A 71,313-nucleotide genomic window follows, 5' to 3' on the forward strand; every position below is an offset into this window, starting at 1 on the left:
TATGCTTTGAGATCTACAAATTGTTAGACTCTGTAATGAGACAAGAAGCCTCACTAACAAGAATGTCCTATGTCATGTCTGCCTCATTTCCAGAGGTAAAAAGTTGACACCTACTGAAGAAGCAAGTTCTGCTGCAGAGCAAACAGCTAGTGACTTTGGTAAGGACAGAAATGACTGAAAACTTTATATCATTCTGCTGTACTATTTTGAGTAAGTGCATGTGGGGTTGAATGCTGTCACAATTTTAGATGCTTTGCTTGTTTCACTGTGTCTATTTTACGAATCCGACTCCTGCATGGCTTTGCCATTGTATCTTCGAATTTCCGTAAAGGCTGCATTGGATTAGCGAAGTCGAGAGAGTGTGAACGAAATGTGGACTGGAAGTTAGTATTGTCGGGGTGAGAAGATAATTCAAATTATTTCAGTGGTTTGCATTTACACCCATCATCAGTTAGACTGTTGAGGTAACGCTCTAGCCTGTTGTGACAGTTGCAGTCGCGTTAGTAGATCAGATATTGCAAACATGTCGAAACAGAGCACAAAGTTAGGTTGTATTGTCAAGAGATATTATATTCTGTTGTGTTGGTTGCACGGAACGACTACGCCCAAAAGGGTGTGTCGTAATGCCTCTTTGGACGTTAAAGATGGTGCATTAGCAAGCAGAGTTACCTTACATATTTAATCCCGTTTTGTCACCACAACATCAGATGGTTGAGTATACAATTGCAAATTTGAATGTTAAATTTATAAATTGTTAGAACCTGTCATTTCTCATGCGGCTACAATTCAATTTCGAGTACTTCTTGTCATATAAGTGCACATTTATTTTAGATATGCCAGTGCTTCATCAAGTTCTAGCTAAAGAGAACCTGAACAAGCGATCCTAGCCGTGCAATGCATTTGTAGTATAAGAATTAGAGGTGTGGTACAAAACACTAAGTAGTCTGTAAAGCAGTCATCTGTTATTAATAAATCAATAATAGCATCGGATCTATAGCATGTGGGTAGTGAAAGCACCAACGGCGTGGTTCGTCGCTCTCTATTTCGCGCTCACGTTTCTGACCCGCAAAAAATTTCTCAGCGGTGGTTGTGTACAATAAGATGTAGTATACCGTTCGGTTATAAGCCCTGTGGTTCTCACACGGTCACCAGATCGTATTTAATAAACTCAACATTTGATTAGATGAATACTCAATAGAAAAATATGCGAGTGAAGCATTCAAGTTTTGAAATCACATTTTAAGAAATTTAACAGTAGAATGTACTGCATTGTCATATCTATTTACTTCACCTCACTTAACTTTAATTAATTCAGCACAAACGGCATCAGCGTGCATTCATGTAAACTTTGATAGTCCCCAAACTATTAGACATAAAGATCTTTATCCCACCGGAATGCAGTGGGACAATGTGAGCAGCAGAACAACGAGATCAAAAGACAGTTTCCTCGATCTTTACACGCCGGAAATATGATGGCGGGATAGGGTCTGACTACGACATCCTATAGTACACATATGGTCTCAGTTGTTTCAAAACAGGAAGCAATTAATACTTAACCTCTATTCAAAATCAAAGTCTCCATATCTTCCTTAGTAACTACTATCACAAATATACAGTCACAGAAGCAAATATTTAAATAAAAGCCATTCATCTGGTGTGATATGAACAACTCCATCATTGACCAGACGAACCTGACCCACCTGCAATCGCATCATCTTGCAGATCTATTCTTACTAAAAATCTGTTTGAATTGCTAAATTTGCCAAAAGCGTTTGAGCTTTGTCTGGAAACTCATCTTTAGGAGTGTTCAGCAACTTTAATTATCTTTTTAGCTTTATTCACAATCAGCTTTGATTAGAGATCTTGGTCACCCGGCGCTAGACGTATGGTTGCTATGCAAACTGCGAAATCTCAGCCGCTAACATGTATGTTTTAATAGTTTAGTGCATGTATGTGTCTATGAATGCCTTTGTAGATATTACAAATAATTATTACCTAATTATTTCTTGTGGATAGCGGGGTAGGGCACGTGCCTTACCAGAATTCCTCGTGGCTGCGTCAGACTCAGTGCTCTTTGTCTGAAATCAAAGCATGTAACTTGTCGTAGAATGTGATGATTTAGTCAAGTAGCAAGCTTCTTGTCTTCCAGATTCTAGACTCACAACCAGTATGTGTAACTCACGTGACTATGCGAGCTCTCTACCCATGGGCGTGAGATCACGCGAGACTAAATTTTAAATCGCACTTGTCTTGTGAGGTTTCTCTGACAGCGTTTGGTGTATGTTAACTTGAGACAAGGTAATGTCTGCTCGAGCTCTAGGTCTCACTTGAATTTCGAACGTTTCCATTTCGTAGCTACGTGTGCGATCACTAACATGTCATCCGAGACAAAGACCGACTGGCAACGATACGTAACACCCAAAATTCAATAAAAGGTCAGGCCCGCTGTTTTCTGTACGGCAATAACACTGCTCTCTCGCGCAACAGACTGATCGAGAAAGTACAACGATCCCTCACAGCAAACAGAATTACACTGCAAATGTTTTACCCAGCGCCGGATCCAGGAATTTTCGAAAGAGGTGGTTTACCGTTAGCAGTTATTTATAGCATTACTAATTTTCTCTTTTCTAATGAAATTATATAGAATTATTAAACCACGTCTATTGAAAAAGAGGGGGTTTCAACCCCCTGAAACCCCTTTGGATCTGGCCCTGTTTACCTGTCACAACTTTCGGATTGGCGCAGTAACCATGGCGATTTAATAACAACTAGACGATTCTTCAGATGGAAAAGTTCTGCTATCGAGTACATAAGACTCCCGACAGCAGTTTAGGAAATTCTTCAGTCTATCGTGAAAGACCTTGCGTAATTCAACTCGAGCTAACAAAATTTATTTTTACAATTTAAGTAAAGCGGCAGCAGTTCCTTGCAGTTCAAATTAAATATATAAAGTATGTATACGTTCATCATTACGGAGAGCTTGAGCAACAGTACAAAGTAGGCAGGAAAAAGAGAATCAGTCGTTTTAGTACCGTGCCTGGGTTAGACATTTTTCAAAAATTAAAATATCAGGGTGAACCGGGGTCGTTGACAGTCTCCCGCGGAACGATACGGTTCACGCATGAGAATTCTGAGGTTCCGATCTCATGCGTGAGATCTCCTTCAGGCAGGTCAGGCAAAGTTGTCTCATGACGAAAAAATGACGGCAGAATGTCTAACGAAGGCAAGAAGTCACATCCTATCTATCATCTTTCTTCCTTTTGTGAACAAGATAGATGTGATAAAAGGCAATTACAAAGTTATATTCGCCTAGTCTTGACCATAAAGACAAAGAAATTTTGCGTCAAAGCTAATCGACAATTAGTAATCCAGGCAATACGTGACATTGGCCACAACTTAGTGAACATGTTTGTGGATCAAAATGATTGCGTTTGTATGAACTCTTTTTTGTTTTGTTTTACACATTATTGGCGTTATCATGTATGGAAAGAACTCCAATAAAACTATTACATATACACGTTCTGTTACTGTTCTACCACGTGTCCTTTTCTTGACTTGCCTTGCACATTGTCAGTAAATCGAATGTGTAATATGTACGAATTTGTGTGGGTGCAGTAGCCTCTAACCCAAACAGTAACTCATGCGAAAGTACGCGTAGATTTAAGTCAGCTCTATCGCTTTGATTTCAAAGCAAACTTAGCTCTTATCTGTTTATCCATCACAAAAATGGCAGTCAAAAATTAAAAATAACCGCATAGCCAGATATACAAGCATTGCACTGAGATAGCAATACTCGTATACAGTTGACACTAACAAACTACCTTTTAGTACATTGACTAGACCATCTGATATCTCATAGAATTTAATTCGAGAATAAAATTAAAAACCTAGATTTAAGAGACTGGAATGATTTGAAATCAAACTACGAAAATGATTTATATCACCTTGTTACCGTTTTGTAAAATAATACTAAAACACTTGTGTTGAGGTCATGTAGAATACTCGTTCTTTTCAAAATTAGCACTTTGCGGTACGCAGATTGTTGAGCCTAATCAGACACGTGACTCGTCAACTCTTGCCGCGTTGTCGCGCGTATTTACTGCTCGATCCTTAACAGGCACTTTCGCTACAGGTATGTCTACGCTATTGCAAGAGAGTTAGTACTGCATCTATGTGATCCTTGATGAAATCTTTGTTTGTCACAGTGCTTATCTGCTCTGCACACTAATAATAGATTTAATACCAGAATTTACTTAATAGGCCAAGGATGCCATTACCATGGTGATGGTGCCAATTGTAGAAACAGGTTTCCAAATTGTAGCACAAGGCCTGGAGTTGGAATTTTACCACATGGCATACATGACTAACTTAGTCTAAAAGACGCAGAAAATCTATCACTGTACAGATAATCATTGATTTAATGACACCATATATCGCAGTTTGCTCTACTCAGCCAATTTTCGAGTTTGCCTTGGGCAATTTGGTGATATTACTATTAATATTAATTAAGTGGCACAAGAGAACGCTTTGGGGTCACAATCTTGGCATCAACATAGGACCGGCAACACTAATAAATAACCTGGAAGACTACCTCTATACATCGCAATTTGGATCTTTTTGTAGAAGGTTATTTGCATGTCTCTCGTATACGCGTAATGGACACTAGATAATCATGTGCTCTGCTGTTATTGCAGATAATTTGTTTGCATAAGAAATGTATGGCAAACAGGCAGGATTACATGAAGTTGTTGATCCGGACAGTCTGTTGCCACAGAACAGTTTTTCATTACCCTAAAATACATAGAATCAATCCATGATCCATTTCAAAAAAAAATTAAAACGCACACAATGAAGATACCTATTTCTCTAGTGGGTGCACAGTTTGCTGGACATAAAACTGGAATGACTTGTTCTGAACACTCATTCTGAACACTGTAATTACAATCTGTTTTTCTCTTTATATCAAGGAATATTAACATAAACAGTTTCCTCAACTCAAAAATCTTGTATCCTTGTTTAGATGGCATTAGTTGTATTTGTTTTCAAACTTATTGTCAGATTGTGGTTTCTCCTTGCTCTCTGGTGGATTTGTTTGGGATAGTGTTTCTGTTGAATATGTTGGTTGTAGTTTTGGCTTTCATGAACAAACTTGGACGTCCTGCTGATGCTGGACGGGTAGAAAAGGACTTGAAGTGTCGTCTAGCTACAGCAGTAGGTTGCATTCGAATCTTTTTCTTTTGCTTTCTGACTCCCACCTCTTTACCAAGAATGTGTAGAGCAGAACGCAGTCGGTGCTGTGTACCAGGTGAGTGGATTCCTTTGCCTTGTAGTTTCCAATAATTGGAACAAAATTTTTCTACTGCAGCTATGAAGTTGTCTGTGACATGACTTTCATGCAGTCCGTTCTTGATATCTTTAGTGACCTGTAGTACTCTTTCAATGATGTCCCTTGACTTTTCATAGCTTTCTCTGTTAATTGGTTGTGCTTGATCTCTTTGAAATGTACTGCTAAAATCAATGTTGTCGTCAGCTGCAGTTGCCACTTCAGTTGTTTCTCTGGAACAAGGAGCAATTTTTTCAAAGGAACGTTTGATATCTTCATCAGACCAATTCATACTGATGGAAAGAGAGTGTACATGTTCTTCTTCTGCTTTTTGGTGAACACTACTGTAAAAGGAAATGGGTTGGCAGTGTTGTCGTAACGCCACTGCTGCAAAAAGCTGACGGCCTTGAGGCGAATACATTAGGATAGTATTGACACTGCTTTTGCGATACTTCATTGCTGCTGCAAATTGGTGTTTGCAAAGTTGACTTTGCATTCCGATGGGACAGGTGCACTAACCCAGTTGTAAGTCTACTACCACATTGTATTCTTATCTGACTAACTCACAACAGTGTAAACGTCTGGGTTATCTATTGCGACAGTGTCGTCAGATGGAATGGTGTACGCTTTACTCCTGTCACAGTAAATCTTGTAGAGACAAAATGATCTAATCTGTTTGTGGCAACAGATAATAAACGTCGCTGGTAATACAGTTTGCGAGTCTGTGTGAGAAGATTGAACATTTGTACCACATTGCAAGCTTTATTCATTTGAAAAAGGATGTCTTTTATGATGCGTATGGTAGCCTCTGAATAATGTTTAGTATAGTTGCCTCATGTGGGAAATTTTTCGGAAACACACAGCCCATTCTTTCCTCTGTTGCCAGTAATTACCTAGTCTCTTTTTGAATGTCTGAAAAGGGCTTTTGTCTACTTCACGTTTGATTTCAGTCAATGCTTGCTCACTTGGGGCATAAACAAATTATTTTGTTAGTGCCATTCAGGTAATTCTGTCTGTACCACAGATACCAGAATTCGAGCTCCAAAGCCATCTTCATATCCTTTGTAAATAATAAAAGACACAGAGGTGTAATTCTGCTTGAGGCCATGCACCCTTTAGAGCAATCCGTTTGCTTGCACAGTCATCTGTCAATAATGTTAGTGGTCCAAGATGTGGGCCTCTTCCAAAACATGCGCACTTGGGCAGTATGTGGCACAGTGCTGTAAACCCTGCTGACAAGGTAACAGCGTCTTCACTGAATGTCATAACTGCAGCAAGTGGTAGAGCTCCTACTGATGTGCCGCAGCTAAGTGTGAACACAGCTGTGTTCAAGTTATCAAGACTGGCTGTTGAGTCACAAAAGACTAGCTTTGCACTCTGTGTGACCATTTTATGGACTCTGGCCAGGAGAGGAGTGACTAGAGCTAAGAGTAAGGGCATGGCATCAATCTTTCTGGGTTTTGGTTTAGATTCATCCAGCTTCATTGCAGCTGCTGCTTCATAAGGTTGAAGAAATACTTGCCCACCCTCTTTTTCATGTTCCTTGTTGTATCGTTGTACTTCCTCGAGCAGTTGCTCAAACATAACCTCTCCATTTTCTGGTCCAATGTTGTCTGATCGCCATTTTTAAAGAGGCGTTGAATGTCTCGTACATTTGGGGTTATGGCTCTGTCTGCAAGAGTGCTTTCAGCTACTCATGGATCACTTTTCAGTTGGAGCTGGGTCAAGTATTCATGTTTTGCAGAGGCAGCAGAGAACTGCCAGACTCAAAAGAGACTAATTTTCACTGTTTTCACAGCTTCTGTGACTGGCCTAAAGCTGAGCGCATGGCCCCTGTGGATTGGGTGGTATATGATTGTTAAGGCAAGATATTCAGGGTGGTCTGAGATTCTAGATGCCTCAGGTGGGTATACCCTAACTATTAAAGTGCTAGGACACATTGACTTTTGTCTTGTGTGGAACAATGTATGGTGGTTTTCTTTAGTTTACACTTCCTTTCTATGGACATTTGTGACAGAGTTTCTGTTTCCTGTAATGATGACAATGACAAAAAGTTTTAAAAAAAGGAGCCGCCATTTTTTTGCTTTGAAACCTGTAGTGATTCGATGGGTGGTTTTTGAAACCTCTTCAAAATGTGTAATCCACTGGACAGCTGCAGTTTCACAATTGGCACTTGTCTATGCTTTTAGAGTAAAGTTGCTTGTTTCAGCTCCTAGGAAACTTTCCAATTCATTCTGACAATATGAGTCAACAAAATAGTTGTACCGCTGAGGGAGCAAGAGTATAATATTAGTAGGGAGGCCTGAATCAGATTTGAATTCCTGGTTGGCATCAAGTGGGTGCTCTAGATTGGCTTCACTGGTAGTTTGAAATTGTTGAAGTTTGTCTGTCTGTGCTTAAAGTGCATCTCTTCACATAAACTGACTGTTGTTCTACTACAGGCATGGAGGTTTCACTGACATTGTCAGCTTCTGTACTCTGTGAATGACTCTCATTAGAAGTGCACCAGGTTACATTAGAAAAGAAAGGATTCCTCTTGCCAGCTGAAACGGTCTTAGCGAGAGTAAATTTTTTCTACCAACTTTGTTTGCTTTGTCAGGCATATAGCAGGAGGCCAATCAGTAGTTGCTTTGCATGGTGAAGCTGCTGAAGAGTTACATTTTCTCCTGAAACTTTGGTCTTGAAAGTTTTACTCAGACTTAAGCAAAGCTTCTGGTGTTCAGGTTGCTTGAGATGGTGGCTTTGGATTTGCTGAGACTGCAAATTTTCATCAGCTAATATGGACTTATCTAGGATATTTGCAATTTTAATTTTATCAGAAAGCAGCCATACTGCTAAGGTATTCGTCAGGTAGTGAGTATAAGAGCTTGGTTGAAGCAGGGTTCTCCCCAGGGCATTTGAGCGTAGTGCTGCGCTACGTTTGAATTTCTACTTTACTCTCAGAGATCACTGATTTGAGATTGTCTAGATATGCTCTAGATACGGGATAGCAAGTGCATGTGAAGGAAATGTAATCTTAATGATGTAATTTGCATGTTTAGAACCTGCTTACTAAGTGGGCGGCTTGAAGAAAGCCAATACTGAATAGGACCGCTGATGGACCACTTTGCAAAAATAGTTCCAGTCAGATTCCAACAGCTGTGCCACTTCGAAGTGCAAATTGTTTGCCATACAGAACAAGACGTGATGGCTACAATTGTGAAGAAAGAGAACCTTTCCTTAGTGTTTCCAAACATTTGTAACCTTACAGCCATTGCCCAGCTAATCCCTAGCTTCCACTGCTGACTGTGAGAGGGCTTTTCTGAACTGAATAGAATAAAGACACTTCTGAGAAACCCAGTCTGAGCAACAAAATCACAGTGCAGCTGCTGTTTATCTCTATTGAAGGTCCCTGTTTAGAAGACTTTGACTTTAACGCTGCATGTCTGGAGTGGGCTTCCAAGAGGAACAGATGCATTACAATATTGTAACAGAGTCAGCATAATTTCATAATACAGTGGACAGCTTGTAAGATTGAACACAGTTTTGCTTATTACTCTCTAACGTAGCAGCAACCTTAGGGTATATACTCAGTCACTGTTTGAAGCAATGATTACGAATAAATAGTATGTCATTGTGTTTATGCATTCAATTGTGTCACCGTGTGTATGTAGCAAGCATGCACTGCTACTTAGTAGACTAGTTAACAGGTTTGTCAATGCATGGTTGCAAGTCACAGCAATATCTTGACTTCAACAGCTGTCTATGCTAAATTCGTACTCTTCCAACTAATGGTTACTGATAGCTGACAGCCTGTAAACAACAACTAGTATAGACGATTTTCAGCAGCAAATGTAATATATTGATAATAGATTAGTATTGCAATTGGGACTTTGTCGTGACGTCATTGGATGGGCGTGGTCTTAGGGAGGGCTAGCGTTACGCTTTTCTGAAATCCTGGGGAGAAGCCTGGTTGAAGGTAAAGTTTGAGTTTTGCTTTGTCACATAGAAAGGACAGCTGTGGTGAACAGATATGTGCCCACAGATTCTCTGGAGAAAATGCTGCAACTGCCACAAAAACGAAGGCAATAATCCCACAAAGAGAGGAACATGTTTGTATTGGGAAATTTTGCAATGCCTTGATCATGCGTGTTTTCCATCTTTTCAAATGTTGGCCTATGCATAGGAATCAAATCATGAATATCCACTCTTTCACCTAAGGCAGTGCTTACATAGTCCAGTGTTTGTATTAGTTCTACCAACAAGTTGGTAGGAACTGGGTATCCCAATGGGTCACCATGGAAGGAAGCTTTTGAATTCTAATCTAAAGTAACCACTGTCCAATGATTTCCATTCATCAATGCATTTGATGCAATAGAAGATCCAGTTATGGCATCAATTGTACGGTGACAATCAGGAATATAAGTCTAATCTTCTTTCTGTTGTTCAGAGCTGATGGTATGGATGTGTTCAAGGTGAATTAGCAAACTTTAGATAGCACAAGGCAAAGGCAATTTTCTGATGAGCGATTGAGAAGCGATGCCATACCTTCAAGCAGTGTATCAGGTAACCATCTGTCACATGCCAGTGTAGACATTTGGTAGCTATTGTAGTCACGTCACCAAATACCACAGCAGAGGCTGGCTTGTCTGACAGAATTTGTTGTAATTGCTGTATCTTGCTCAAGTTCAAGAGTTCAAGATTCAAAGTGTCAGGAATGTGAGACCTTGTTGAACCACTTGTCTTCTTGAATAACCTTTGGGAGGACACCACTTAGGCAGGAGTATGGACATTAAATTAAGTAACAAACTTGTTCAACTCAAAGTATTTTTATTACTTTAGTGCAGCTAGGTGGCAGAGTATTACTAATCGACATTTGTAGTTGTGAATTCAGTTAACATGAGTAGTGGTGAGCTAATATAATTTGTGGTATTCTAGACACGAACAAATTCTCATGCATATTGGTTAATATCTACACTGCCTAAACAAGATAGTGTAGGCACACTTTAAAAGAAGCATGCTTTAGCTATAGGTACTTAGCAAGGATGTGTGGTACATGTGATTACAAGTAACTAGTTCATGTAATGTACAATCTCATAATTAAATGGGACATGAAATGCTAACTAGAATCATGTAGTCACTTAGACAGAACACTACAATGTGTAGAAAGAGATTCAAGAATTTACCTGAAGAATGAGATGCTTAATATTTTGCATTGTGTGTATAGGATGTGTGAAGAATATTGGAAGGTGGATCGGGGAATGACATGTCAAAGTACTATCTAGCAAAATCTAGCGACTGCTGTGACATTTCTTACCAGATTTATGACGTTTGTTTACCAGTTTACAATGCTGTATACGCATAACTCAATCTTAACCAGTTATAGTCATTACCAGTTGGATATAACAGTGTACGCTCTAGATGTTGAAGAAAGACTCAAAGTAACATGATAATGTTTTGTGCTTGTATATACGTAGTTCTATTTGTGGTCAAGTTGAGCATGGTATAAGATACTGTGAATACGCATCATCAACTGCCCCATGTGATCATAGTAAAGAAACATCGCCCTTTGGTATTTATCAAGTTTTGAAACCAGAATTACTGTAACAGCTAGCCCTCATATATGGAGCCCTATCAGAGAGCAACTTCCAATCTAACAGCCAGGGACACAATGAATGGCAGATCGTTCAAGTGAGCATTATAGATATAAATAGATATAAATAGATATACATCATGTATGCAAATTTATTCAGAAATCTCTTTCAGCATGGCTGGTCTCCCAAAAGATCCTGCAAATAATCTATCAAATGTACAAAGTACAATAGCTAAGAGCACTACGAGTCAAAATGCAATGCAGCTATACAAACTTAGTTGCACTCATTTCTTCAGAAAACTGGTCATGGCAGCTCCCTGAAGAAAAGGCACTTTCTGTGTAACTCTGTGGAGAATCTTGAAAGATGAACTAAAAATTCAAACCTTCTTTGACTTACAAGTGCAGTACATACAACTGAGACATTGCATGCAAGTACCTTATCGAGATCCAGAAAATGTTAATTAATCGAAACATAGGTGACTTATGCCTAAACCACACATGTAATTTGTCTTCTGGCAGATGCAACAATGGAAGTTATCCAGGTTACTCATCTAGAATCTGCAACAACCAGAATAAAGAAGTTACGTTGACTCTATTTACAATATTGACTGTGTTAATCAATCAAAGAAAATGTGAAATGTATTAAATCAATACATATTAACTGCAATAATCAATCGACATTTACTATATAAATTTAATTAATAACATTGACTGTAGACATCAATCAAAACTTCCACCACTAAATATTAGCTCACCACTACATATTAACTGAATTCACAACAACAAATGTCCTGGATTGTTCCTATTCCTGATCTATAGAGAGGAACAGATTGTAGTTAGAGTTTTCAGAATGAGTGTTCAGAAAAAGTTATTCCTGTTTTATGTTAAAATGGATCATGGATTGCTTCTATTTTAGGCTAATGAAAAACTGTGTTCTGTGGCAACAGACTGTCCATGGCGCAGATCAACAGCTTCCTGTGATCCTGCCTGTTTGCCATACATTTCTTATGCAAACAAACTAATTGCAGTAACAGCAGAGTACATGACTAATTAAAAAACGGGTTCTTCTGCAATAGTTACTAGTATACAGTGAAACCTGTACTATGCGACCACCTGTGGGACCCAGGGGTATTGGTCGCTTAGGACAAGTGGTCGTTTAGTAGAGGAAGCCTCGCGCTTCCACACACCTATAGCCCTGCATGCCAGACCACCACGACACAAAACTTACAAAGTCCTAAACATCTCGTTTCTTGTTTTGTGCAATGTACATACTGTTTTTCGTCCATGTGTTTACAGACTGTTCTAATCAAAGCTAGCTACTGTGACAGGGAAAAGAAACTGGATAGAGTTTGCTGCTGCCTGGCTTCCAAACTCATCTTCTGCACCACACTTTCCAGCTTTGCAACCAATCCAGCATTTTCTGATCATTTTTGATGAGTGAAAACTGGAATAGGTCGTCCACGAGCTCTACGGCTTGTTTGTAAGTTTGAACTCGAATTTGAGGTGGATCATAATCATCATCATCTTCAGTGTCACTTGTGTCAATGCCATGTTGTCCAGCGTCAACGACATTTGCCTGTCACCTGCCTGCTATCTGCCTCGTTGAGATTCCTTTCTCAGACAGCTGAATTATCCTTTACCCGGTCACATAGACTCAGAACTTTTCACGACATCATGCAAGCAAGAATTGATTTGGGATACCAAGTGTACCGCACGTGTGTCGGCAACACCTCTGACAGGTGACAGCCGTGTTGGAATGTGTAATCAAGACGAAAAAGGTACATTGTGGTCGCTTAGAAAGAGGTGTTAATTGCTGTAGGGACTTTGGATTAGCGGTCGTTGGTCGCGTTGGACAGGTGGTCGCTTAGTACAGTAGCTATTGTGTGGGACAACGTTCCGTGCCAGGCAGATGCGGTCGCTAAAGCCAGGTGGTCACTGAGAGAAGGTGGTCGCTGGTACAGGTTTCACTGTATATATATTTAGAAATACATATATTTTTATATAAACCCGCCTACGTGGGTATCTAACACACATTATCCATATATATATATATATACATTAGTTATAAATTATAAATTACTATTTATTAAATCACATTAAAGGTTCAAAAATACTACCGTAAATACATAAATTGTGCTTTAATGTTACTAAATACTGTATTCTAATAAATTAATAATTAATTAATTAACTAATATCAATTAACTAGCAAACTGTACAAACCTCTGCCGTCTTGTATGATAGTCGCATCACGAGAAGCTTTTCTGGAGTCAATTGTTTCTCGAGAAAGTCGATTTCTACAAAGAAAACGGTTTGTAGCAACCAACATTCCCCATATCGGGGCTCTCCTTTCACTAGCCACTGTTGCGTACTCAGTGTGGTAACTGATCGCAGAGAAAGCGCAATCCCCACGATCTGTCAGCATAACACCTCACATTTCGAACTACTAGCCATTTGTGTACGTGAGAGTGGTCTACCGTGCACTTGCAAGTTAAACTTATCCGGGCTATATATCCGGGATGTGTGTGTGAAGTGGACCTCAAAAAATTTGCTCGACCTCATCTGTTGCCTCGACCTCCAGACAGTAAGTTACGTGCCCATTTATCAGCATGAGACTAACAGACCAACGACGGATCATATTTAATCAATCAGCTGAGACTATGCTATATATAATGCATGGCTTTGATCTACGCTTTTTACTGTGAAACCAAGAGTCTAAACTAAGATGTTTTATTATGTTGACATATCAATGTGCATAATTATTTTTACAATTTGCAAACATTTTGCATCTGGGCAATGCCAAAGTAATTGCTATTATCAAGTGCTCAACGGTAAGGCACAATGTTTTGACACTAGTATAAGTCATGATTACCATGGAGTCAGTTCCAGTTACTCATCGCTACTTTGGCTACATTCAGGAGATGGAGAGGTCAACTGTCCTCTCAATTCATAATGCAAGGGAATATAGTCAGGTTGCGATGTAGCACTACCTCTGCCTGCAAAAGTGTTGTCTGGATGGACAGCATCACCAACAGCTGCAGGTTTCGATTCCTTGTCTTCAGTAGAACCAGTATTGTGGTAACTGCCTCTAAAAGTACGTTCTGTAGATCCACTACCACTGGATCCACTACCGTTTTCTCTTCCATATTCAACAAGTAGTGGTGTCGTTTCTGAAGCGGGAGGTTTGTTCTGGTCAACGGTATCACCCCCAGGACTTGCAAAATTTGTCTCCTGACTTCCACCCAAATCAGGAGGCAATTGATTGTTTTCAGATTCATGGCCTGAATTACTTCCTTTTCCTTCTGATATTGGTAAAATATTACTCGGAGAGTTCGTTTGATTTAAGTCGTCTGATCGAACGCTACCAGGAGGTTGCCAAACGTACGTAGTCGAAAGCAATCCAATCTTAGTCATTAGCACAATAGCAGCAAAGAGAAGAGTCAGAAATCCAAAAACAGAGACACAAATGACTAACTCAAGATTGATACCAGTTGAAGAGTCCTTGGGAGGATTTGTTGACACGTTAAAGCACGTGTTTACTGTAAACAGTAGCGTTTCTGTGCCCCTGCAGCTATACAAAATCGAAAAGTTAGTAGTTGGCTGTAGCTGACCAGCAACTGAGATGTCGCCACATTCCTTGTGTAGTGTCAGTGCCACATCGATGGTACGCCTCTCACCTGTAGCTGTGCAACAAGGAGTGTGACCTATGCTCATGGTAACTTCAGTGGCGTTCGGATTGCTTGGAAAAGAAATGTCCCTCGCATTGTGTCCAAAAAACCAGCATAAAGTCTCATTCTCTCGGTAGTCCAATGCCAGAACTTTGCCATGAATGCCACACCCGTGAGACCGACTGAGCACGTTGTGGCAGAGATTTACCCACGCGCTGAAGTTGCGTCTGGGATGTTGGCCTATTTCGCTCCCGAAAATATCCCTTAACAAAAGCATCGGTATTATTACAATTTTAAAACTAAAAAATTCATACAGTGATTCGACTGTCAGAACGGAGTTTTCTCTTTCGTACTTGCAAGATTTTTCTAAAATGACCTAAACATATAAATACTATTATTAATTTGCAGAAAAAGTTATGACCTTGCCAAAATGAGACGTCGTCTGTTGCTTCTAAACACTGTTGAGTTGTGTTCACCATCCACTGATTATTAGTGTTGGGACACTTGACTCGATCAACACTCGACAAACAAATCCCGCTGTTCACAAAGTCTTTATTATGACACCAGAAGCAGTTTTCAGACATATCACCACGTCTAGTACAAGGATCTTGATTGCATTTCCAGCAAGAATGATATCTGCTTGAACAATTGAACCCAATGTTGGAGGATGGAACGCTGCCGTTACCACCCAACACATCTGCATAGCACAATTACCTACAAACATTTATATACATCTAAAGGAAGTCTCACTTTCGCCAAACACGTAATAGATTGCGGTACTCAAGAGTAGCCATGAACGGTAATTCGAGAAGACGTATACGCCCATATCTAACCAGTCGTCGTTATTGGTCGTTGCTGCTTTTGATTTTGCAGTAACTGCAAATGAAATCATAAAGCCTAATTTAGAAAGCGAACTTAAGCAATTTCAAGTGTCTTCGATTTTTCGTCGACTCACGTGTCGTTGACAAGGCTCAATAAAAGCTTTACAGAGACTACGCAAACAAGCTTTCTTTAACAAGAGCGTAAACATACTTAAATTCACCTCACATCCAGACGTAGAGCTAAGGAAGACTTCAAAATGATCTTGCAACTACGAAAGTTTCCTGTTGTTAAAGTCACGTGATATTGTTGAGTAGGATATGAAACAGTTTTGCGTTACAATACATATCAGCAATGGTTTTTGTTACAAATTTGGAAATTAAGTATAGAAGACCCGAAATCGAGCGTAGACGGTAATTTTGTCAAATAGCAAAGAATGACAACAACACTAATTTTAATGGCCACATCAACGTCTTGAGTTTGAGCATTTTGTTGTAACGTTGTGTTCTAAACTTGAAGAAAATATACAATTCGGTTTGGGCCAGTCATAGGGATTTATAGTTTTCAAGACGGTGCTCTTTCAACGTTTTTATTACTCAATTTTCAACCATCAATGTTCTAACAAAATATTGTTTTGAAAGACAACTTGATGACTGACAACTGATACAATCTGCACTAAGAAGCTCCTAATTTCTTTTGTTAAGAATTTATCTATTCAATTTTCAGTTACAAAATAGCAAAATTACCCATTTTACCCGAAAGTTTACACTGCTGCAATTGAAACACAATGTTCTGAACGATAAGATCTTCAATATGCAACAAATAAACATTGCAACAAAGAGCAATAAAATGGTTTGATAATTAAACACAATTATTCATATCAAATATCAACAACAATATCAACGTTACCGCACCAGCGGATAGTGCAAACCCCTTTCAATACCAAGATATGATAAACTAAACTAGTTCTAATGCATTGTCACGTCATTCTGTCGAATCGTTGTGGCTAGCTTCACGAGGCACTATTAGTCGGCCGTCGATGAAAGACGGGTCAATGTGCACTTCTGCAGTAGTGACTTGTTCTTGAGATTCACCGTCATCTATAGTCTGTTGTGGCCTCGAACATCTAATCTGTTCTGGCGACGTAGTCTCATTAGAATCACTAGAACTGCCAAGATAATAATCTCTGACGAATTGGTCGTTGTCATGTCTACCATTGTCGTCGTCCCCGTTATCACACAAGTAAGGTTGGTACGTATTTGTAGCATCAGTTGACCAAAAACAACGTCCAGTAGCAGAATTCGGATCGACACGCTGTTTCAGGTATAGAGTAAACATGACGAAACCAAAGAACCCAAACACACCAATTACAATGTATAAGGAAAGATTTCCAAGATACTCAGATTGCTCTGCATTGTCTGATGACAAGTTGAAACACTTGTGTAGCGTGAATACAAGTTCTTCTGTTCCAGTGCAGTTCTCCAGGACAACGAAGTTGGTGGTTGGCTCTATGACGCCAGAATGTCCGTTGTAATCGCAGTCTCTGTGTAGCTGCACTTTCACATCGATAAGGAGTCTTTCATCTGCACCTGAGCAACAGTAAGTGTGACCCACAGTTAATACAGCTGTTTTCTCATGAGACTTAATTGGCATAAAGGTTAGCGTGTCATTATCGTCACCAAAGATCCAGCACCGTGCTCGTGGATCCTCCAAGTTTTCGATGGCAACAATTTTGCCGTGTATGCCACATTTCAGCTGAACACTTTCACCTCTGACGTCTTGGCATAAACTGATCCAAGTTATATATTGACCTGTAGGTGAATGTTGAGTCCCAAATCCGTATCTAGAAGAAACAAAACTACAGTATCACATGATGCAGCAATTTGCTATCCGATCATGTACTTTGTATTGACGCTAAGTATGGAAGACTTCTCCTTGTACTTACACAAACCTAATACACAACAAATGTCGTTGCTAAGCAGCCGTACTTTCAAGTCTTATTGACATAAAATTACTTAGTTTTGCTGTCGTGTTTTCGCGATGGCTAACTGAAGGACAGCGTTGATTTCTGTCTAGAATAGTTTGATTTTCATTTTGAGAACAAGTGTCACTTTCAAGGTTTGACATGCAAATGCCACCATCTCGATGATCCGGAATATGACACCAAACGCAATCCGTCGGAGCCTTACCATTATTACGTCGAGTGCAAGGATCCTGAATACATTTCCAGCATTCACGAAGACTTGAACAAGTAAATTGATGATTAGATTTGTCTCCTCCATTCGAGGCATCTTCACCCCCACTCGATGCATCTTCACAACGAGAAAAATAATACAATTTGCAAATAAGAACAACAACAAATCGGGCTATTACTTCCGCCGCAAACACATGTTGTGGTTAAAAGCAGTAAAAGTACCGAACGCATTCTCTTCCGATAAGTTGACGGTCGATGTAAGTAACGCCCTCTCCGCCTAACCCAACCTCCGCTCGCGCAGCTACTCACAACAGTTAGGCTGTCACTAAACACAAAACCGGTTACCAAGATGTGCATTCCAAGATGCATAATTTCGACCACTTCGTCTATTTCGAACCCCACATGTAGCAAATGATTAAAATTTAGCTGAGAACTTACCTCGTCTTCCTCTAGGAAACGATGGTTGGGCTATATGTCATGTCAGGCTGTACCGAGTAATTTATAATCTCAAATCCGCACAAGCCAACCACTTCTTAGGAAATGAAAAGCCCAACCATTTAACTCACGTGCTCATAAATAATTGGATACGATGAGTACGACGTGGTACAGCTACCCTCCCACTATAACCTATATATAGATGACTGCGTTTCTAAACTTACTTATTTGGTTTCTTATAAATGCTACTTAAACCGCTTTGATGTCTGGAAAAACTTGTACGGGCGTGGCGCTGGCATGCATCGCGTTATGCCCTGGAAGCACCCTTGTGCCAGCAGAAGTGCTTTACAACAGCAGCTCACCATAGCGACCGATAGATGCATTATAGATGAGAAATTGAAAGCTGAGGCTACCGTCACTACTAAACCTAGTAAATGTGGTGGTATGGAAAAGAGGGATACTGTTCGGCAGTGCGAGGCAAATTTATCCGGGCCCTGCCGCCAATCTAAATACGGGTTTGGCCAGATACCCACCGGTCCCGAATTCTTGCCCTATTGTACACGCTCGCTTCTCAAGGCATCACAATCATGGGTAAACGCAAAACTTCGTGGTCTCGCGCTGGTCCAGAACAGAGAACCCTGCAAAGTCTTCTTCTGCTTGCAAAGATATGCATGCAAATCTTGTAACAGCTCCAATACCTTCGCTGCCGTTACACCCCTAGTCGAGGCCTCTATCCATCGTTCCTTGCTACATGGAGATGAAACGATGTCTAGTCGAGGCACGACAACGTAAACTAAAGATTTCATATTTGTCACGGAGAGATCCTTTTCGCTAGGTGACTCTTTTGAAGAGACTAGTGGTAGCTCTACCTATACAATGTGAACTATGGCGCAGCTTAGTGCAGATACAGTAGTGATAACTTGCCAATGTGGAAACCAACTGCTCCCAGAAACTTTAGTACAGCTGATAAATGTCAACTAATAAATCACTGCTGAACTGACCAACACTTCCAATTTGAGGTCAGACTTCAAAGTCATGAAAAGGAACAACACCTATTTCAAAGACGCTGGCTAGAGTCGTTTCCTTGGCTGATCTATTCTTTGATCTGCAACGAGGATTTGTTTGCCATGGTTACTGTTCGCACCAGCAAGTGAATACATTCTTAATTAAATTAACGTGAACCGTACATACATGCACGCGCACACACATACATGCGCGCACACAGACGCGCACATACGGACACGTCACAGACAGCCCTTCTGTGGGGAAGCACCCAACAGGGATGTCAGAGCCGCGCCTGTTCTCTGAGGCTTCAACGGTGATACCCGTTTGTGTGTCAATAGCAATTTCGGTCACAACATTGAGACACACAGGAAAGAAAATATTGACTATAGGGAGTTTTAAAGAAAGAAGGTAAACCTAACAGGAAAGATGTTTGGGATGAAGAAGACAAAAAGAAATTTCGTAAATTTCTAAAAAAAAGGAAGGAACAAAACGAAACAGGCACGAAGCTATGAAAAGACAGCCAAGGACTTGAGTGAGATGCAACCAGAGGATATGTGTAATATATAAAATATATGGTAACGTGAGTCGTCCGGGTCTAAGCCGGTGGTCCGGTATCTAGACGCGGCTGTATTTCGGAATTATGTAAGAGCTGACATTGTTCTGGCTGAGATATTACATATCTGGCAAAGTGGCTGGAGGAATGCTGTCAGTAACGACCAATTCCGCAGCTCCGGGTCCAAGCAGCCGAAACAGCTCGTTGAGATCGTCATCTTTCTCAGGAAGAAATTCTCTAATTGCAAATGCAGCAATTGGTAACATATCGGTAGACCGTCTTCTCTGGCAACGTCAATTGAATAAAACCTAAGTACGAGATCACAAGCTACAGTTGAATCTCTTATACCAATATTATCTTAACATTGAAGACCAAGAATTGAAATGAAAAAGCTATTGATATATCAACTCTGTCGTCTGCACTACAAACCCAGCTCCTCTGCCTGACGGAAGTAACTTTGGAGGCGTCCCTCTTCCGCAAACAGATCCACGTGTTTGCAAGAAAGATTAACTATAAAGTACTAGAAATGAATAAGATTTACATAGCTAATTAATTATAGTTACAGTTTGAATAACAAAATGGCTCTTTTATGTCAGTAGCACATTTTCCATGCCAAGCTGGTGACACTTTCTGCAAATATTCCAATCATCAGCTGTTGGTCGGTTGCTGATTTCCTATTCACATGGAGAGATCGAGTGCTAGATGTAACCGACAACCTTCATCTAATGAAACAACCAAAATGTTGGGTAACTCATATCAGGTGCTTTCTGCGGCAGTTACCTTGCGTCTTTTTTTTTGTTTATGAGATTCTGAAATATCTGGCAGCTACAGCAAACACTACATACAAAAATTACTCTAGAAAGCAATAACCCATATTAGAGGAACAGTCAGTTTTCTCCCTGTGCCATTCAGTGGCTGTCGCTTTGCTTTTGTTCTTGTGTGAACTATTTGTTTCTTTGACAGCTTTCTAGGTTCTTCCTTTAGCTCCTTTGCCTGTCTATATTCTTTCATATTTGCTTTTTCTCTAATCTTACTCGCCAAGTTTTCTTCACTGGTCAAGACGTACTTTAGTTTCTGGTGTATTTGCAGCCTTGTGAACAACCTCTGGAATACATGGAAGGTGAAAAGTGGGTTGCGTAGTACTGCATACAAAGTCTCAATTCGTCCTGACAGACCTTACTAACAGAAAATAGAACACCCGCTACAATGCCATAGAGTATCTGTATTTTATGGGAAGGGTGTTTCAGTGTGCTAAGGCAGTGTATATTGAGATACCACATTGTGTGGGTTGAGTAGGCTATCTCAACCTGACAATATACCAGCTGTTCTGCTGTCACATCATCACGCCTAATATAAGTTATCACTATTTACCAAATACTATACAGTACTCTAGCATGCAACATTAACGGACAAGACACCAACACAGTGGAACATACTGAAAGAATTTAAGTTAATTTAGATTGAAATCTCTTTGTGTAACCTATAATAGTCTGTCTACAAGGATACCTATTGTATTTCCATTGCTAACAACAAATTGTATTCATGGGCATGCCCACATAAAGTCTCCAGATAGTGCTGGTACAATAGTGAAAATTAGTAAGTAAAACTACAATTAATTTAATTAGAAGGCTCTGTTGCTATATGCAGTCTTGCCCTTGTGGACTGAGGCAATCCAGGTAACTGCATGGCTAACGGTGACAATTCGAGCTTATTATTTCAGTCTCAAAAATGACCTGATCTAGTCCTTCTTCAAGCTTTCTGCGCCCACACAGTCTCCATCTATCATCAAGTTCCCGTACATTCTTGCCCAAACTTCGGTCTAACTGTTCACAACAAGCTCCTACCAAGTTGAATAAACACATCGAATCACAAGAATACTTAGTGTTGCCATTCCATGGTTGCAGAACACTACACTGGTTCAGTAAAGGTGTCCGAAATTAGGTCACGTGAGCCAGCATTCTGCTGGTGAGTCTCTGAGAAACAAAATTAAGGAAAGCAGTAGAGCGAAGATGCGAAGGAACAAGAACAAAGAGACCTGTACCTCTCCTATGAGCCAACCGGTGGTGAGACACCGTTAGTCTTCCCCGCATGGGAGCAGTTATCTGAGATTAGATAGCGTGTCCAACTAAAGAAAACACTCTGAGAGGTTTGTTGGAACAATGGTGCAATTTATTACTGACATTTCTCAGCCACAAAGTTGGTCAACACTGGAGCTAGCCATACAGCAACAGAACAAATGCAGATCGCAGCGAGCAGAAGGCGTGGGTGTCCGAGATAAGACAATGTCCGAGATATGATCTGAGACTCTACACAGAAACCCAGCTAGATGACTAGGGACGTGACCATGTATAACAGCAGTTCCTTATTATCGATTTGTGTGTGTGTGTGTGTGTGTGTGTGTGTGTGTGTGTGTGTGTGTGTGTGTGTGTGTGTGTGTGTGTGTGTGTGTGCATGTGCGACCATGTCCTGCAAGCTATTCTCTTTACCTGAGCATTCTCCTTTCCGATCACCTTCATTCTTTGTATATACTCCTGTCCAATACACACACGCATTCAAGTCACACACAGATACCCTAACAGTAGCTTAATTACCTTTATCTGACCCTTTGCAATTACATCTCTTCGTGCTTCGATGTCAGTGAGATCTAAACAAACAGAAGAAACAGACTTAAGTGGACAAAGCTCAGTTTCAATCCTAACAAACATGTAAGAAGAATACTATCAAACCAGACTGATACTGTAGTTCAATTGCGTAATTAGAAATAGTAAGCGTTTTACCTTCACGTACGCTACGAGCGTATTAGGAACATCTAGCCCTCCTCATTCATCTTCGTTCTCGCTCACTTTACGTCGCTGAAAGTTTAATCTTATCAACACTTTCCATAAGCAAAGAACCCACACGTACCCATCGATCATTAGTCAAGTGATACCGAGAAAGAGGCGAAGACATCGTTTTCAAAGTGCCGTGTGGATGCTCACTAAACTGATTGGATCGCGACCCATTCAGTGTAAACATGGCTTTACTTTCCCGCTGTTCGGTAGATAGCAAGTGTGCGATGATGTGGATGCACTTGGATACCATCACGCACACACACACACACACACACACACACACACACACACACACACACACACACACACACACACACACAAACGACTTGACTACAGCTGCCAGTGTTTGGCCACTTATGTTATGTCTCTGTATGTCCTTGAGCTACAGGAAACGTCTTCCACATGTGCAAGACAGAAAGTTGACTGATGTCTTTATCTGAATAGCGTTTGCCATGATGACAGTTATGCCGTTGGAATCCTGGCTTGGATTCGAAGCACCATCTACATTGACTACAATGGCAGCAACAGCATGTCCTATCAGGCTCCGGTATCCAACTTGAAGTACTATCAGTGGAGGCAAGTGATGATGACCGGATCAATGATGATGACAACACACACACACACACACACACACACACACACACACACACACACACACACACACACACACACACACACACACACACACACACACACACACACACATCCCAAAAAGTTAACAACTGTTAAGCCCTCCATGTCATCCGACGTCGACTTTAAGATCATTTGCAGATATAGCTCCCCTGCCTCTACAGACAGGGTCTCCATGCACTACGTGGAGGCTTAAGGCCAGCGCTACAATATACCTGGAGCTTGGCCGGAGTCATGCAGGATCACTGACCATGGCTCACAAGTACTGTACCCGTCTGTTGCAAGATGTTACTGCCAAGCCAGAGGTCATGTCCACCCCAGTCACTGACCAGGTGCTCATTTATACTCCTGAGTTGAGAGAATCAATTGTGTGTAAGCTACTTCCTTAAGAAAATTATGCCATTGCTTGCCATCACTGTGACTTGAACCTGCAACCCTGCAAGATCCCAGATGTTTTCATTCTCAAAATGCCCTTTCTAACCAATTGAGCTACACACACACACACACACACACACACACACACACACACACACACACACACACACACACACACACACACACACACACACACACACACACACACACACACACACACACACAACTTCAACCTTCAACTGCCCATCCACATGGATGATGTTGAAACATAAAAAAAGCGTAAGAAAAAAGAAGTCACTATCTGGTAAATACGTCACAAATCTAAATACATTGATGACATTTATGTCTTTTCTTGTCACTCTCTCGTGTGAATAAACGACCGCATCTGTCGCACCTTGATTCCGGCCTTTGCTCGTTCCTGGGGATCTAGACGATTTTGTCCTCTGCTGCAATTACACACACACACACACACACACACACACACACACACACACACACACACACACACACACACACACACACACACACACACAACTAAAGGCATCTGTGCAACCAACTTAAAGGTGCCTGCTCATGAATTCACGTGCAGACACACCCAAGAAAACTTGAAATCGTGCTTGTATCCACACATTTACCATTACCAGTATGAGATAGCTTGGTGCTGCACGACAAAGCAATTTCTTAATCTTTCCGTTGTTGCACATGAACCAAAGAGGTCTGGAACTTCGAGGCCAGTAGCTATCAGCACAATAGACGAGCGATCTCTGTTGTTGGTGGCGTCTGGCACCTCTCCGTAGCTACTTTCAAGCTCCAAGTTTCGGATGCAATCATGATAGTGCGATAATGCTTTGGTTTTCACCCATTTCTGGATCATGTGCAACAAGAAAACAATCGAGAAAGCGCTTTGTCGTTAAAAAGCAAGCTCTTTCAAGACGGTAAATGGTAAATGTGTGGATAACAAACCTAACACACTTGTCGTTAGCTTTCTCAAATGTCAAGTACGGGGAGCGAAACTGCCATGGTGGACAAGAATGCAATTCACATTTCTCTTTGTACTAGAAATAAAGGCTGTATGTCAGAACGTGGTGCACCCTAAGATGTTCGTTTGCTCTGCTTCGTTAGGACACAACTTGAAATCATGGCACGTTTTCAAGTTGGCGTGAGTGTGTCTACACTTGCGCGTGGTGAATCGTGAGCAGGCACCTTTAATAGCAATTTCCACACCTCAACACAAATGACTCAAAGTCATTTCAAATCTGATAAGATTACTACAACACTACCAAAGAGTACTTCCTAGAGTGAGTTTCTATCATTCAACATTTATAGTTTTAAACATTAAGATCTATTGTCCTGTAAAGAAAATCACTGACAGCAATCAATTATCATAAAAAAGAAACCAATATAAACAGAACCCGGCCCACCGGAGACATCTCTTACAAACAGACGGCCTATCAGGATACGGCCACGTCATATTAAACCGGCATGGGCAGAAACGTAATGCTGTCAAACCAGACAAGCAACACAATCAAAATGCCTGTCTCACCTCATGTTGGGCACCATGACTGTGGAGCAGTTTCCTCCAAGTGAGTCTTTCAACAACGTCCTCAACTTGCCATCTCTGTACAGCACCTGAATAGCTTTTCTACTTCCAGTCTTCTGTTCGACTAACGCATTGAAGCAGTTGCATGTCCAGAGTGAAAAGGGATCGATTGATGTTGGCACCCTCTCTGAGACGCATTCCACGATTTGCAGTCATGGTAGCACATTCTGACCCAGCCAGATCAATGAGAGACAACTTGGCTACTTTGAACTGCATGGACAATCCTGATGTACAAGGCTTTTGTTGAACAATCACCTAAAACATCAAGGAGCAATATTTTAAGCATACACGCACAACAAATTTTGAATAAACTATAGTAATTGCTGTGTCCAGATTGTGTCACCTTGCATGCTCACTGTCAAACCTAAGCCTTATATTCAATAGACTTGTTTTTACTAATATGTGAGGCTGCAATGGTATTCTTCATACATGACTCAAGAGCACACCTTACAATTAAACATCTAGCTCAAAAGAACTGTACACGATTGTCTATCATCACAGTTAGGCTGGAGGGTCAAGCTGGTTTGACCTTTTAATGTAAATTTCACTCTTACACGTAATTAAGTGCATTTCAATGATGATGATTGAACTTATCAGCCGTCAACATGTGTTACCCAAGGTTACAACAGATCGACTGTTCGCCACTTATCCTTTTCACTCTGTAATTCTCGGTACCTACTCTCTGTTTGTGCTGTGCTTTGAAAATCTGTAATAACTTCTGCGCAATAGGGTAGACAGTGACGATCTTGGTATCGTTTGAAATCTCAAGTTGTTGGATTTTCTATAGTTAGGGTAACGATCCGTATATATTACACAGGCGGTTTAATAATAAGGTTTTGCATATCAAGAGTCGTTAAAGTTCTTAACTCATTAAGAAGGTATGATCTTACAACAAGAATGCTGCTAATAGAGGAGGTAGCAAATTAGCAAGGTCACTAAACGGTCCGCTGCCTTGACATCAATTCACAGTTGCTCTAGTTTCGTGAGTAGTTGCTTGATGTTTCTGACTCCTCTTCTCGTTCTGTTTCGTCTTGATAGCCTGTGACTTCCTCTACCGTTACCTAACATCTTTGTATTGTAATATGACCTCGTACAGTTAATGGGATACCACTTAGAGGGCCACTGACACGCAAAAATCAAAAATTATTTTAAAATTCTGTACAATAGTTCTAAAGGCGTAGATACCTGAAAAAATAGTTTTAGATGTTTAAAGTTAAGGTTTATACGAGAAACTGCACTGCAATGTGCTTCTGGTTTCGATCAGTAGATTCGGGGCGTGTACATATGACGACAAGGCGAGAATGGATGTTGTGTTAGCGCAAAGTTTATTGCTAACGTACAAGACTTGGGCTAGCTCTACGTCAAGAATGGTTAGACAATGAGTCACAGCATTCTGTGATAAGACTGCTAAGGAAGGCGTAAGTCTTTTTCAATTTCTGAAAGACCCTGAAAGAAGACGAAAATGGGCAGAACAAGTGAGAAGAACGAGAGATCGCTGGGAAGGTCCAAGTGATTCTTTCGTCTTGTGCAGTCGCCATTTTGAAGCAGACTGCTTCGAAGATCGACCAGAGCTGAACGAACAGTTTGGTATAGGCTTACACGCTCCAAATTGAAGCAGAATGCTGTACCAACTTTGTTCAAGAGGACTAGCAGCAGCGTGTGTAGCAACGACAGAGACAGTGCACTGAGGGCCGAGCAGTTGGAATCGCCAAGAAGAGATTGGCATATGAAAAACGCGAAAGAATAAGAGTAGGTTTTATTTGGACTTGTAAATCTAGTGATGAATTAATTAACAATTTCTAAGGTGGTACAAAATCTTCTAACTGCAGACAGCGAGTTCGACAACATGGAAACTAACCAATGATCATACTATGGGCAGCAGTGATGACCATATGGACAGCAATGAAGAGGAAATTGATCAAGTAGGCACATATCAGTTTTCAGTTTAATTAATAAAAGTTCAATGTTTATATATTTACTAAATCACAAGGAAACATGAAAGGCGTGGAAATCCAAACTGAGAGAGTGGCCACAAAGACGTGAAAATACAGGTTCGACCTGCTACTAGGACTAGAGGTATAGTAGTGATAAAGTGATGTCATTATGTACCAATAATAAAGTATTGCACAGGGGTACAAGCACTGAAACAGCCAGTAATGCGAGAGGTCGGTGTCCAGTGCTCTCTTATATCTGCACCACCATTGCACACTGCACTGCTACATGCTGCAACAAATATTTGTGATAATGTCAGTGACATTAAGGCAACAAGGGCATGTGAGACACAGAAGTAGAAACAGAAATTGAGACTGAAAAAGAAATTGAAACTGATTATGGAAGGTTTGTTATGTTACCTTTTGTTGAACTATTATTCTAGAAATGGTCATAGCCAGGAATATATCCATAAACATATTACAAATTTTGAAAGACAAGTGCATGTACCTCTTAATCTGCAGAAAAAGTATTTTGTGTTTGAAGATGCACTACTCAGTTTGTTTGAGAAATGTGAAAACTGCAGCAGCACCACAACCAACATAATTAAAACAACCATAGGACCATTTCTACATGTAAAACAGTCAGTGTGGGCACATTCGTCATTGGGAAAGTCAACCATTTGTGAGAAATACACCTGCTGGGAACATCATTCTCTCTGCATCTATTTTGTTTGCTGGTGCTTCACCATACAAGACACTACGTGCATTGTAATTTTTTGGCTGTCCATCCATTTCTACTCGAACTTTTTTTCGCCACCAGTCTGTATATCTGCAGCCAACAGTTTGGTCTGTTTGGGAGCACCATCAGTCTAGTCTGCTTGCTGAGCTAAAACGTGAACACAGAAAACTTATCCTTGGTGGTGATGGTAGGGCTGATAGCCCAGGTCACTGTACAAAGTATGGGTCCTACACTGTAATGGAGCTGCATAAACATGCAGTAATTGACGTTCAGCTGGTTGCAGGTATGGCAGACACTGCTATGATGTTAGTGTGCATATTTGTTTGTCAGGATTACTATGTATGTATTTGAATGTAACGTGTGTGTGTGTGTGTGTGTGTGTGTGTGTGTGTGTGTGTGTGTGCTCGCGTGAGCATGCCAGCATGTAGATGCTCTGTTTTTTGTGTATGTTTATAGCCATGTCTGTACTCAACAGAGCAATGAGGTGAAGGGGAGTTATCACATGGAGATCGAAGGGTTAATTCGAGGTATCAACTTCCTGCATGAACAGGAGTTTGGAGTTGGACTACTTGTGACTGATCGACACAGACAGATTGCCAAATGGGTTAGAGAAAACCTTCCTGCCACAGATCATCGCTATGATGTTTGGCATCTTGCAAAATGTACAAATATTACTAGACATATTTGTTGGTGCAAATAAACTTATCCTATTTGTACATAGCATTTCGAAGGAAGATTGAAAACTTGGCAAAAGAAAAGAAATGTGAACTTGCCGGTGAATGGATGAAGAGCCTTGTAAACCATCTTTATTGGTGTGCCATGACAACCCCAAGTGGGAATGGTGACGAATTAAAAGAAAAGTGGCTATCAGTTTCTAACCATATTCACAACGTTCATGATGAACATGGGGAGGTATTTCCTTCATGTGAACAAGGCCATCTTACAGATCTGGAACGAAAGAAGAAATGGTTCAAACCAAGTAAGCATTCCAATTTTGCATGTCTAAGATATTGATTTTATGTCGTCCTTATCATTACACAAAAGTCAGTCTCAAGATTGAAACGATTATAGTTAACCGTATGTTTGTTTCTGATGTGGCCAAGTTATCACCTATGTACCAAACGTCCTGCCTAGAAGCCTTTCATAGTGTTGTCATTCACATTGCACCCAAGTCCACTGCCTTCTCCTATCAAGAAATGCTGGCAAGGTATGGATGACGTTGCAAGCAAATTCTATCTATATAGCATGGTGACCTACTAGTACGAGGCAGGGGTCATTATATTTCTGTTATGATGTAGACTCCACCTAGCAGCACTCCACATAATAAGTATAACACGCATGTGTCTTCCCAAGGTACCCCAACACCACCTTGCTAATTGTCGGTAAGAAGTATATCTGTATCTCCTGTGCAGCAAAAAATACATTCATGAATCGGCATTGTTTTTTTTAGTTTCTGTACTGACTCATGAATTGGTGGAGGATCAGCTTCAACACCATAGTCCTGCTGATAGTGGTAATATGCAGTCTGCAGAACCCACACGTCAAGGCAGACGCTAGAGAATCCTGGGTGTTCAGTAATGCAAGCGACCGGCTCCTCGAGTTCTCCTATTTTGTCAAGTACTCTAAGAATGTCTTGGCAACACTCACTCTAAACCAGAGCTCATTATGGTACAGCAACCACCACTACACCTAAGCAAAGAGAATTCGTACAGGACTGACTTGTACCATCACCCTAAACTTATTTAATAACACGACAGATCAAGTAGTCTTTCGTTTCGCTTGCGATTGACTCAAACATGTAGGGCTCTACCATTTCATTTACTTCATTTTCCGAGCAATAAGAATCTTCTCCAGACGATACCGAATGTTCTACACACACAGAGCGTTTCTGACTGTCACACAACAACACGATTCCCTGGCTGAATTACCGGAAACAATGGCGTTTTGCCAGCTACCAATCTTACCTGTTGAAGCGTACGATCGCTCAAAGCTTTCTTGAGAATGCCTGCTGTCTTCGTCGCTAAAGCCGCTTGCTCGGTCACATTCACTCGCTGGGCTAGCCACCAATACGCTTTGCGGTAACACAACATCCGTTCACGCCTTGACGTCATATGTACACGCCCCAAATCTACTGCTCAAAACCTGATGCACCAAACCAGAATCACATTGCAGCGCAATTTTCTCGTATAAACCTTAATTAACTTTAAAAATCTAAAACTATTTTTCCAGGTATGTATGCCTTTAGAACTATCGTATAGAATTTTAAAATAATTTTCGATTTTGCGTGTCAGTGGCCCTTTAACATCTAAGTGCGGTAAACAAATACAGCTGCATCATTAGTCACTTCCGAGCTCAAAGTCAACGTGAACAGAGAGTAATATTAGATCTCACCTACAGCAAGGGCTATTCGTTTCTAAAAGTTGACCAAAACGTATGCCATTGGCCCAATATAGCATGCATCTCGGTGTATGTTCCATCATACCCCTAGTAAATGTGCGCTGCAGTCAACAACTCATTCAATGCATCTACCAAAGCCTTGAGCAACTCAAAATTTCGAATACAAAATTTGCTTCTACTGACTAATGTATTTCTGAAAAGTCATGCGCTCATATCAACATTTGACTACTTTTCGTTTAGACTCTTGTACAAGGTAAATAAATTATTAATAGCTAATCTTTCTTTCTTCTGATTATTGGACTAGGATTCTAAACAAGCCTAAGATCTGCTGTACACACGCCTACTGTAACAGAAATGTATACCTAGAAACAGACACAGTTGGTCTTGTTTAGTGCACCTCTAAGAGATAGGAGCTCCTACATCTAACTCATGTCATATAAAGTGCATTCACTAAGAGTGAACATCTTGTCATGTGTCACACAACCACTACACAGAACAAAAGAGCCATTCACATGAAATCACACTCTGGTCTGCAGCAACAGGAAAGGATAAAACCTCAACAACAGCACACATGTCAGCTCATTCATACAAAACCATGCAAATAACTCCAGACTTTGTTTTGTTTTTGCTTCTGACTAAATAGAGAGTGTCCCTATGACTAGTAGATGTAACAAGAAAGAAAGACGCCTAAGAAACTTGATCAATAGCCTACCAGCTTATAGTTATATGAGCACATATTTCACCCAAAATTGCTCTTTATAATAATTTAAATGTATGCTTAATTAGTGTGCACTAGAGGCCAAAATCTGATAGAGATAGTGCACACGTGAAGCGTGGAACTAAACACCAGAATAACAAGTGACCCACTATTCCCTAGTAGTTTTAGCCACTAGCTGTTAAATGTAAACTCATAAAATTGAAACTGCTTGGAGTCCAGTGTGCCTTTTAATTTTTAGTTAGCTACTCATGAAATAAGTTGATACATACAAGACAAAATTAGCACAACACGAGAGAGTAAAACCGACCTAAAACATAGCATGTAATCAAGATGACCAAGAATTGCATCAGTTGGATGTTGTGTACTGTTCTCGTTGCGACGACGAAACATCTCCAGACGCTAAGCTGCACTCTGAGGCTAAACAACAACAAATCTTAAAAAGAGTAACCACTAGTCTACAATTCTGGTCATTCAATAATACTTTGTACAAGAGACTCCTGATGGAAACGCCTTTGACAGGATCTTCTCAAACAGCCAATGCTCCTGACGATAAATCAAGAATATAAGTTGTTTACTAATTGTATACTTATCTTTTAGTAGTTTTTGCTTTGTAATTTATCCTTATTCAAGAAAATCGTAAATGGTTTCGTTGTACAGTTCAAGGTAACTTACCTGTCACTTGATATTTAATTTGAGAATATATGTATACACAGTAGGGTAAAACACATGTGTAAACACATGCAAACACACACTCATACACACCCCACACACAGACACGCACACACTGGCACACACTGACACACACACACACACACACACACACACACACACACACACACACAGCAACACACACTTGTATGATTTCACCAGCAGACAAAAACACACAACAAACAGCCAAACAGCACCAATTGATAACATTCATATAAATTTTAATTAACAATTAGGAAGACAAGCCGACTACTACAAAATTCGCTATAGACGTCGCACAAACGAACACTCCACCATACAAACCTTCACCTCACAACTGATTTCCTCCTGCTTCAAATCAATCAGGTCAAACAACTCCTGCACGGTTCTGAATGTCACTCCAAACTCTTCGCTGCTGCCCAGCATCGTGTACGTGACTTGCTAGCGCCCGTGGCTCCGTACGCAAACACAGAACAATTCACTCCGCTCATGACGCGACAAACTACGCCTCCGGTCGTGCCCAAATAAACCTCCTCTTGAGTCGAGTTGCCTTCGAACACGCGGTCGAATGCGAATCTGACGTCTCTCTCTCTTTTCTTGGACGCATTGCGAGATTTGGTTCGTGGTTGTCCTGGATAAAGCTGTCTTATTCGTCGATAGGGTCGATCAAGCCTGGAAGATGAGGCAGTTATCGTCGAGGACCCGAACGGCAGGACCATGCAACGACTCAATTTGCTGTTCGGACTCGTTTTCTGCGGACGACAACACGCACGTTTGCTTGAGAAGCGTCGCCGGACATCCTAGACAGTGTGAGCAGTTAGAAAGAGTCGCCCAAAATTTCTATTGGTTGGTGTCAGAACGTTGATTCCCGTACGCGGAGTCATGTGACTAAAACCAGAAAGACCCGTAACAACGTCTGGATATAGTATATCTTGCCTTCGCCCTCGTGGTCTAGTGCGTTTTCTCTGGATTCTGTCGTCGTCATTATTCTTCGCTTTCTTTTTGTCATCTTGTGACTTCAGAATCTGGGATTATCGCAGCCTTCTCTTGTCTAGGTGCTCCCTTGGCTGCTAGCTAGCTCCGGATTCTGTCGTCACCATCGTGTTGGTCAATTGTTGTTATCATTTCTTCTGATTTGCGTGCCTTGTGCCTGAGGATTGCAGCTGGCGAGCGTGGAAGAGGTGGGGTAGGCCAATCTTTGTAGCATGTCAAGCAGAAGCGCCATATTTCCTATAGTTGCTTAATTAATAGTGTGGTGTGTTGACGACCATATTAACTATTCGTTTGATGGAAAACCATGGCATTCTACTAATTTGTAGCTGAAGCCATTTTGAAAAGTGACAGGTGAAGCACTGCGCATGCCTACCCCACTTTCCCTGGGCCAAGGCGGACGTTCCTGCTCTGGAAGTAAAAGTAAACATGGGGATTGGTTTTACGGTGTGATTTAATCAACCCCTCCAAACTTGAGGACCATGCTATGCCAGTGTGTAGAGTCTAGCTTTAGTTGTAGTTTGCAAGTCTTACGTTTCTTACTATTGTGAGACTCTAGTTACTTGCTTTGCAGTGATATATAATAGTTGGATGTTTAAAATATATGTCAAGAATGTCTTTCTTGGGAGAAACATTTCGTGCAGTTCTACTTGTCTTAGAGCATTAACGCCGATGGGGTACAGAAGCAATTGAGGTCTTAGTTGGATAAGATGTCAAAACGACAATGGATGAGTGGGAAACCAAAAAGTTTACTCAAGAGCCAATAGTTCGAAGTACTGGCAGTATAATTGCAAAGTGCTATTCGAAAGTAATATACTGGCAAGTTCATGGTAGGATCAGATGAGTAAATTACTGTAATGCAGTTGTTTGGGGCCAAATGGCCTAGACTAGTTTTGCTTTAGTTGTTTGTAATGAACTTAGCCAAGGAGACTAGAAAATATTAATAGTGAACTTTTGGAATTATAGCTACTTTGCTTTGAAATTCTTGTAAGAAATAGAGTATATATGAATGATAGACAGGCAGACAGACCAACACTCGATTGATGTGTATTTTCTAGGTATAATATATAATTGTTTATTTTGTAATGTGGATAGCCGTACGTACGTGTGTGTACTAGCTGCGGTAGTGTATTGTGTTTTCCCTGTCGGCGGACTGCACCAATATCCGGTGTGATATGAACAATTCATCATTGACGGGCTATGGACCATTGCCCACCCGCAATCCCATCATCCATGCAGATCTATTCTTACTAACAAGTCTATTTGAATTGCTAACTTTGCCAAGAGCGTTTCTGCTTTGCCTGGAAACTCTCATCCATACGAGTGTCCAACAACTTTTATTTTTTAGCTTCATGCACAATCAGCTTTGATTATCTTGTGCACCCCGCGGGATACGTATGGTTGCTATGCAAACGGCAGATCTAGAATTCGAAGTCTCAGCCGCCAACATGTATGTTTTAATAGTTTAAAAATTTAATTAATGCATGTATATGTGCGTGAATGCCTTTGTATATATTATAAGTAATTATTACCTAATTATTTCTTGTGGATAGTGGGGGTAGGCACGAGCCTTACCAGGATTCCTCGTAGCTCCGTCGGACTCATTGCTCTTTGTCTGAAATCAAAGCATGTAACTTGTCGTAGAATGTGATGATTTAGTCAAGTAGCAAGCTTCTTGTCTTCTAGATTCTAGACTCGTGTAACTCACGCGACTATGCGAGCTCTCCGCATGGGCGTGACATCACGCGAGACTAGAATTTTAAATCGCACTCGTTTTGTGAGGTTTCGCTGACAGTGTTTGGTGTATGTCAACTTGAGACAAGGTAATGTCTGCTTGAGCTCTGCGTTTCACTTGAATTGCAAACGTTTCCATTTCGTAGCTACGCGTGTGATCACCTAGCCTCGTACCAGACCCTCTCGCGCGTCGTGCCCGGTTCCCGTATAACACGAAAACGCTGGATCACCCAACATGTCGTCTGAGTCAAAGACCGACTGGGAACGATTTGTTACGCCCAAATTGCCGGAACTTGTGAAAAAGCTAAAACCGTCGTCACTGCTGGAAGAATTACGTGCTGGCGACCTCATATCTGCTGAAGATTGCAATACTTTGCGACTTCCCTGTTGGACGGAGGAGGACCGCTCTCGAAAATTGTTATATGAAATCTTACCTTACAAGGGAGACGATGTTGTCGATCGCTTTCGACAAATCCTCCTGAAAGTCCAAGGACAAACACATATTGCAAAAGAAGTTTTGCAGGTGAAAATCATGCCCAAGTCTTCTACTGAAGAAGCAGAGAAAACGCCACAACAGACAGGTACTAATGAATTTGAAGCATCCACACCCGCTAGTACACTGTCAGAGGCGGGGTCTCATTGGGACCAGCCAGAGCCGCTCTGGGACCAGCTGAAGCCTCGTCATCCTGACCTCATCAAGGAGCTGCGCCCTAGTCTGTTCTTGGATGAACTTCGGGCAGACGGTTTAGTTACACGAGAAGAATATTTACAGCTACAGCAAGAGTCAATGAGCGAAGCAGATCGATCAGACATGCTTGTAAGTACAATTCTTCCACAGAAGGGAAAAGGATCATTTGAAGCATTTTGTAAAATTTTGAATAATGAGGAGAAACAAAAGCATGTTGTTACTAAAATTTTGAAAGTTTCAAGTGAGGCCTTGCTGCCGGTCCATATCAGTGAGTCTCCAATCACAACCAAACAGACTGTTGAATCTGAAGATCATGGCAAGATTAGCTCATCCAGAAAACGAAGTCGTATGGAAACAACACCAGACATGGAATCTCTTTCAACCAAGTCTAAAAGTCTGCGTGTTGATGAGACGATTCGAAGTGCAACGTTTCTATTTAAAGGAAGACGAGGAGCGTATCAAGCCTTGGGAGGATGTTATTGTAGCTATGTGTCAACGATGTTTTAAAATGTTAGAAGATGACGTCATGTTTTATTATTGCCTTCCATCAGTTGGTCAAAAGGTTACATTTTATGGTGACGTAGATTACAAGCTTGCTGTATTTCAGCTGGATCATGTCGCCCCAAGTGTAGTTTCGAAGTACAAGAGTCGGCTAATTTCACACATTGCTGGTTTTCTCGAAGTGAAAAAAGGTCTAGTTCATTACCTAGAAGTACTTGATGGTTCAGCTGTTGTTCTCTTTCGTATTGAAATGATTGCCTACGTGAGACTTCTATCTTCTCCAGCAGTGGAAGCACAATGTATTACATTTTATCAGACATTGAAACAAACATTTCCGAAGTTAGTTGCTGTCAAGTTCAAGTTAGGTGGTTTGCCTACTATACAACTGACAAATGTAGGAATCAAGATTCAAGGTGTTATGTCTAAGGAAGGTAGGAAAGTTTGGTGTGTGTGTGTGTGTGTGTGTGTGTGTGTGTGTGTGTGTGTGTGTGTGTGTGTGTGTGTGTGTGTGTGTGTGTGTGTGTGTGTGTGTGTGTGTGTGTGTGTGTGTGTGTGTACGTACGTGCGTTCTTGCGTGTCTCTCTCTCTCTCTCTCTCTCTCTCTCTCAGAAACGGTAGCGTACATATAGGCTAAAGTGAAATAACTACAGGTAAGCAAACTACGATAACTCTATGTTCTAATTACAAGAAAAGGAACAGAAAAATTTATGTAAAGTCTACGCCAAACTGGCGAACAGTAACTGTATTACAAGCGTTTGGCCTTGATGGCTTCTGTCTTCCGATGATGGTATTGACCTTGTTGGACAGGATCCTTGCGTTACCTCTGTGTGTGTGTGTGTGTGTGTGTGTGTGTGTGTGTGTGTGTGTGTGTGTGTGTGTGTGTGTGTGTGTGTGTGTGTTTGTGTGTGTGTGTGTGTTTGTGTGTGTGTGTGTGTGTGTGTGTGTGTGTGTGTGTGTGTGTGTGTGTGTGTGCCTGCATTGCAAGTTTATTACTACAGTTGAAACGTTTTGTGACTGCTCTGTTTAGGGAGCTCAATTAGAATATGGATGCTGAACAAGAGGATGTTGTTGTCATTGTCAACTATTGCTTCAGTATATATTCTTGTTCTGATTTGTTTGCAAAATATATTTAAAATATTAAGTTTTGTTTTTATTACTTGTGCAGCAATCTAGATGTATTGAGAAACAGGTGGATTGCTTGTTTCCAACTGTTGATGCTTTAAGTGATGATCTTCGTCCAAAGAAGTTTGAGAATCAGGTGATCAGTGCTGTGTGTCGTTGTGAATATTTAGAATGATGTAGATCTGTTTGTATAGCTACAAGTTCTAACGTTTCGTAGAGAGCTCTTGGAAGAGACGAACAAACAGAACATTGTAGTGATGGATGCTCTTGGAAACAACAGACCTGACATTGCACGGCAGGTTATAGCAATGAATGTTGTTTATATATTAACCAACGAGTTGAAATACTCATCTCATTGTATGAACATGTAGGAAATATCAGAACGTGACGGTTCGGTTACTGCTTGCTTTACTAGAATGAAAGTGAGAGAGACGACTGTTGCAAGTGATGTATATGTATGTTTTAGTATACACTTCAGCAGTGGTATAAGTCATTTGTAGTGTACGTAATATCCTTTATGCGTTTTTGTTAGCACAAGCTTGATGAGATTAGAGGTGTTAGAAAGGACATAGAGTTGAGATTACCACAGAAACCACAAGTACAACGTCTTTCCTGTCACTTTTTATTACTTGCTATGTAATGGAATTGTTTTGTTTAGTTGCAAGAGTTAACTGCTTACAGTTACTCATTACAAGAAAGATTGGAAGCAATAACAACTAGTCTAACTCTTCTCAAGGAGCAGAAGGAATTACAAATTGCTACCTATTCTGAAAAGAAAATCAAGGAAAAAATAGGAATGAAAGAAGAAGCAAATTCTGCTGCAGAGCAAACAGCTAGTGACCTTGGTAAGGATAGAAGTGATTGCAAACTTTAATGTTGTTTTGACTGCTGACATTAAAATGAATGTTTTAGAAAAATTGAAACAGAAAGAGGTTACTCAGGTCTCTGATTTTAGTCAAAGATACAAAACAGGTTAGTTGTTGGTCGGTATGTTTATATGCAATTGCAAAAATACTGCATTATAAACATGAATTTTATTGCCAACCTATAATTTGTACATAGCAGTTTGAAGTCGTGTCCACAGTAGACCAGAATGGATCGTGATCTGATTGGTTTAGCGAGCGTCCACACTGTACTTTGAAAATGATACCTTCACCACCTTTTTGTATTACGTGACTAATGACCAATGTGTATGTGTGGGTTCTTTGCTTGTGAAAAGCTTTAATATAGTGACGTATGGTGAGAGAGAACGAAGATAAACGAGGAGGGTTAGATGTTCCGACTACACTGACTCATAGTGTACATGTGAAGATAATTAACACTCACTATTTTTAATTGGATTTAACATATCGTGATCGAAACCACATCCTGATGATTGGATTTATTACTATTGGAACTCGATTAGATTGCGATCCAGTTACAAGTGTGGACAGGGCTGTATTATTTGCAACAGGTTAGTTTAGCAACAAGTAGGTTAATAGTAAATTGATTTTTAATTTTTTACAAAGCTTATTAAATGCATGGCTTCACAAGGACTTGGCTTAGCTTAGAACCAGCAAGGGTAGATTCACAGTCTAACCAGTAGCAGACGCAGCAACTCACTTGTCAACCAGACCTTTCACTGAAAAGACAGTGGAAAAAATGTCTAAAAACAGATCATTTGAAATTATTTAGAATAACAACTTTATTTACCACAGTTTTTCTAACGCATTGTTTTTCTTCCCCACAATCAGTTTGCATATGCTAATACAATTAATAGTCAATGCTAAAGCTAAAATGACAAACAAATAATAACAACAGTCCTGGCTTCGAATTGACTCAAGTTACTATATTTCCTGAAACTGAAAGACATGTGGTTCTAATGTAATACAGTAGTGTCCTAGAGTAGCATTATATTAGAGCATGTTAGTATTTGATTATGTCATTTGAATTCGAAGAGTGACAGTATGCTGGGTCCATTTGGAAACTTGAAAACAATAATTATTGATTTAGTGTTTCCAAATACAGAGAAGTGGAGACTGCATAGAAACTTTTCAATAGGTGACAGTGTTGGCAAACATCATTTCCTCTCTTTGTTACAGACACAGACACACACAGACACACACACCACACACACACACACACACACACACACACACACACACACACACACACACACACACACACACACACACACACACGTAGAGTATTAGCTAGAGGTGGTCTGCATCCGGGACATGTTCGTCATCTGAATGAAAGCCGGTAGCCGTAGAATACGTTATTAGTACTAGCAGTTGTGTTGAGTTGTGTTAGACTGCATAGCCAAATAAAGTATCTAAACGATACAACTTGGCGGATGAGTTTACAGTAGAATGTCTGCGAAGACGTTGCACGGCACCCAATTGTACTCTTGCATTACACTAGTGACGAGCAAATGGCCGACAGCCCACCAGAACGAGGAGACAGCGTTCCCTAACTACCAGAGTCAACAGGCCATTAGCGTGTCATTAATTAACTAAATCGAATTATGTCCATCGATCGGCGGGTGCGTGGGCGAGGCGTGGCACAATTCGTAGTTCAGTTACTGCCCGGACAGTTTCTATCGGAAGTATTTAGAAACGGTCTGGCTACGCGAGACTAGTGTGGATCATTATGTGGGCGCTGTCTGCTCTCGCGTCCCTAGTACGCGAGGCACTGATTTTTAAGCCTTGCTGCAATCGCTGCAACTGTACGGTTTCTCTACCGTGTGGGTCTTCATGTGTAAAGCCAGCTAATGAGAGACCAGAACTCTTTCTTAAGCATTAGCTAATGTTGCGTCACACTATCCTATCGGTTGGATATCACATACGGGTTGTGAAATGGTTTTGGGCCCGTATATGTCATTACTTGACGGAGTAGAGGGGCGTCTGCGATCGACTGCATAGCAAACTATACTATGGAATGGTCTGACACGATGCCATCTACACGTACGATCCTTACTTAATTAACTTAAGCGTTACATGGATTATTTTAGGTTAATTGAACTTACCTTTAGCTGAAACAAAGATATATCGGTATTGTTTCACGCAGGGGTGGCCAACTGGCGCTATGGTGCTACAGGTGGCACCAGAAGCTGGTCTTGGGCACCAAGATTTGGCACCAAGGCTTTAAGCTACTCAGGCAGACTGCCATGTGTTTGTGCCTGCCTACCTGTTTGTCTGCAAGCATGCATGCATGTTTGTGTCATGATGATACATACATACATGAGTATGTATGTTTGCTGTAAGTATGTACGCACTGCATGTATATGTACTATGCAGGTAAGTAGCTAGCTAGCCCCCAAACCTGGTGAGTCCACGTGTAGGTGTCATTTCCATTGGGCACCAGAATGCATTCCTGGTGCTACACCAAGGCAGGAGCCTTATAGAAACTTGGACACCGCTGTTCACGCATGATAGCATTAAACGTAATTTCTACAGTCATTCTTATATTCTTACATTAATGGAGGTGCAACCCTAGCTGTAGCATATATTTATACAACAATAATATTCTGTGTTTTGTTTGCTTTCTGTTTTGAGACAGGGATTCTAACATAACATTTTGAATAAACTTTGTAACCTTGTTAACCTCATTCTGATTGGTCTGATTGCATTTGTCTCGTGGTCCAGAGGACGACATGATGTTAAACTTATTGAGGAGAAATAAGGCAGCTGAGCTACAACAGTATTTGTCTCGGCACCACCCAACAGCTGTACTCTTTTCACCAATTCCAAGTTGGAAGCCCCCTCTGAATCCTTTTCCGCATTTTCTTATTCTTTATATGGTGAGAATTCTGTGGTCTTGAAAATTTGTAACGTTTGTTCTGTTATTAATATGTTACAATATACCCTGGACTTTACTTTGTTATCGTTCATTAACCAGAAGTTTCGTTGTTGCTTATCATATATTGCCACGCCCAACTAAATGATATTGTGTACGTGTGACTGTATAGCCCACACTGCATGCTGTCGTCACTCTTATGTGAATACGATAATGTCTTTATGATGTTGTTATCCTCTTGATTCGTGCATATGTGATGGTTGTGCCTCACAGTCTCAACTTATCAACATATTAGATTTCATTTTGCTAGACTGTATCTGTTAACCTATTGCATGTTGATCGTGATCATTGATTCAATACATATTTTTAATATAGTTTCTGTTTGTTTATTGCTTGATTTATTGATTTTCACTTCGTCTGTTTAGCTTAATCTATATGTCGATGAGTATTTTCCCATTCATTTCTCATGTTGGGAGAATCAGTTAGAGCTAATCAAGGTCATGGCTAAGGCAGATCCTAATGTTCTCAAGCAAACTTCTAGTAAAGTAAGTGAATCAAATTGACAGTATATAAACTTGTTCGTTGGTAATGCATAAACAATTTGCTTTCTCTAATAGTGTGTGATTATCATATTTATCTAGTTTCAAGGGCCTTTTTCTATGTTTTGTGTCATTGCAACTATGTTGTTTTAATGCAGGAAGTCTAAAATTTTTATTGAACATATGGACACCATAGTACTGTGATACAATCTGTGTCATAGCTTATCACAGGGTACGGTATTACCCTGTATGTAGGGATTGACCAGGTTGTGTGGGCGTGGTCATATTTTAGACCTTCAGAAATCACCTTAAAATGCGGTTAAATATCTTGAAAACGACAGATAGAAACCTTACAAGTTCAACTACGCTTGACTACTTCTGAATTGATCTCAGCTTGTCTTCAGAAGGAGAAAATCGCTCGTCAATTTCGGAGTTTTTGCTGGATTTTGTCTTCTCTTCTTCTTCTTCTTCTTCTTCTTCTTCTTCTTCTTCTTCTTCTTCTTCTTCTTCTTCTTCTTCTTCTTCTTCTTCTTCTCCTCCTCCTCCTCCTCCTCCTCCTCCCCCTCCCCCTCCTCTTCTCCTCTCCTCCTCCTCCTCCTCCTCCTCCTCCTCCTCCTCCTCCTCCTCCTCCCTCCTCCTCCTCCTCCTCCTCCTCCTCCTCCTCCTCCTCCTCCTCCTCCTCCTCCTCCTCCTCCTCCTCCTCCTCCTCCTCCTCCTCCTCCTCCTCCCCCTCCTCCTCCCCCTCCTCCTCCTCCTCCTCCTCCTCCCCCTCCCCCTCCTCCTCCTCCTCCTCCTCCTCCTCCTCCTCCTCCTCCTCCTCCTCCTCCTCCTCCTCCTCCTCCTCCTCCTCCTCCCCCTCCCCCCTCCTCCTCCTCCTCCTCCTCCTCCTCCTCCTCCTCCTCCTCCTCCTCCTCCTCCTCCTCCTCCTCCACGCATAACTTCTTGACTACGGCATATCTAAAGCTAAAACATTGGGAAACGATGTAGAATAAGCCGACCTGTATTCTTTTGATGATAGAAAAAAGAAACATGTAAGAAAAAAGATTTCTAGAATGGATTTGAACCAGCTACCCTACTTACGTTCAACCGCAATTGTTGTAAGCCATTGTTAACAAACAATAGCCAGCCAGCCAATCACAAGCTCTTGCTATGTTGCTTGAAGCAGTCTAGGGTACACGTGTATAACAAGTCGACAAGAATTCTTGACACGTTTTGTGGTTGAAAAACCTGAAAGCCTACAGTTAGGCAAAGAATCGCGCTCTTGAATCGCACGAGCAAACGCAAGAAGTGTGTATAATTAATTAATTAATTAATTAGAAGATGACGTTGAACAATCGCAGATGCGATATACCTCTTCTTGCCATAGTTGGAACACCAATGCCTTCAAGCATTTGAATTTTGGTAAAAGCAAATTAATTCGACTCGCTTCCATAAAAAATGTCGACTTTGCAGCGCTTGGAATGTGACGTTTGTTACGAGCCTAGAGGTGTGGCCTACGATAATAATTTTGCAGTCATCTAGTGCTACCGTATTATATTTAAGACCAAACTCCCGCAAATCGAAGACCTTGTACTGTGTACAAGCCGGTCGCGTGTAGAAGTCGAGCTTTTGTTCAAGACACTCGGCACGTGCGTACACACACGTTCGGTCACGTGCACATGCGCAAATGTCAGCGTGTGCGTGTAGCCTTAAATGACACCTGGCCAACAATGATGACGAAGAAAAAGGTGACGCTACTGAAACTAGCATGTCAATTCTCATAGTAGCGACAAGTCTATCTGGCCGAATCTTGTGTTTTCAATTAAGTGGTCTAGATAACAAACTCATCAACATTCTGTAACGTGATGCATGACCATCAATGGAAATGCGAGCTTGCTTTGTTGCCCACACCAAGAACTTTAGTTGTTTAAACGCTAATACTCATACCCAACGGACACAAATTTTAAATTATGCAAGAATGCATCTAGAAATTGTTGTAGACAACCAGGAGATCTAACGGCTAATCATCTGCATAAATTCCTTCTTCAATCTACACACACCACACAAACACACACACACACACACACACACACACACACACACACACACACACAACTACATGCATGTATGCTCGTAGCTCTGAAGCAAGTAGAACACAGCTTCATACTTACTAGTGGTATTATTGCAACTAAATGTAACGTCTGATTCAAACCACCTATACACAAACACTGCATAGCTCTTAAAACATTTGCAAGTACACTGTAAACCTAAGATCCACATGCTCGAAATATGAGACTATACATGTAGACCAAGTATGGTTTAGAAAATGTGTATTTTTATTAGGTTATAAAATCTTTGTTTAATTAATGGAGTAGGCTGTGCTTTCCCACTCCTAAAAACTTACCAAACTAGAATTTTAAAAAATATTTTCCTGAAAAAAATAAATAGATGTAGGGATTGTATAAAAAGTAATAGAAACAAGATCTATAGATAATATGAACCAAAGCCAGACATCATTAGTGAATCCTTCCAACAACATTCCCTACATTTTACTTTTATTGGGTTGGAAGGATTCACTAATGATGTCTGGCTTTGGTTCATATTATCTATGGATCTTGTTTCTATTACTTTTTATACAATCCCTACATCTATTTCTTTTTTCAGGGAAATTTTTTTAAAATTCTAGTATTTATATAGGAACCAAAAAATTTTAGATTTGGTTGAGAGGCACACATTTGATTAAGAGGGCTTGTCTCTGAACAACAAGGAAAATGTATTTTTTCTTAATTAATCGTGTATATGTGAATGCCACACTGCTAAAAACAGGAAACCAAAATTAGTGCATTACTAATTTATGTCATGTTAGTGTATTCAGTTTCTATACCTGTCATTCTTAAATAATAGCAGGTCATTTGACAGCAGGAAAAGTTGAGGCAGTATGTGCTCCCAGTTCACCCGATTCCTATGCCTATATGTGTAACTACAGTATGATAGTCATTGATTGAACTCATATGTCATCACTTTTGGCAATGTAGCTAGCTTTTTTCTTGATGCATTATTTCTCATAGAACACGAGCTTGTCATCTGTTTTATGTTATATTTGTCATATCTACCCCACAGGGATTTACTGTTGCCTTTTTTAATTTACAGTTATTTACGTTTCTTGTTTTCAAAGGGATATGCTTATAAAAGAGACAGATAGAAGTGAGAAAGGCAGACAAGTAGACAGACATAGAAAAACAAACATATAGACAGACAAACAGACAGATAGCAGACAGACAGACAGACAGACAGCGTCTTCTTTTCTTGGTCAGATATATATTTACTTCATCCAGTGGCTTTCCTCTATTAACCTGCTTTAAAGTTTTACACTTGCTGTTTCGCATCATAGCAGCAGAGAGGGCAAACTTTAGACTTTACAGAAAGTGTAAACTGCACTTTTTTCAATAAATAGTAGCAAATTTTTAATCTAGTGGTTTCTTCTACCTCCTGTTGTTTCATTAAAATGATGTCACATTCTAAACAGTAACTCTGTTTTCTTTACTTTCTTCACTCAACGTCTTTCTTGTAGTTGCGGCAATTTTTTAACAGCCTTGAACAAGCAAGTTTATGTCATTGCTGGTTGTATGTATTATGTTTACTGTACGAAATGGCATATATGCACTGACATATTTTGATGTGCGTGAACCAGTGAACATGTTTAGCAAATTTTGTTTTAACAATTGAGAATTGCTTCTTATATTTGTGAACATTGGATGGTTGTGATATGTTCTGAATTTACAGTGTACAAACGTATGATGATAGTTGAGTCGTTGAATATGACAAATCTCGGTTGAAGTATTGTCTGCATTGCAACGATCAACTTTGACCCACTCATGCACGGCCGAATGTGACACAATTCCTGGTTTCAGTGTATCTTGTGTGTGTGTCTGTGTGTGTGTGTGTGTGTGTGTGTGTGTGTCTGTGTGTGTGTGTGTGTGTGTGTGTGTGTGTGTGTGTGTGTGTGTGTGTGTGTGTGTGTGTGTGTGTGTGTGTGTGTGTGTGTGTGTGTGTGTGTGTGTGTGTGTGTGTCTGGCTGGCTGGCTGGCTGGCTGGCTGTCTGCTTGTATGTATGCATGCGTGTGTGCGTGCGTGCATGTGTGCATGCGTGCATGTGTGCGTGCGTGCATGTGTGTGTGCGTGCATGTGTGCATGGGTGTATGTGTGGGGGTGTCCATGCACGCGCATGTGTGTGATATAGCTCAGCGTTGCTTAGAAAGTTATGCAATATATCGCGTACATCTGGAAACTTGCAAGTTCAAGTCACAATGATAGCGACCTATAGCTCCTTTGGTTAGAGTGTCATTCAATAGAGTGTGTACATCCGGGACCTTGCAAGGTTGTAAGTTCAAGTTCCAGTAATGGCGAGGTATGCCATAATTGCCCTGGGCAAGAAACTCAGACACCATTGCCTCTCTTGACTCAGGATCTAGTATATATGAGTACCTGGTCCTTCCTTGACTGGAGGACCTAGCAGCTATCAGCTGTAACATGACATAATGCAGCAACTAGTGTGCAGTGAGACTTCAGGTGCTCACACCACACTTGGCTTCACAAGCCGGTACTCCTGTGACTTTGAGTACCTGGCCTGGCTCCAGGAGATTGCTAGCACAGGCCCAGAGTTTTCCTGAGTACAGCCCAGAAGCCTAGCTGGTATTTGGGGTGTGTGGCCAGTATCTGGCAACTCCCAACATTTACTTTAGTTTAGTTTAGTTGTGTGTGTGTGTGTGTGTGTGTGTGTGTGTGTGTGTGTGTGTGTGTGTGTGTGTGTGTGTGTGTGTGTGTGTGTGTGTGTGTGTGTGTGTGTGTGTGTGTGTGTGTGTGTGTGTGTGTGTGTGTGTGTGTGTGTGTGTGTGTGTGTGTGTGTGTGTGTGTGTGTGTGTGTGTGTGTGTGTGTGTGTGTGTGTGTGTGTGTGTGTGTGTGTGTGTGTGTGTGTGTGTGTGTATGTGTGTGTGTGTGCGTGCGTGCGTGTGCATGCATGTGTCTGTGTGCGTGCATGTGGTGTGTGTGTGTCTGTGTGCGTACATGTGCCGTATCTACTTCCATAGCAGATGTTATAGTAGCAGAACACGGGCTTCTATGTGTAAGAAGTGATTATCTTGGATTTTGATTTGTGTATGTTCAGCTTTGTTCTTTAGTTGTTAGTCTTTTATCAGTGGGTATACGTTACTTCCGTATCTACTTTTTTTGATGTGTATATATATATATATATATATATATATATATATATATATATATTAATGGCAAAATCGGCTTTTTTCGTGTAGGAAGAGACGTTTTCTCAGTGGACCTTCCATATACATTTTCAGTAGAAGTATATAGTATTTTAGCTGCTCCATCTATATTTATTTTACTGATCTTTGAATGCTCTGTTGATTGCTCACTGAGGCATTGTCCCAAGGAGTGGTTTCATTTACCCTTTGGAGGTCTCATTAATTTTTGGCAACAAGCACGTTGATGGACAATCAGGACACAAGAGACAAGCACATGGAGAAAATATCCGATGCATGTGTGCATGTGATGAGTAACAGAGTCATATACAAATTTCAGAAAAATGAATTAGTAAAAGTAAATGAATCGAGAGTCATAAAGATTGAGGGACAGGAAAGTTGGTAGCTTCATGTGGATTTTGAATGTATGACATGGAGCTAGAGATAGAACTGGTTGGACATGCATACACAAATAAATTAATTGTGAACATTTGACATACAGGTAAATGAACAAACGTGCAAAACAGAAATCTATCTTTATAACTGCTAAGCTCACAGCCTGATAGCAGAAAGTTTGTTCTCATACAAAATGGTGAATATGTGACTGAATATTTGAACAAATGACTGTTTTCTTGATTAATGAATTATGATGAACACATAATGCTTGCAGGACGTTGTAGTCAGAAAAGTCAAGAATTGTGAGTTTGCTATTGTAAGATAAGTTTTGACAAAGGTGTTTATTTTAAGTGACTGTCATAATGTTCTCTAGCTATTTGTGTACTGCAGGATCATGTGTCACCATTTCTATTGGCAAGTGCTGCCGGGAACGTAAGTGTTTTGGAATTTCTATATGAAATGGATGCACAATCGTTGCACATGAAAGATTTGGTATGAATAGCAATAAAAACTGTTGATTTAGTCACGTTATCTGCATGTACTTGATGTTCAGGCAAACCAAACAGCGCTACATTATGCTTGCACTGGATATAATATATCAACTGTTGAATGGCTGATACAAAAGGGAATGACACTTGATGATCAAAACAAGGTTATCCTTTTTTACATGTGTTATGTTTTTATATGCTTGTTTTGTGTTTTTATATGCTTGTTTTGCATTCATTGCCATCCTTACAAAATGTAAACTGGAATCATAGTTAAGTGATTACGAGGTTGTTAAAGTAGAACTCTGTCTTCCTCGTGTGTAGATAATGCTGCAAAGACATTCAATGCATATCACTGAGGATTAAATAAGTTATTTTCTCAGAATTTGGACATCAACGATTTGAATTCAAGTACTCATTAAAATTTGCAGGAAATAGCTCAATTGCATGTACTATTTGATTGTCTCTTCTTCTCTTGATTGAGAGTTCTTCTAAAATCTAAAGATTGTACAGGAAATATTCAACTTCTGCATTAAGCGTTTGAATCTAACTGTAATTTGTTGGTGCTTTACATATGGTGAAGGTACTCAACACAACACCGCTATATTTGCAAAGTTGTATGTAGGGAAGGAAATGTGGCTTTTGTACAATTTTTATTAGAAATCATTCCAAAATGCTAAAAAATATTTAAGAACAGATGTTTCCTTCTTACTATATACATTTTTCTGATATCATTCTTTATATATTTAGAATGGCTGGACAGCATTACATTTTGCCTGTACGAGAGATGATTATTTAACAATCAAATTGCTGAAAGAGAAAGGATGTGACATAAATGTAAAAGACAAGGTAAAGCTTGATGCTCTTTTCAGCTTTATTATTTTTATTTATTTGCAGGATACTTGTTGCCTGTATTAAGCTTTGTATTTTAAAACTATTTTTGCTTTCTTCATTTTTATCTTTTTTATCCCGTAATACCCTGCATTTAAGTTAACAGCAACGCTCTTATTAGAACATTTTGGTACTATGCAAATTGGTACGGTGTGGTTAGGGAATAGTGCAGAAGCCATGGAATTCCCCCTTTTGCAGACAAAGCAAAACACCACTGGTAGTTACAGTTTGTAGCATTTGTAACTGATGCATGATAACAGTTGCCACTGAAAATTTATTTGTGAAGGAAACAGCCAAACAGATTGAGAAATATGGCTATCAGCAAATCAGATTCTTTCATCTGCAATCCTTCAGGGAATTCCACGGCGTCTACTCTGTTACTTAATCACACCATACAAAGGCAAGTGGTACCAAAATGTTTTAATAAGAGCTCCCTGCCGTTAAATGTGGGATACCACGTATTGTTTTTAGGTTTATTCAATTGGCCGTTACTTTTTGGAGTGTTTTTGGTTTTTTGGTCTTTTGGCAGTGCAGTTTAACTGTTATGTTTTTTATATATTGCTGACACGCCTGAATGACCTGATGCTGAATTAGCGCATAATGATTGAATAGACTACACTGCCATGGTTTAGACTCTTGCCTAGTCAAAAAAACCCTTTTGTGTGATGACTTTCTAAGCATAGACTAGACTTCGGTAACACAACTCAGGACTTAACCTGTATTTCGGAAACCAACTTATATACAGCCTACGCGCATGCGCAACACTACTCATGACACCCCTCCCTCTACAAAATTGGATACACCATGTAATTGAAAGTAATAATTATCATATGTGTACTGATATTCAACATTTCTATATCATTTAGCATATGATTCTGGTTTGAGATGTCTTTCATGACGCCTTTGTCTCATTGCAAAGATCCATCTTGTATGTTCTACATGCTGCTCTCACTGCTGTGATATTGTTCCATAATAGTCTCCTTTCCAATTGACCGTCCGTCCTTCTCTGATCCATTACATTCTTCTCCCGTGATAATGTTGCTTCATGAGCTAATTCTAGGTCGCTAGACTGCCTTTGAATGGCTTTTGGGTTTGTGCCTTCCATTTCACGACACTCATTTTGTGTCAATTTTATCACATATCTGGTGCTAAAGTTGGGTGAAAGTTTTAGTCTCCTTTCAGCTGATGATAACTTCCTTTGTGCCACTTGGCCCTCTTTGTATGGAACCTCGTTCTATAGCTCGTACCTTCCGTTTTTGTTGACAATGTGCAATCCACCTTCTCTTTCACTTCTTAATATTTTTTGGCCATTTTTGGAATCGTATTTACCGCAACTGGTCTGTCTCGTTAATTTTCTAATCCTCTTCTGACAAGCTTCCTGATGGTAATAGCTGTCTTGCTAGCACTGTCTGTAGACGTCATGATGTCTGACCAAACAATATCTCATGAGGAGTCTATCCAGTGGTAGCATTGACTGCGGTATTATCAGCAAACTGCACTCCATCTACTGCTCTAGGCCACGAAAACGGCTCCTCATCTATCACACAACGAATATTTTCCACCAGCTGATTCTGTCGCTCAACCTGGCCTTGATATTGTGGGTGATTTGCTGAACTTAATTTTCTTTTATTCCCTAAAGCCGTACGAGACTCATTGAAAACCATTGCTGTGAAATGAGTAGATCTATCTGACTGTACCATAAGAGGAATTCCAAACTGACACACCCATCTCTCTTGAAATACTTGTGCAGCAGTCTCTGCTTTACCATCTCTTGTTGGTATCAAAATACAATAGCTGCTGAATACGTCTTGGATAGCCCATGTGTACTCCATTCAATCTGGAATGGAATTGGGAAAAGGGCCTCGGAACTCTATTTCATCCTTGTCCAAAGGATGTCTTGGAAGATCTGCATTGCGTAATGAAGCTGTACCAGAAAATTTTGTTTGATTGTGAAACTGACACTCATCACATCCTTGTACATATGTCTTCACATCCTTTTTCATACCAGGCCACCAAGCTACTCTAAAAGCTCTTTCTCATGTTTTTGCTTGTCCCATATGACCTGACAAGAGCGAATTTTTTACTAAAAACAAAAAGCGTCTTCTCAAAGATTTTGGTATTGCCGGGAAAGCTGTTTAATACCCAATTTCTGATTTCTTGTTGGTCTACCACTGTAATTCACAAATCTCAATATCCCATCTCACTCAACTGTACTCGTTCCCTAGTTGGAATAAGCTTTTCTCGGGTCACTAATGTGCCAATCCTTATCAATTGTGCTATTCTTGTGGATTGCTTTGTTAACTTGCTCTATTTCAAACTTCTTATGCGGCTGTTATCGGATAGTGTCCAACTCCAATAACTCTCTCGTCTCCTCTTTCAAACCGGCATCAGACCCTTGTTGTACAGCTGCAATTAAACGACCATTGACTGCCACTCAAAATAAATTGTCTGCCGTAGTCTTTTCTCTTTGTCTTTGATTTGCCTTCTGTGACATTGAGATCATATTGTTGTAAAATAATTCTAGCCATCGTTCATGTCGTCCTCGTTCGTCGGTCATGTGCAGTGTCTGTAACCATGATAATGCATTGTGATCTGTAATCAAATCAAATAGCTTGGCCAGATACACTGTAATTTTCCTAATTGCCAAGACAGACGCCAAGAGTTCTTTATCTGTTTTGCGATATCGTTTCTCTGCAGAAGTAAGTTTATGGTGAAAAAAAGCTAGTGGTTTTCAGTTGACTGTTCAGTTGATTGTCTTCTTTGTTTGCCAACATTGCATCAGTTGCTATATTACTAGCATATGTGACTATATCAAACTTTTTCTAAAAGTCTGCAATATTCAAAGGTATCAAGTTTTTTGCTCTATCTTTCAATGTTGTGCATACTTCATTCATTTCTTCTGTCCATGTCAGTCTCTGTCTTCTATTCTTTTCAAAAGCTCCGTACAATGGTTTCGCTATTTTTGCCATCCCCGGAATCCATTTCTGCTCATAAGCAAATGCTCCAAAAGCTTTTCTCAACTTCATTAAGGTTGTTGGTCGTTTCAGCTTCCTTAAAATTTTCTACCCGTTCATAAATTTTACCTCTCCTGCTTCTATTACATAACCCCAGTATTCAATTTGTCTAGCTTCCAAAATACTATTGCTTGGAGGCAGTACCACTGCTGCTGTCTTGAACTTGTATAATGGAGACAGTACCACTGCTACTGTCTTAATCTTGTATAAAACAACTGGCAAACAATTCATGTGCTCCTCGCAGTCTTGACCTCATATCAAGGTATCATCTAGATAACATATATATAATGCTTCCCTGTATTGACTATCAGCCAAAATATTCTCACCATTTGTTCAAATGTTGATGGGGCTTCTGACAGGCCAAACGAGCAGCTTTCCATTTGTACTGGCCCATGGAACCACAAATGCTGTCATTTCTTCTTTTTCTTTGTCTGTAATAGGCATAGGATGATATCCCAATTTCAAATTATAGGGTAGTCTATAGAAGAAACCTTCATTGCCCAATCTGTCCAACAAATCTTCTATCAATGATATTGGATGAGCTGAATTTGAAAATATCTGCTCATCCAGACCTCTATTATCTATCGCTAGTCACAACTGACCATTCCTTCTCCTAGCGCACAGAATTAGGGCTGCATGGGCTACTAGAGGTCTCTATTAAGAACTTGCTGAAGCATATCTTCTTTCTCCTTCCAAACCTCCACCATTTCTGCCTTGATAATGGACGTGGCTTACTCATCTTAAGGCTTTGTCCCCTGTTTTATCCAACTTGTGTTCAGTGCCGCAGGCAATGGCTGTCCTGGTCTCCACGTGACAGTTTCATATTTTCGCATCACTACTAGTTCCTTTCGCCTTGCGCTCTTCTTCTTTTGAGTCTTCTATGACCTTATAACCCATTACTTTCTGCCTCGCCCCATGCTTCTCCCCACATACGCAACATACACATCAGGATCTAAAGTAGCAACAAATTCTCTCTTTCAAAGGGCCTCTGATTAGCTATTACTATTTACCACTCGAATCCTCAGCATTTTGTTAGACTGAGGAATTAATATTGAATGCGCTGAGGTGACCATTGGCTTATAGTTTCTCAATAGCTCTACTAAATATATCTCTTGTCTTTGTGTCATGCCTCGTGCAGTACATGAGATAAACATCTCACTTCCAGCCAGAACTGACACGAATTCCTCTACTTGTGCATATATAGTTTCCAACTTCTGTCACACATCATTGTCGTCCTCTAACAACTTCGCTGTTTCTCCACTTCCAGAAACCATCAACTTCATACCAATAACCCTTCAGAAAATTTCCAAATGCGTTACATTCAACTAAATCTCTGCTTATTTGTCCTTTGGCCAGAACCGACTCACATCCAACACCCTTGCACGACATAACTGGTGACTCTTTCAGGCATTTCAAACTTTCTTGTGACAACCGATACTAGGCTGAATTCTACTCACGTGTCTAGCATTGCAGCTATGTCCTCCTACACCAGTGATAGAAGCAAATGGGCTCTTAGGTGGTGGTCTCTGTATTGCCACACCAAATGGTCTGTCTAACTGAAGTATCGCGGGAGGCTTGTAGTACCGCTGTCATCACTGTTGTTCAAACACCGTACTTATGCCTTGTTTGACGTTGCTGGGGTTCCTATATATTGATGAATTTCTCTAGCTCTGTGCCAACATTTTCTATAACTTCTGCAGTGTATTTTGTGGCAATATTAACATTCTATTCCTCGTTTTCTTGTCATAGTTCTCTTTTTTTTTGTTAGCTTCCCCCTAGAGACCTCTTCCTGTTGGTTAGTCCTTTGGCATGAGCAAGGTTGATCCATCCTTGAGAGGCAAGAGCCCATAATTATTTCCCCTGTTATTCTGCCATTGGTAGGGTTGGTCTCACTCCCATTTGAATTGATCTGGCTTCTTCTGCTGCATTGGGGATTTCATCATATATCAGCCATTTATGACGTAAAATTCCCTGTCTTTAAAAATTCATTAGTTATCCCTGCAATGAAATGTCGCAGCACTTGAAACCGCTTTGTTTCCGGCACTTCTTTTGAAAATGTCTGCCGTCTGTCACAACAGAAACAAGTAATTGGAGAGAGCTTCATCTTGTTGTTCCCAGCTTCTTCAAACACCCGTATAGCCTATTCTTTCCCATCTGCAGTCTCAAACCTCCTCTCCAATTGTACAACTATTTCTTTAATATCACTTACCCAGGTTTCTCAACCACATTTCAATCTCTTAATCTTCAACTGCTATCAAAACGTCATGGCACGGTACTCTGCATCTTTCTATTGTTGGATATTATTAGCATGGTTGATTCATTGTACCATTGAGTAGTGACTCTTGAATGCCAAACAATGTGATGGAGAGAGGCTTTCACCATATGTAAGGTTGAGAAGCATCTCCCAACTTCTTAGCGAGTCAGTCCTTTCAGCCGTATCCAGACAACAGCAAAATGAAAGTAACTCCTCGCACCACTCTGATGACTTTCTAAGTGTAGGCTAGGCTTCTCAGGCACAACACAAGACTGAAGCTATATTTGGGAAACCCAAATTATATGCATCTTACGCCCATGCGCAACACTACTCATGCGTTGGCTAGATCATACCAAACACCCAGAAGCTTCATCAAGTCCATTCAGTATTTTTTAGGGCTACATTGACACACACACACACACACACACACACACACACACACACACACACACACACACACACTCACTTTCTTTCCTTTTCTTTTCTTTTTTCTGAATTAATTTCAATGAAAAACGATGGAGGTCAAGTTCACCATAGGATATAAGCTATGTTGGAGTGATGGAGGTTTGAACCAGGTATCAAAAATATGTTTGAATTCGGTCACCAGTTTAGCCAACTAGAGGAATGGTTGGTCGCAAAAGTTTCACTAGTTTCTAGGTCAGAGATTCCAGTAGTAAACAAGTCATTAATACCACTGTTGAGACCCTTTCCCGGGTTATCATATTTGACATTAAATGAAGACCTAACTAGGAATTTGCAGTAGCGTTGATGATCATTGTAGATTGTAGATAGCAAGTAAACATATCAATGTACAGTATTGTGCTTGGAATTGGTTCTATATGATAGTATTTTATCTTAACTTTTAACTAATTGTATAGCTACAACCAGACAAAAATGTGGTTGTGTGGTTTGTAATTTTAATTAAAGTGATTATGACAATCTTGTTTGTCATTACATTGACATCCTGGCAATACATCCAAGAGAACATGGGCATCCTTTGGTTGAGTACAGTTGTAGAGTGTTTCTTATCTAGATGACTCAGTACCACTATTGATTTGTTGGGAACAGTACATCTGACTACTGCAATGCGATTTGTTTTAACTCTGAAGGGAAAACCCCGCACAAACCTGGCATCATTCAACATCAGATTTTAGAACTGGACATGCAGAAATTTTTGTCTGAACAAACTTTTCTAGTTGCTCTATGAGACGTACGATCTTGTTGAAGTAGGCCTGGTAGTTTTTCTGATAGAAAGACACTAAAGCAGCCTGCTATGGAATAGCTGTTTCTTTGCCACTGCTGATGCCCACTGTTTGCAAAGATCTACGTAATAGTTTTGATTTGTGATGAGCTACAGCGATGTTCGTATTCTCAATTCCAGCTTGTGACATTGTTGGTTTTCTTTGAACAATATAGGAAAGGTCTAAATAGGCAGATGCTGTCACATTCAACAACGATTAGCTGCAGATTTCGTGTTTCATTCGGAAAAAGCTGCATCTCTATGGCGTCTCGTCGATGATAAAGCTGTTGACTTGAAAAATAGGAGTGACTGATTGTTTGAAAAATTATACACGCCTGCAGGTCCTTATTTGGGTTTCTCTGTAGCTGATGGCAGAGCCCAATCGGATCGGTACAGTCAGTAGAGTCCAGTCTATATAAATGATGGTCAACCAGAGAATAGTACAACTCGTAATAGATTGCTAAGGTGACACGTTGTTACGCGATAGATGCGAAAGTGCTAGGTAGACAGCTTACATCGCAGGGTGCCACTGAACGGTGAACTTATAAGGTGGCAACATATCTTAGTTGTGACGTATCTTAGTTGTGACGTATCTTAGTTGTGACGCAAAACATCTGCTGAGCAGGTGCTTCACATTCGGGAGCAGCTGCCACCAAAGACTGAAAAACTACCAAATATTTCTCTTCGTCAAATTGGTGACCACACCATTCAATTAGTCGCCAACCACCTACAAGTGGTTGCCATATAGCGACTTGGTGATCTGATTTTATCATACGACAGAAGCACTTGTGGTTGTGAAAGCCTTCTTGGTAGAATGTTTGGTGGCATTTGCTAGGCAAATACTAACCATGCTTCTGCAGCTAATGGTTTACAAGGCCCGCATGGTTTACGGCAGGAAATTCAGAGCCATCAGAACTGCAGTGTAAAGCAAATGCTGATCCAGTTTACTTTGCTTTGCTGCGGCATTTCTGCTAACCTTTGCAGTCTTTCTCTTGTTCTTCTTTCTTGAAATTTCTATGTGGCAGCACAGATCTTATTCTTCCCATCATTTTTATGATGTGCTATTATCCTGTAGACCTTCTCATGTTTGCAATTTCTTGAATTCCTAGGTACTAAGCGTTTCATATCGTTCTTTGACGTCGTACTGAACGTTTAGCAAAGGTTCTTCTATAGACAGCACTCATTCATGCAGAAGATATGTATAACCCGATACCCAGTGGCGACTCTGGGTCAGTAGTGTAAAGATTGTATTTAGTTGGGATATATTTCTGATGGAGGTATCTCTCCCTGTCTTATAGGGATATTGCATCGATTAAGTAGAGGCTTATCATCATGACCTCTGTAGACGGTTTACTTGTGGTTCCAGAAATACAACTGTTACCAGACTATACAGGTTACAAACTATAAAGACTAATATGTTCATATTGGTGGTGATCTTGAGCTTTCTTTAATGCCAATGAATGCTAATTAGCCCATATGACAGAGATGCTTTGTGATCTGGTGATATCTTCCCATCCAATCTGCAATTGTTGGAGACAAAACCTGTAATATTGGAGACAAAACTTCCAAGATACTAGAAGGATGATACGCCTCGGTCCAATAGGATCACACACAATCGGGATGAAGCAATAATGGGAGATGCAGAATGGGCATTATATTCAGGTAGGACATCTACACACACACACACACACACACACACACACACACACACACACACACACACACACACACACACACACACACACACACACACAAATGCGCGCGATTTGTTCTGTCTACTGGATGCCAAAGGTTACTACCCCAGTTTAGTAGGGGCAAAGCTCAAAAGAAGTTTACGTTGTGTGCACTAGTTGACAAATGTGTGTTGAAAGGTTTCTATGTATGCTTTGGAACCATCTATTACAATTATTACACTTCAGAGTTACTCTTTTTCATAAATACACCTACAGCGTTTATTTACACTTTTGCCTCTTTTGTTGCTCACAATTCTCAAATTCTCAAGTCTTTAGTGCCGGCTCTGTTACGTCTGTTAGGTAATCTCAACACAGTGCTCTCTCTAACTCTCCCTTGATGTTATTGCTTCATTATACCTTATGCTCAATACACTTGAGTGCGTAGTACATCCTTACGTACATCTCTCAACCTCATTGAGGGTCACATCTTATTTGTGGAACTGAGGATAATGAACGTTGCCGGCAATCTTTTTTAAACAATGATCTGTAATTTGAGCTGAATGTCGAAACCACTTGAAATCTCCTTTTAGCTACTTTGATTTCATCTATATCGTTTTTGTCACATTTCTTTCTAATCTCATGCATGGTTATAGGTTTGTTCTATTGTTTATGATTAAAGATGCCTAGAACTATTTTAGAACTTTTATGATGGAACGAGTTTAGTTTTCTAGTGTGTCTTCTAAGAAGTGTTCAGTACTCAGTGTCATATATAAAATGTGACTGAAAGGACACATGGTTGATAGATGTATCTCATTGTTGTTAGTGTTAAACTTTCGTAGGAACACAGATTGATTATACTGATACTCAATTAATGACTGAACTATTTCATTCATACCACTCTTTATATACTCGTAGCTATAGACATGCACACAGCATGCACGTGTACATCACATGCATAAGTATATGCATGTGTGCACACTACGCCTACCATATACACCATACAGTCAAACACAATGTAATATACTACATCTCTTCTCTTTAAAATTTTCATTTAACTTGTCAAAACTTCAGTCTATCTGGCTTACACCTCTCTCGAACTGGATAGCGCTGCACGGGAACCTCAGTCATTTCCAAAGGTGTAGGCTGTACGTCTGTTGAGGTTCGAGTCATTACATTCTTGTTGGCTGATGATGCTTGTTGAGGCTTGTTCTCTAGGAGAGGAATATCAGTGGTTAGATTCTGGGTATCAGGGACCAACTCCTCCAACTCATTAGAGCTTGCCTGCCATGCTGCTGCTGATGATGATGATGACCTCGGTGTAGGAATCTCTGTCTGTATATCTGTTTCTTCATCCACTAACTCTCCAGCGATAGCTTCATCCATGTCCCCAACCTTTAACTTAATTACTATGTCTTCTCCATAAAACTTGATTACCATTCCACAACACTTCCACCAAATATGACAATGGTCCTGATCTTTCTGCCACTACTGCTTTAACCCAACTCGGCTTTCCCCTCACATTTTTTGTCCAAACCTGTTCTCCAACAAAGTATTCACGCAAACGTCATTTATCATCATGTCCAATTTTCTGTGATGTCTGTCTTGCTAGAACTCTAGCTTGAATATGTAGTTTCAGTAACGTCAAGCGAGTCTTTAATGTTCGATTTAGAAATAACACTGACGTTACCGGATTGTGGTAGCATGAGGGGTTGTTCTGTATGCTAGCAAAGTACTTGCTAGCCTATAGGGTAGAGTGCAATCAGTGTTACTCTTCATAGCATGTTTCAAGGTCTGTATGAATCACTCCACCGTTCCATTCGTTTATGGATGGTACAGTGCCGATGTAATATGTCGAATGTTGTAGTACCGAACAAAATCACAGAATTCTTTACTAATAAACTGTGGGCCATTGTCTGTTAGTATTTGTTCCGGCAACCCGTAAGCAGCAAACGACTTCCTCAATACTTCTATACTTTTACCTGTGTCTGTGCTTCCCATTTGACTTTTAGAGTAAGCATTTGTCATTGCAAGAAAATTTTTTCAAAGACAGTACCTGTAAAGTCTATATGAACTCTAGCCGAGGCTCTCGACGTCCAAATCCACGGCTTTAATGGTGCTACTGGGGGTAAATGTGTGACAGATTGACACGAATGACATCCATGACTTAACTTCTCAATATCTCTATCACAATTGCGCCACCGGACATTCATTCTAGCCAATGACTTCATTCGAGATGTTCCAGGGTGTGACTCGTGAAGTGCTTGCAGGACCCTTGACCGCAATGATAGAGGAATTACTGGATGCAAACTCCACATGAGGCAACCCCCTTCAATGGACAGTTCTTTATATCTCTGTCTGAAGGTTTTCAACGATTCATCTAATATAATAGCTAGCCAACCAGAACGAAGAAACGTTATTACTCAACTAAGCACCGTATCTACACTTGTAGCTCTTCTCACATTATCCAACAATACCGGCAATGTTTCTAGCCTTTTCATACTGATAATTCGAGCCATTTCTGCCTCTAGTTCTGATCCACTCTCGGGCAGGGGTAATCGAGATAGACGATCAGCTTTGTAGTGCATTGTTGTAGGCCGGAACTCAATATCATAACTATAAGCGAATAGTATGCATGCCCACCTTTGCATTCTTGCCGCTGCCAGGTCTGGGATTCCTTGTTTTGGCCCAAAAATTGACGTCAACGGTTTGTGGTCGGTTACCATCGTGAATTTTCTGGTTTAAAGGTAAGTACTTTTTTATAAGGTACACAAGCGCAAGCGCTTCTCTTTCAATCTGTGAGTAGTTTCTCTCCCTACTACTTAAAGTTCTAGACGCAAACGAAATCGCCCTTTCACTGCCATCCAGAAAGACATGAGACATCACTGCGCCTATACCTTATGGGGAGGCGTCACAAGTGAGACGAATAGGTAGAGACACATCATAATGAGCTAGAACTTTGACGACATAAGACACTCTTTTGCCAATTGAAATGCCTCATCACATTCATTGGACCACTACCTCTTGACTTTCACCTTTAGCAAGACATTTAGAGGTTGTAACATGTTTGATAAATTTGGAATAAAACGTCCATAATAATTCAGCAGCCGTAAAAAGGAACATAGCTGTTGTACGTTATTCGGACTCGGCGCTTCTGCTATGGCTTTCATCTTGACTTTAGTTGGCAACAATCCTTTAGCTGAAACACAAAATCCCAAATAGGTCACTGACTCTTGCATGAAAGAACGTTTTTCTTTTGCAATACGAATGCCATTATTTTGTAATCTTTGAAGCACTGCTCTAACATTCTGCCAGTATTCTTCATCAGTCTCACCGGCTATCAAGATGTCGTCTATATAACAAATAATCTGTGGCAACACTTGCACCAGCTGGTTCATTGTAGTCTGAAAAATTGCTGGAGGTGACGCTACCCCAAACGGGAGACATGTAAAACGGAATAAACCCTTATGCGTGTTGATAGTAACAAAGTTCCTTGAATTGTTATCCAACATTAGTTGGTTATACCCATGAGACATATACAATTTAGTAAACTTCTTACCTCCGGCCAAACAAGCAAATAACTCATTTTGTTTAGATAGCGGATATTTATCAACATCTAATACCTGATAGACAGTTAACTTGTTTGTAGTCCCGCAAATGCGGATGGAGCCATCTTGTTTGGGAACAGGAACAATAGTTGCAGCCCATTCAGAGTGATCGACAGCTTCAAGACTCCCAGTGTCTTCATCCTTACTAACTCCTCTTCAATTGCACCCTTCAAAGCAAATAGCAAGGAGTGAGCCCTGTAGAATCGAGGACGTGATACCGTCTTAACTTCCAAGGAAGCCTTTGAGGTTTTGATTGTTCCTAAAGCCTCTCTGAAAACATTAGGAAATTTGTCAACCAAAATTTCAATACTCTGTTCCCTGGATGAAACTCTCAACAGGCAAATCGACTTCCATATATTCAGTTTAGACAACCAATTTCTGTCCAATAGACTAGGACCAAAACCTTCAACATAGGCAATAACTTTGTCTACCTTCATGGACGACTGACACTTCAACTTGACCAAGAACTGATAATTTCTCACTCAAATATGTACGAACTGTTACCCTTATGTCTTTCAACTTGAGCCAAGGAAATTTGGACTTGCAAGTGTTTGAGACATGACTGACACCGACGCACCTGTATTTATCTCCATCCTAAAAGATTTTCCTTCAACTTGTACGGTGACTATTAGCGGTTTCTCTGTGGTTTGACCAAGTACCAGCACCTGATGACTCACCACTTCCATCCTTTCACATGGTAATTCCTGTTCTTTGTGGCCACACCAACTAGCACGCTCATTTGCTTTACTTGATCTCTTGTCATTCCACGAATTCTTTGTATTCCAGGTTTCAGGCTTAGCAACTGGCATTGTCTTCGACATATGCTGACACACAGGTGTAATATGCTCTTTTTTCCACACTGGGAACAATTGGCTTCCTTTAACCGACTGTCAGAACTTCTTTGATTTCACCGGCCACAGTGTTGCAATTTGACGTAGGCAATATGACAGATTGAGTCATTTCACAAGCAGTCTCGGGACGCAAACGCAGTTACCCTTCTGGAAATCTTTTACACTTTGCCGAGCTGCTTCTATCCTTGTGCTATTTGCACGGCTTGAACAAATGTCAAGTTAGCTTCTGTAAGCAATCGTCTCTGGGTAGATTCCTCCTGTAGCCCACACACCAATCTGTCACGTAAAGCATCAGTAAGAAACTCACGGAAAGAACAATGATTTGCCAAACATTTCAATTCATCCACATAAACACAAATCGCTTCCTCATTTCTCTTATTCCAACGATAGAAGTGAAAACGATGAGCAATGACAGAGGGTGTAGTCTCAAAATGTGTTTTAAGCACCCTTCCAAGTTCCTCCAAAGACTTCTTTTGCAGTAAGGTTTGCAAGACTAGATCTCTTTCCAACGAATATGTCTGCTCCCAGCAAGCTCAGGAACATAGGCACATGTTTTGCGGCGTCTATCCCAGATGCTTCAAAGAAAAGAAGAACCCTTTCATAGTATGCAGAAAAACGTTTATTCTCCTGGTCAACCTCTCCAACAGCCCCGGGTAATACCTGAAACCCCACCCTTGTCACCATTGTTGCAATTTTGTAGGAACACAATTTGATTATGCTGATACTCAATTAATGACTGAACTATCTCTGTCATACCAGTATTTATATACTCGTAGCCATACACGTGCACACATCATGCACGCATACATCACATTCAGAAGTATACGCATGTGTGCTCACTATGCCTACCATATACACTGTACAGTCAAACACAATATAATATACTGCAGTTAGAGTTAGATCTTTGTCAAGAAAGACATCTTTTCTAAGTTCACCAAAAGCACTGAAAAGGAACTTTGACACATCAAAGTTCTTAATTTGGTTTGTAGCATGTAGTCTTTTTTCCTTTCTTTGCTTCAATCAGTAGCTTCATTTTCAGCATTGATAATAAGTAGTACACTCAGCTCCTCGCATTATTGATAAACAACTCCTATGCTGAGATTGTCTTATTATTACAAAATAGATAATTCAATGCCATTTCTTGGTTTTTTGGCTGTTGTCAAGGTGCTCTATAGATGTACCATTTTCGAAACGAAGTATTACAGACATTAGGATCTTTGACTGAAAGGAACACCCAATACAGAAATATTTTCCATGCTAGAACCGAATAAATCGCCTGTTGCAGCACAACATAAATCTCTCTCCTTTCTACTCGCAGCATATGTCAAGGCATAGCACCAAAAAATCTTGAAGACAGTCTTCGTAATGATCTCCAACCTTGATCTCAGCTAAGGTAAGTCTTGAACTCAACCCTTCCATTTTCTGCCTCCTGATTTGCAATAAGAAATAGCTAGGCCTCTCAGTAAAAAAGCTACTACTTCTCCTCTCCGTCTAGTGCAAGCACAGAGATCACAAACAACCGAACTCCCACAATTTGCCAATATTGCCGATGTAAAGTGAAATATTTGGTAAAACATAGGCAACGTCTAACTCTTACAGAATGGTTTTTATCTTTTCTGTTTTCACACATGCACACACAAACGTAAAATTTGATCATGTTCAGAGGAACAGCAAGCATGACTGATTTAGTTTGCACTGATGTAAGGCCATTTTATTTATTGTCTGATATCTGATGATCTAGGCCATATGCAGGTATGATGACCAAATTAAATTCATCATTGACAGCACTAATGTTTGCAACTTAGCTAACTAGTCATATTTGTGTTAGTGAGTGCACCGTAATGAGAAATATACTTACTTCAATCATTGCAGACAGAAATCATGCATCTTCTCTTAAAGAAATGGAAGTGTTTCAACTTTGAAGTTATCTCTAAGTTTACCCACATACTGATGCGCATGATGTTATCTATATTATTAGCTGGCAGGGAAGTGATTTGGTTATATTTTGATAATGGCTATATCGGCAGATGTCTGATAAGTTAGCTTCTACTCATTCTCTAGTCCCAGGAATGTATGGTCTTGTGCGGACCATTAGGGAGAGTTTATTAAAAGGCTTTCAATTCCTTAGCACATACACGGTATATTTTGGTCTTGGGCTTTAGATATTGGAATACCGTCATTGAATAATGATGCTCTTGGTTCAGTATGTTGACATAGGGTGAGAGGTAATTGACCTAGATGTCGTACGTTTCTCTTACCATAATGGAATACATTTGTGTCTCGTAAACTCAGTTGGTTTCACATTATGATAATTTTGAAGAGTTTGATAGTTGTAATGGTAATTGGTGAGGAGTAATCCATGCTACAACAGGCATAGCATGCACGAGTAATAGTGAGGATTTCTTTTCAAGCACTCTGCGAGCTTCTGAGTCAAAACCTCTGGTAGTTAAAATTCTTAAGCTATAGTTACATAGGGCTGCTGACAGCTTTCCAGTTATGCTTTACGTAGCAGAATCTATACAACCAAGAAGTTCCATGATGTTTTTATTATTGATTTTGCCAATATCTTTTCAGCATATCTTTATAATGGTGGTAACGTAAGTGCTCTATGTATAGGCTGTATTTTCAATTTTATGTGTCTTTGTTTATGGATTGAACTTTGAAATTATATTTAGTGCTAGGTATCTCTTACTCTGCGCAACCAAATGTTTTCTGTTTGTAGGATGGTAATACCCCATTATTGACAGCATGTGAGTTTGGATGTGCTGTAGCTGTGGATTGTCTTATCAGTCTTGGATGCTTGCGTGATGTCACCAACAACGTGAGTCAATCATTAATGATTTTGGAGTTAAACGTGATCAAATTGTGGTTCTTTAGCGTGGAGACACCGCCTTTCATTGCGTATTGAAGGATTCTGTCGATTTGGGGAACAATAATCATATTTCAACTGAAGCTAAACCCAAACAATATTTAGTCACTGCTTTGATGGAGCATAACTTTACATCAAGCAAAAGAAACCAAGTAAGTCATTTGAAATTTAAAGTTGTGTTAATTATGTCCAGTGCTTTGATTAGACATATCTATATTATCTATGTCTGTATGTGTGTAATCCACTATAGAGAACACTTGTGCACTAGCTATGCAATTGGACGCAAACATACAAGTAATAATTGTTTTGGTGCTATTGTGCTAGCTAACTACTATTGACAGTGGCACAAACTCAAATTTGTCTAATGGGTGCACGTTCGTTCGTCTGGCGCTCAGAGTGGGCTGGACACAGAGTGGGGGTGAGAGCCCTTAACTAAATCATTGCTTCTTCACAACGATAAGATAAACATCATGTATTTCATGCCTTAAGCTCACCAACAGGCGAGATTTGGTGGACTCCTGCAATAATAGAGGATGTGTTATAGATTAAAACTCATCCAACCTCTACTAACCTTATACAGACTATGTCACGCGGACATTATTGACCTAGTACAACCTCTCTAGAGGTTGAGGCAGATCCACTAGCCTATATACTAAAGGCTGGTTCAGAATATGCGACAGAGAGCAATCCGTTCCGTTCCGTTCCGTCAAACCACATCAAAGCACCGCTCGAGACCATTAGGTACTGTTACCCAATCAGGGAGCGCAAATACGAGGATCAGAACCCGAACGTATACGTATTGTGAACACTGCCTGACGTGACGGACACTTGATGTGACGGTCCATCATGTCTCCGTCACATATTGTGAACCAGCCCGTAAAAATGACACCTTCAATGTGTGTCTCTGTGGAAACAAAATTTGGTGGAGCAGGGACTTGCCTGTTCTGAGATCTGCTTTACACACAGAGAACTGACATATATACGTATACATAGATTGGTATGGGATTGATTTGGGAGATGCTAGTGTCGTTGAATGCAACAGAGAAGTATATTCTGCTACTGTCAGTACCTAGTTGATAAATTTTTAGTCTTCGTGACAAGCAACTGATGCTCTGAATTCCCGATCAAACATTCCATTGTATAACAGCAGAACGTCGTTTTAGGAATATTGCTCTACAGACTCTTGAAAAACCATTCTGTTATGTTACCCAGGACATTATGGTTGCCCAATTTTCTATTGTAAACTGTTGCATTTTATAGACTTGTTTAATTAACCTAATCAGTGGCGTAACTGTAGCATTAATTTCCTGTTGTATGGAAACCACCCCAATGTAGGTGTACAGTTTGAGTAGTTGGGGCGTTCTTTTAGTCAATCTTCAGAAGTTGTACATGCCATGAACAACTTCCAATGTGCTGGCAACTCAAGCAGATGCATGAAATTGTGCACGGAGGAGAAGCACGAGGAGTGGTGAAACCAAATTCAATGTTCAGATCATGCGCTTTTCTGCAAAAATGGTAACTCAGTGGTTGGCAAACCATGAAAGTGTAACAATACTCCTGCATGCGCGAAGAAACGTCATTAGTCTACCTTCGTGGGTCCATCGCAGTACCGCTGCTAGAAGTGGTATAACTGCCCAGCTTTACACGCAATGTTGACTTTTGCAGAGATTGTGGACAGGGGTCTCTACCTAGTATCTCATGTGCTGCATTGTGACAAAACTGAAGAGTCTATGCTGCAGTTATTCGCCAGAGAAAATGATGGTTTGACCATCAGGATCGATCTAGTGATGATATGCATGATTTACTGATGACATGCACGATCTAGTGATGACATGCATGATCAAAGCTTAGCTGGATTGACTTGAGTAGACATGCACGTAGTGAATGAACCTCAAGCTGTCATCTCCCCATGGCTGCTCTAAAGCTGACTGAATCATCTATGTCCCACTATTTTGAGCACTGCTGTATATATACCGATTTTTTTGCGCATGGCCAGTAACTAAATTTTAGTCGGTGCTATGGGCCAGATAAAGACAGTATTCCAGTTCACGCTGGGTCAGGAGAGATTAGATTCGCTGACTTAGCGCTCCTTCATGTTCATTATTCAAGTCCTGCATGTGGAGCACCTTAAAGGCATCTAAAGATTTAAGCCAACCGGAGTTAGCCATAAGACGTTGCTAGTTTAACTGGTGTTTGTAATATTACTTTTAAATTTTCTGACGTTTGTTTATAAATAAAATATTTATTCGAATAATAACTAAAAATCTATTACTTAATTTATACATGCAACTGACAATTTGGCAGTAGACTTATTGTCAGCTGTGTTTTAATTATTATAATGTTTATAGTCATGCTTAGCTAAATAGGCAGGCTAGAATTACATATGTAGCTTTTTCTTAGCTGGCTCATGTCCTTATTATTTGTTTTTACGAAAATCACGCCTACCAATTTTGCTGGAAACCACATCTTGTACCCCACCAGTTACACCACCGTGAAATTGGTTTAAAGTGGAGCTAGTGGAAAAACAGCCCAATACATTTACATGAACTAGTATTAAAAATAGATTCTATGCAATAGACGATATTTGGGGCAGCTCTTACAGCATATGTAAATTCCATGGTAACACGCACCTTTCCCTGATCTCAATATACACAAAGTCCACGTTTCCTGGTCTGCTTATGAACGGTAGATCATCTTGCCGTTGACTAGGCTTTGTAAGTAAGTTCACTATGTATCATTTCATGCATCTTGTGAGAGACTTTGCCTGCATATAGAGACACGTAGGAAGCCGATTCTTGAGTACGACTTCTCGAGGTTAAGACACTGCTGTTCAGCTGAAGTCGTCTGACTCATACTCTGAACAGATATACGTAGAGTGGAAAGACAGACTAGTCATTGCCTAGTGATGGAAGTTTTGTCAGGTGAAGATTTGGCAATAGGGGAACCCATTCGGGGTAACCATTCGTCTAGCCTAAACAACTCGTAATGGAGGGCGGTGCCAGAGCTCATGAGCTTACAGCACTTGATCTACGTACATTGGCCTGATTCTTAGTTTGTTGTGGTAACAGTCTTGGCTGCTGGTTCAATCCAACTCCACACTGTATCAAGCACATTTCTCAACACAAAACCTTTGTAAAACACGATTTTATCATTTGTCAGTGTGTTCAGCGCGAATGCCTTCCTTGCAACTCAGTCTATTGCTAATGCAAGGTCTTGCTCAAGAACTCTAATCTTGTATTGAAGCGCCACTATTTCATTTGCTTGCTGTATAATATCCGACGTAAACCATCAACCGAAGTTTTCGGCAATCGACATCTTCACTTTTTTCAGATCACTACTATATACATGTCTTGATCAACTGCAGATGAGGTAGAACAGCCGCTGCTTTCTGATTTAGACATTTCCAGCTATGGAATAGTGCATATGTGTTGTTACTTTAGACATAACTGTTAGTGGGTCTTGTAGGCTGTAGTACGTGTACTGTACTCTGGTCCGCGTCAGTATCTAACCAGTGCAAGTTATCAAAGTAACAACTTCGACTTGGTGAATCACATATATACAGAAGGAAGGTAGACAGCTCAGAAACAAAGCGGGACGTCCTACATGTCTGGCTACGTATCCCAGATGTGTTCCCAGGTGGCATGATTTCCCTAGCCAAAACTAATCCATCGCTAGTAGTCTGTCTTTCCACTCCAAGAAAATCTGTTCAGAGTGTGAATCAGACAACTTCAGCTTGAACAGCAGTTTCTGACCCTCCAGAAATCGTACTCAAGAAATGGTTTCCGTACACATCTCTACGCAGGCAGAGTCTCTCACAAGATGTAAGAAAAGATAAGGAGTGAACTTACTTGCAAAACCTAGTCAACGGCTAGATGATCTTTGGTTCAGAAGTAGACCCAGAAACGTAGACTTTGTACACAGCGAGATCAGCGAAGGGTGTCTGTTGCCCTCGAGATTGAGGATGCTCTAGAAGCTTCTCCCCCATATATTGTCTATCTATGAAAGAGGAGGTAGGGCCTTGCAAAAAACTTCGGAAACAAGATTTGAATATTAAGAATAACGTAATGAAGTCTTTCAATTAACCTTTCGTACAGTGTTCAAGAGATTTAATTATATATAGTCTGCTATTAGACTCGTTAGTATGGTACTTTTCATGCAATCTCTAAATCTTTCCCCTGTTTAATAAACCATAAACTGTTATATTTGTAGTTCGTAGTATATAATAGGAACTGTACTTGGTAAGTTAAGTGTTTAGTGCAAAGATTATCTTACGTAGTCTGTAATAAACCTGTTCTTATAGGAAGGGAAACTTCCACATGAGTGCATTGTTGGAGACTTTAGGCAACAGTTGAGAACATATCAGGTAATATTTATCTACTTTAAAGGGTAAATGCAACGGAAAAATCAAAAATCGTATTATGTTGGAAATTGATAGTTCTAGTTGCATACATGACAGGAAAAATAGTTTTAGATTTTTTAAAGTTAGGTCTTCGCTGAGATATAGTAGGTCAAAGTTGCTTCCGGTTCTTCAACTTTAGTACCGTTTATAACGTGCGTGGTGCAGTGTAAAATTGACAGAGAGGAGACGCGTATGCATCTGTATAGTCAGCGACCTGTAAAAATGACTACATACTCATATCCAAGGCAACGCTACTAGGGTAGAAGCGACGGCAGAAACATTTATTTGCTGAAGAGTCCTCTGGAGGTTTTTTCGCGATGATAACGTTTCGTCATCCCATGAATCCCAGAATGAAGAAGATCTGCTGGGAGCCATTAGAGTGATTAGACCACACAGGTTCGAGTTCAGCGACAGTGCCTCTGAAGCTTTGAGATCACCTGCTGCCTTGGAAGCGGGTGAGGAAGAGGACAGGCTACACGAAAGCCTGTCATCATCGCAAGTAGAAGTAGGAGTAGCAAACGTAATCGATTCCCATCCGGGTATGTAAACAACCGTCACAGGTGGATCTGCGGTCGTTTTGAGATGATGGATACGTACTCGTCTGGAGTGCGTGTGCTGCTAAAACGGATTTGACGTTGTCTCAATAATGGCGCGATAATAATGTCGAATACTAGCGACAATAGTGGCACAGTGGTGAGTCCATGCAAACCTAGCTACGTCCTGTGAGAAAGAGAGCAAAATGAGCTGAAGTTCGTACGTTGAATTCACATTGACACAAGGCTTGACTTTACTGTACAGTATACTGTATGCATACGGCTGCATTCACTACACATTGTAATATAGTTTACTATAATGATATAGACTCTCTAGGCTAGTCACGCAATACTAAGTGTACCAGTACTGTGTTGTCTGCTTATATACTAGTGCTACAACCACGTGCAAAGTAGTCTACTCCTCTTACATCCCCTTTCCAAACAATGCTCTTGCTAAGCTAGCAGTAAAGTCTAGACAACGCAATCCTTCAGGTAAGCAGATTTTCTCACAACTCGTTGGCTTCGGGTGACATTCGTTGATTCTGTGTGTTTGGAGGTCGTTGCGGGTGTTGTTCTGCTTGTTATGACGTCTTCATCTGTGTTGTCTGTTGCTTGGGTTTTGTTGTTGCTGGTGCCGCTCGTAGATGTTTTCTATTTCTGCGAAGGAGTCGTCCATCTACTGTAGTGACATCATAGGATCGGATGTTATTTGTCTGTGAACGGTTGCTGGTATCCACTTGTGGTCGTAGGCGTTGAGTGGTTGTATGTGGACAGCTTTGGCAGGTTGTAGGCTAGGCAGATCCTTTGCTGTTTTGTTATAATAACGGGCTTTCTTTGCTTGTCGTGTCCCTAGTTCCTGAAGATCATCGACTGGTATCTTAGGTTTCGGTAACTTTGCCAGTTGTAGGTAGTAAATTTCTTGTTCTCTTACTCGTCAATCGCTGTGCTGGGCTAGTTTGCATTCCTGCTGTTGGCTTGTCCTATGATCTAACAGTGAAAGCCATGGGTTTGACCCAGTGATCTTTGCTTTTCCATGATGTGCTTTGCTGCTTTGACTACACTTTCTGCTTTGTTGTGGATATTAGTCTAATTTCATGCTGCATCCTTGTGTGTGAGTTGTCAAAATGGCTCACACAGATCGGTCCGATTGCTGAGAAAGCGCGGGAGGTAATTGACTAGTCCTTGGATGGACTGCACTCTATGAACGTCTGTGGGATTCTGCATATTTAGTATCGCTGTAAGTTCCCTGGGGTGGGGTTGGAAACCGTCATTTGTGAGCAACTGTCCAAAATAGGCAACTTTGCTTTCCTTAAACTTGAGCTTGTCGGCATTGATGTGGATTCTTTTGGAGCGGTATCGCTGAAGTAGTCTGTAGAGTTTGCGGTCATGGTCTGCTGTTGCATCATCCACGTTACTTCTTACTCCATTGATCAGGATGTCATATGCAATTGTATACACTCCGGGGATTCTGTCTAAAGGCCTGTCCACACTGGCAACTGGATCCCGATCGTCTCGCGATCCGTCCGATCCACATCGCGAGGTGGTTTCGATCGCGATCGGTTGAATCCAATTAGAAATAGTGGGCGTTACCTTCACGTACGCTACACGTGTAGTCGGAACATCTAGCTCTCCTGACTCGTCTTTGTTCTCGCTCACCTTACGTCGCTGTATCAACGCTTTCACAAGCAAAGAGGCCACATGTACAGCTCGGTCATCAGTCACGTGTTATCGAGAATGAGACGGAGGTATCGTTTTCAAAGTGCAGTGTGGACGCTCGCTATCCCGATCGGATCGTCATTCATTCTGGTCTAGTGTGGATAGGCCTTGAGGCTTTGTCTAGTCGTTGCAGGAATACTTTCTGTGCCAGCCGCAAACGCTGAACATTTTTGGCTTGCGACAGCAGATCATTGACGGTGTGCATCTGACAGTGACTGCGTCTCAGTGCCTAGTTTATGGGCTTGGGATCGACGCACAAGCGGAGTTTTTCGTTCGGCTTCTTGACGGCGACGAGGCTAGATATCTACTCGGTTAGAGTGTTAACTCGTTCTGTCACGTTTAGTCGTTCCAGTCGCTGCAGTTCGTCTTTCAGCCGTGATTGTATAGCAATAGGCATTTTCCTTAAATTCATTTTGACATGTGGTACCGTGGGGTCAACATCTAGATGTAGCATTCCAGGCAGTGGACCAACAGTGCTGCTATCGAAGACATCTGCGTACGTTGCAAAAAGCTACTTTAAGTCAGATGTGGTGTCCGTGGTTGTCTGCGGTTTGCAAGAATCATGTGCTGTCTGTTCTTGCTTGACAGTACGTACGTGGTTGAGGTGTACGCTAATAAGTCCTAGTCGCTTTGTCGCTCCGGCTCGTAATAGAGAGGTAGCTGCTTTGTTGTCCAGAGGTTTCAGTCTACTCTTGTTGTAAAGAGACAAAACTTTGTCAGATATCTGTAGTACGGTTCCTGGAAGTGTTTGCGACTTCCTGATAACATTGCACGTAGCACCTGTGTCTAATTGTAGACGTATTGGGCAGCCACCGACTGTCATTGTGGCGTACAGTTGATTAACATGTGTCTCATGGCTATTTTGAAGAGAATGAGCTGTATCCGTGTTTCTGATATCGGCCAGTGTGATCGTCATCAGGTAATTGGTTTGGTCTGGCTCCATACCGTGAACGCGGTACTGTTGTTTTGGTGAAGCTGTCTTCTTTTGTGGTTGTTTCTGTCGGCAAAGGGAAGCAAAGCGGTTTGCTTTTCCACAGTTGGAGCATGTTTTGCCTAGTGCAAGACATCGTCTTGGACCTCTGTCATGTCGTCGTTCACAACTCTGACATGTCTGCGGTATCCTGGCGGTTACCGTGGCTTGTCTCCTCCTGCTCCGTGTGCTGTACGCGGTCAGTGCATGCACGTCATCGCTGAAGCTAATGGCTTTGGCTTGTGCAGATGTGGACTCTGCGGGCACGGCGCGTGGATATCGCAGTCGCCAAAGTTAATTTAGCTACTTGCAGGAGTTTCTGACGGTTATCATTGTTCGTATCCCGTGGACTCTCTTGTCGCA

General features: G+C 40.6%; 4 protein-coding genes and 3 long non-coding RNA genes across 13 annotated transcripts in view; 3 read left to right on the forward strand and 4 right to left on the reverse strand.

Moving 5' to 3' along the window:
• Window positions 1-9,253: 9,253 nt before the first annotated feature.
• LOC134189246 (uncharacterized) lies at window positions 9,254-10,770 on the forward strand. Of its 2 annotated transcripts, none has more exons than XR_009971463.1 (2): window positions 9,254-9,281; window positions 10,530-10,770. It is a non-coding gene; the product is annotated as an uncharacterized LOC134189246 (long non-coding RNA). The 2 variants fall into 2 exon arrangements; XR_009971462.1 differs by lacking the exon at window positions 9,254-9,281 and adding an exon at window positions 9,751-9,868.
• A 238-nt stretch (window positions 10,771-11,008) lies between these two features.
• On the reverse strand, window positions 11,009-13,349 carry LOC134189022 (uncharacterized). Of its 2 annotated transcripts, XR_009971421.1 has the most exons (4): window positions 13,116-13,349; window positions 11,332-11,453; window positions 11,170-11,264; window positions 11,014-11,102 (listed from the first exon to the last, which is right to left on the reverse strand). It is a non-coding gene; the product is annotated as an uncharacterized LOC134189022 (long non-coding RNA). The 2 variants fall into 2 exon arrangements; XR_009971420.1 differs by having other exon boundaries at window positions 11,009-11,264.
• Window positions 13,350-13,591: 242 nt separating this feature from the next.
• On the reverse strand, window positions 13,592-15,687 carry LOC134188777 (uncharacterized). Of its 4 annotated transcripts, none has more exons than XM_062656973.1 (5): window positions 15,608-15,687; window positions 15,516-15,552; window positions 15,311-15,436; window positions 14,982-15,257; window positions 13,592-14,926 (listed from the first exon to the last, which is right to left on the reverse strand). In XM_062656973.1, the coding sequence occupies exons 3-5, from the start codon at window positions 15,384-15,386 to the stop codon at window positions 13,782-13,784; spliced, it is 1,497 nt and encodes a 498-aa protein (XP_062512957.1). In that variant the 5' UTR covers window positions 15,387-15,436; window positions 15,516-15,552; window positions 15,608-15,687; the 3' UTR covers window positions 13,592-13,781. The 4 variants fall into 4 exon arrangements, with proteins under 4 accessions (XP_062512957.1, XP_062512956.1, XP_062512958.1 ...); XM_062656972.1 differs by having other exon boundaries at window positions 15,311-15,457; window positions 15,608-15,686; XM_062656974.1 differs by having other exon boundaries at window positions 15,516-15,658.
• A 396-nt stretch (window positions 15,688-16,083) lies between these two features.
• On the reverse strand, window positions 16,084-18,145 carry LOC134188801 (uncharacterized). Of its 2 annotated transcripts, XM_062657004.1 has the most exons (6): window positions 18,012-18,145; window positions 17,753-17,898; window positions 17,569-17,691; window positions 17,395-17,451; window positions 17,282-17,330; window positions 16,084-17,222 (listed from the first exon to the last, which is right to left on the reverse strand). In XM_062657004.1, the coding sequence occupies exons 2-6, from the start codon at window positions 17,802-17,804 to the stop codon at window positions 16,364-16,366; spliced, it is 1,140 nt and encodes a 379-aa protein (XP_062512988.1). In that variant the 5' UTR covers window positions 17,805-17,898; window positions 18,012-18,145; the 3' UTR covers window positions 16,084-16,363. The 2 variants fall into 2 exon arrangements, with proteins under 2 accessions (XP_062512988.1, XP_062512987.1); XM_062657003.1 differs by having other exon boundaries at window positions 17,395-17,691.
• Window positions 18,146-20,980: 2,835 nt separating this feature from the next.
• LOC134188850 (uncharacterized) lies at window positions 20,981-32,323 on the reverse strand. The gene is made up of 10 exons (XR_009971395.1): window positions 31,805-32,323; window positions 31,269-31,330; window positions 31,095-31,204; window positions 24,946-25,257; window positions 22,158-22,210; window positions 22,053-22,097; window positions 21,747-21,872; window positions 21,608-21,691; window positions 21,445-21,539; window positions 20,981-21,389 (listed from the first exon to the last, which is right to left on the reverse strand). It is a non-coding gene; the product is annotated as an uncharacterized LOC134188850 (long non-coding RNA).
• Window positions 32,324-34,481: 2,158 nt separating this feature from the next.
• Window positions 34,482-47,853, forward strand: LOC134189247 (uncharacterized). Its single transcript, XM_062657487.1, has 13 exons — window positions 34,482-35,818; window positions 36,415-36,479; window positions 36,553-36,645; window positions 36,704-36,808; window positions 36,881-36,964; window positions 37,042-37,107; window positions 37,168-37,354; window positions 37,422-37,481; window positions 40,136-40,290; window positions 40,712-40,831; window positions 46,841-46,942; window positions 47,004-47,102; window positions 47,686-47,853. The coding sequence occupies exons 1-13, from the start codon at window positions 35,200-35,202 to the stop codon at window positions 47,851-47,853; spliced, it is 1,923 nt and encodes a 640-aa protein (XP_062513471.1). The 5' UTR covers window positions 34,482-35,199.
• Window positions 47,854-62,209: 14,356 nt separating this feature from the next.
• The window catches only part of LOC134189249 (uncharacterized), a 19,904-nt gene continuing 10,800 nt past the window's right edge, over window positions 62,210-71,313 (forward strand). Inside the window, exons 1-4 of the mRNA XM_062657488.1 lie at window positions 62,210-62,215; window positions 63,186-63,284; window positions 63,341-63,484; window positions 67,633-67,695. Of these exons, the coding sequence (XP_062513472.1) occupies window positions 62,210-62,215; window positions 63,186-63,284; window positions 63,341-63,484; window positions 67,633-67,695 (312 nt within the window). The remainder of the gene's footprint in view (window positions 62,216-63,185; window positions 63,285-63,340; window positions 63,485-67,632; window positions 67,696-71,313) is intronic.

The sequence above is a fragment of the Corticium candelabrum genome, chromosome 13 (assembly GCF_963422355.1).
Source record: "Corticium candelabrum chromosome 13, ooCorCand1.1, whole genome shotgun sequence".
Taxonomy (NCBI): Eukaryota; Metazoa; Porifera; class Homoscleromorpha; order Homosclerophorida; family Plakinidae; genus Corticium; species Corticium candelabrum.

What these genes read in the sequence shown, in the direction of transcription:
- LOC134188777 (XM_062656972.1), bottom strand. Translation starts at nt 15,452, where the DNA reads ATGATTTCATTTGCAGTTACTGCAAAATCAAAAGCAGCAACGACCAAT. An exon ending in CTATTACGTGTTTGGCGAAA is followed by an intron (nt 15,258 to 15,310) that starts GTGAGACTTCCT and finishes TGTGCTATGCAG; the next exon opens with ATGTGTTGGGTGGTAACGGC. An exon ending in CGACGTCTCATTTTGGCAAG is followed by an intron (nt 14,927 to 14,981) that starts GTCATAACTTTT and finishes AGGTCATTTTAG; the next exon opens with AAAAATCTTGCAAGTACGAA.
- LOC134188801 (XM_062657003.1), bottom strand. Translation starts at nt 17,804, where the DNA reads ATGCGTTCGGTACTTTTACTGCTTTTAACCACAACATGTGTTTGCGGC. An exon ending in AACATGTGTTTGCGGCGGAA is followed by an intron (nt 17,692 to 17,752) that starts GTAATAGCCCGA and finishes CTCGTTGTGAAG; the next exon opens with ATGCATCGAGTGGGGGTGAA. An exon ending in AAACACGACAGCAAAACTAA is followed by an intron (nt 17,331 to 17,394) that starts GTAATTTTATGT and finishes GTTGTGTATTAG; the next exon opens with GTTTGTGTAAGTACAAGGAG.
- LOC134189247 (XM_062657487.1), top strand. Translation starts at nt 35,200, where the DNA reads ATGGCAAGATTAGCTCATCCAGAAAACGAAGTCGTATGGAAACAACAC. An exon ending in CTGTTGCAAGTGATGTATAT is followed by an intron (nt 36,965 to 37,041) that starts GTATGTTTTAGT and finishes CGTTTTTGTTAG; the next exon opens with CACAAGCTTGATGAGATTAG. An exon ending in GCAAACAGCTAGTGACCTTG is followed by an intron (nt 37,355 to 37,421) that starts GTAAGGATAGAA and finishes TGAATGTTTTAG; the next exon opens with AAAAATTGAAACAGAAAGAG.